This window comes from Mustela lutreola, chromosome 4 (assembly GCF_030435805.1).
Source record: "Mustela lutreola isolate mMusLut2 chromosome 4, mMusLut2.pri, whole genome shotgun sequence".
Taxonomy (NCBI): domain Eukaryota; kingdom Metazoa; phylum Chordata; class Mammalia; order Carnivora; family Mustelidae; genus Mustela; species Mustela lutreola.
Genome location: NC_081293.1, coordinates 195,581,332 through 195,650,319, shown reverse-complemented (window position 1 = coordinate 195,650,319; position 68,988 = coordinate 195,581,332). Strand labels below are relative to the sequence as shown.

The 68,988-nt window shown below is 43.2% G+C and overlaps 1 long non-coding RNA gene across 1 annotated transcript; it reads left to right on the top strand.

Moving 5' to 3' along the window:
• Positions 1–9,679: 9,679 nt before the first annotated feature.
• LOC131830479 (uncharacterized) lies at positions 9,680–26,089 on the top strand. Its single transcript, XR_009353176.1, has 3 exons — positions 9,680–9,753; positions 21,770–21,889; positions 23,949–26,089. It is a non-coding gene; the product is annotated as an uncharacterized LOC131830479 (long non-coding RNA).
• The last annotated feature ends 42,899 nt before the right edge of the window (positions 26,090–68,988 follow it).

The window sequence follows — 68,988 nt, the reverse complement described above, 5'->3', positions numbered from 1 at the left end:
ATTTAAGATCTTGGTAGTAGAGAGATACTAAGTTTCAAGATCTTCCCTCTTCCTAGTACTGACTATTGTCAAGTCCACTTTTAGCACTTCCTAAACTCTCTGTTTTATATTCAGTATAAAAGATATTTAACTTTAATTCACCTAGTCAACATTTTTACCGCATTAGAGGGATGGAAGCCCTCCTACGTTTATGAAGGGCAACTTAGAAAGTTAGACTGGAACAGGAGACCTAAAAGGAAGTTTAGAGATTATTTAGTCCAAATTCCTTAATTATAGAGGGGAAGCGAGGCCCAGAGAAGGAAGGCGATGTGCCCTGGATTGCACAGCTAATTAATAATCAAGTTCAGTAGAAACTCAGGTCTTTCGGTTCACAGAAACACTCCAAGATCCACCCTGACTCTGGGCAAGCTAGACTCTCCATGGGCATGTAGCCCTCACCACAGATGGGGAGGGCAGGGGACGGCTGCCTGCCCCCTGGCAGGCATTAAGATGTCTGGCTTCTCTATTTCTTCCTGTACCAGAGGTATATAAGGAGGGCCGAAGCTTCTGGAAAGACCCTCTGTTCTCTGGAATGAGGACACAATGTGGTGGCTGCATGGAGACCTGTCCGGGACAGGCGGGTGGTATACGATGTAAGAAGCACAATGTGGTCCTCACTAGGGTGTCTGGGCTGCTTCTGGAACATTCTTGGGTGTCTTCTTTATGTGGCCTCACAGAATTATCCCTGAAGCCAGAGTGGATTTAATTTACTTTGGTTTAATACAACTGTTTTTGGAGGAAAGGAAACAGATCAAATTTAGACCAAAAGTTTACTAACATTTCTGAAAAGCTTGGGGATTACGAAGCAAGAAAAATTTGGATTAATAGGTATGGTAGTATAGCTTTGTCAGGGACATAAATACTTAGTACATTTAACATGTTTATTAATTTGGGTCATTTTCATAAATAGGCAAAACTTCCATAGATTCATAGGAACGTATGGATATGTAGTCATATTATATATACATAATACACTTATGTAATATATACATACATCATGCATATAGACATAATATAAACATATTCACATATATACCTATATATAATATATTTATAGTATATATATATATAGAGATATGCATTCTTACATACAGGACATATATACAAATATATATTATATATACAGAAGTAGTGCATGCATATATTATATAATATATATGTTATGCCTATATAATATGCATATATGTGTGTATACATATATATACAACCCTATATTCTTATACATCTATGGAAATTTTACCCATTTATGAAGATGCGCTCAGAAATTAATTAGTAAACATGTTGGGACATAATAAGTATTTCTTTACATACATACACATTCACATATAAATACAAACATACACAAATACATGCATATATATTAATATATTACATATGCATATATGCAAAACTTTCTTTCTCAATATATGAATGTACTGTGAGCTCTTTCTCCCTCCACATACCTATATATGTATATATATTGTATACCTTTCGATTTCTTATTTTTTCTTTTTTCCCAAGAAGAGGAGAGGAAGGGGAAAGAAAGAGAGAATAGAGAAGTGGATGGAGTGACCAAAAAATATTCAAACATTAATAGGAGGGGCGCCTGGGTGGCTCAGTGGTTAAGCCGCTGCCTTCGGCTCAGGTCATGATCTCAGGGTCCTGGGATCAAGTCCCGCATCGGGCTCTCTGCTCAGCAGGGAGCCTGCTTCCCTCTCTCTCTCTCTGCCTGCCTCTCTGTCTACTGTTATCTCTCTCTGTCAAATAAATAAATAAAATCTTAAAAAAAAACATTAATAGGAGAAGAATAAATGCTTGATCATAACCATTAATGACACATGTCCTTTTTGAATCTCATCTGTTTTAGCCTAGAGGAAAGATATTTCAAGAGAACATTCTCAAATGAAAGAAACTCTCCTTTTTCTATTTTTTAAAACCAACAAAGCCTACTTTGTATTGCAAGTCATTATAGCAAAAGTGTTAGGAAGGAAGGACCATTTAAAGTTAAATATGTCATTAATTTCCTAATGACTCAGTTGAATATCATAAATAATTTTAAGTAGAAGGGGTTGTCCAATGCGATTAAGGTCATTATTTCAGGTTAAAGTAGCCCATAGGTTTTTCTAATGTAAAAATCTTCCCATACAAAGAAGAATGAAGGTTTCTTGAAGGTTAAGGGTCTTTGGAGCCAATTCCATGAAGATATATTACTGTAGGGATGTTGGAGTGTGTGGAAGTCATCTGAGAAGATTATACAAGGCTTCTCAGGGTGATTGGTGTCTGAATGAAAGCAGATTAAATTATTTTAAGAAGATTTGTTGGGTTTTCGATTTCCCAAATGAATTGTAATGTTCTCTGCTACCTAAGAACTTGACTTCTGTATTGAGAAAATGATAGCCTTGATGTCATTTAGTTCATTCAACAAATACTGATTGGGCACAACCTATGTGCAGATGGTCTTCTAGGTTCTTGCGATCCAGCAGGGAACCAGATGAAGTATCTGCTTCCAGAAACCTCACAATCTAATATGGAGGCACTAAAAAAATAAAAATAAAAATAAAGCAATATATGCAAAAGCTAGCAGAACTCATACTCCACCAAGAAGCAGGGAAGTATGTAATGACAAGCTCAGTGGCAAGGTTGACAGACAAGCAGAGGATGGAGAGTTCTCAGGCCCGGGAGGAGAAAGCCTTTCTTCCCAGGGCAAGTGATGTCGAGCTGAGACCTGAAGGCTGAGAAGGAATGGGCACAACCAATGTAGGTGAGGGGCTGAATGTAGGGAAGGACACAGCGCCCTGTCTAGATCGTGAAGGACCCTGTAAACCATGTTCAGAAATTGGAAATTTATCTTTTTTTTTTTTTTTTAAGATTTTTTATTTATTTATTTGACAGAGAGGGATGACAAGCAGGCAGAGATGCAGGCAGAAAGGGGAGGAAGAGGGTCCCTGCTGAGCAGAGAGCCCGATGCGGGGCTCGATCCCAGGACCCTGGGATCATGACCTGAGCCGAAGGCAGCGGCTTAACCCACTGAGCCACCCAGGCGCCCCAGAAATTGGAAATTTATCTTAAGGATAATGGGAAGTCACTCTGAAGTCTTTAGTAGCGAAGTGACCTGATCAAATTTTATTTCATAGGATCCATTTGATGGTAGTTGGAGGCAGGACAAGATCCCAGACAGGAGGGGCATCAGGGCAGAGACGAGAGTGCACGGCCGGCTCCGGGGAGTGGCCGCGAGAAAAAGGTGAGAACCAACACCTTCCTTGTGCCAAATATTCTTCTAAGTGCTCACATGCAACATCTCATTTGATCTTCCTAGGTCCCCATGAGGAAAGTCTATTATTATCATCTGTATTTTTATAAATGAGAGGGGCTGGGTTACTTGGATAACCAAGTGGTACATCTGGGATTTGAACCTACTTCATCTGGCTGCAAATTTAACCACTTCCCTACAGCTCTCTCTAAAGAGGTAGGCTGATTAGAGGGATATTGAGAAAGTGGACTTGAGAGAGTTCAGTGATTGAATTTGGGAATCATGAAGAAGGAGGAGTTCAGGATGATGACTTGGCAGGGAGGGGGTGGTATCACCTTTCACTGGGAACAGAATGGAGCAGGAGGGAGAGATGTCCAGTTGAATTACAGACCAAGTGCTCAGGAGCCAGGACTGGACTGGGAAATGTAGATTCGGGAGTCCTCAATCTGATTGTCATTGAAGTCAAGGAAGTTAGTGAAATTGCCTAGTGATAGGATTTAGGGTGACCAGAAAAGATATCCTAGCATTCCCAAAAGAACTCCAACTTGGAAAAGAGATGAACAGGATGTGTCTAGAGAAGATGAGAAAATGAGAGGAATTAGGCATCACAGAAATGGAGATGATGTTTCCAGACATGGAGGACGGCTGATCAGGATCAGACACTGTCTAGAAAGCCGAGGCCTCCAGTGGACTTAACAGCAACGAGGCCCCTGGTGGAAACACTGTAGTGGATCCGAGGTAGAAGGGAGGCTGCCGTGGGAAATGACGATAATGAGTGTATAAGTGGGGTGGTTGAGTAAGAGGACAGAGTAAAGAGGGAGGAAGTTGGTTTGATTTTTAAATAGGAGCCAACAGTGTGGTTCCTCTCAAGTGCTGATGGTAAGGGAGTGGCTCAGAAAAAATGAAAGATGGAGCAGAGGGGGCACAAGGCAATGAATGAGCTCTTTGGGAGGAAGAGGCACTTCAGAGGGAAGTGGAAGGGGGGTGTGTGGTTGCAGATGTAGAACAGGCTTGGTGCTTGGGGTCAAGGGCGTTCCTGGTAGAGGAGTTTACTTCAGTAGGATGGAGTGCAAAGGGGAGATGTAGTGGGGTCAGAAGTGTGTGTGTGGGGGGCGCCTGGGTGGCTCAGTGGGTTAAATCCTCTGCCTTCGGCTCAGGTCATGATCCCAGGGTCCTGGGATCAAGCCCCGCGTCAGGCTCTCTCTCTCTCTCCGCCTGCCTCTCTGCCTACTTGTGATCTCTCTCTCTCTGTCAAATAAATGAAATCTTAAAAAAAAAAAAATAAAAGAAATGTGAGGGGGGAGAAAAGTGATGAATTAGCTAGGGCAGAGAACCTGTGAGAGAATGGATTGCTGGCAACATCGAGGGCCCTGTTTAGTCTGGTAGTCGTGAATTTATGAGGGCAACCCTCTGTGAGGTCATCGGACATTCCCAAGCAGAGCTCAGCTGCCCAAGTGTACAAGGAACTCAAGAAACTGTGGCATGATCCAAGTTAATGTTTTTCCCAGTGGTTGGGAGCGTGGACAATGGAGACAATGGAGCAAGAGCGTTGGGGGCTCTGCAAGGGACTGGCTGAAGGTACAGGTCATGGAATCTCAGTTGGTTGGGGAAAATAGGGAGCTCGAGGACAGATTCTTGCTCTGACTTTCTCATCGAGTCTGTTACTTTGGGCAAATTGCCACGTATCTCTGGGCTTCAGTTTTTTCCCACTTGTAAGTGAGGGTGTTGGCTCATTTGGTTAACATCCCTTCCAGTTCTAAAATTCTGTGGTTCAATTTTGCAAGAATTGCAAGCACTCTTTGACTACAAGTGAGAAGCACTGCCAACTCCTTCTGATCACTGGGGTCAAGCAACCTGCACGATGCTGGAAAAGCAAATTCCATCAATATTTTTAGACCACTGAGGCAACTCTTTAATTTTCTCATGCAAATATGAAAAACGTTCAGGGCCCTTGCCATAAATGAAGAATAATTGTCTCATGATGGACGTTGGTAATTCAACCCTGCTGTAAACTTCCCCATCTGAACTTGATTCAATTAGTTTCAACTTAAAAACATATGGGGTGTCTACTTTGCATAAGTTACTGAGACAACAGTTACAAGGGATACAAAGAGAAGAGAGCTATGGTCCTTGATCTGTTATAGTCTAACAGGGAGGATAAGACTAGCACAGAAATAAATGTGTGGAGGATATAAATCTTAGTATTCAACTCAGGAAACAATTTCTTTCTACATTTTTCTTTAACAACTGAATTTCTGTTTTGAGCCTACTTTTTTACTAGATTGGAATAAACTCAGTGGGGGCCCCACCATTTTTGGGGTCATGACTCATTCTCAGGATTTACATAATTTTAAGGCATCAGTGATGGGGTGCCTTTCTGGTTGTCAATATCATCTGTCAGCACTATCTGTTAAAACATCCACTGTCCCTGTAGATCAGCCTGATCAGACGATGCAGGTGTCCACCGGGACATACTCATTTGCTCTGCATGGTCCCTTTAGGACTTTTTGATTTTCTCTGCTACTTCTAGGCCTTTCTGGGTTGCATAGTAATCACTGTGACTCTTCCCAGCATGCTTAAACACATCACTATGGTCTGAATGCTTGCGTCCTATGTAGAAATCCTAACCCCCAAAATGATGGCACTGGGAAGTGGGGCCTTTTGGAGGTGATGAGGTCCTGAGGGAATGGAATTAGCACCCCTATAAAAGAGACCCCAGAGAACTCTGTCACCCCTTCTGCCATGTGAGGACCATTGAGAAGACAGCCCTCTGTGAATAAGGAAGTTGGGCCCTTACCATACACCTAATCTGCTACTGTTTTGATCTTGGACCTCCAACTTCTAGAACTATGAACAGTACATTTCTGTTATTTATAAGCCACCCAGTTTATGACACTTTTTTATAATATAATATAATATAATATAATAGCCCGAACAGACTAAGACACACACATTTCATTAATTTTTCTCATAGGATATTACTACCTTCCCCCAAGTTCTGTGTAGAACATGAGATAAAATACCTCTTCCATCCACAACCAATGGACATTTTGGCTCTCCTAACTTGCCTACCATCTTTCCTTCTTACTTCTATCCCTGAGGATCCTCTGTCTGGGAAGACTGGGCAGGTGGGGTAGGAATCCTGCTCTTCCAAATAATGTTTGTTTCCAAATTTTTTGTCTTTGTTATTAGCTATTTTTGTCTACTGAGGAATTTTCTTCTCTCTCTCTTCTGTTCCATCACATTCCTCTAAGGCAATGAACACAGAATGGACTAGCTGTTTCAATGTGGAGAAGAGCAAAGGGGAAAAGAAATGTGGGGAAACCATGGATGCTTTTTTATACAAGGCAGAAATAGGGCATGTTACCAGATGCACAAGCATTGTGCTCTGGGGTTCAAAGCATATCATTGGAGATATTTTGTTGCATATGAAAGAAATGAACATTGACTAACTTAAAGAAAACTAATGGGCTTAAACTATGGAAAGAGCCAAGATGTCCACTGACAGATGAGTTGATAAAGAAGACATGGTATATATATACAATGGAATATTACACAGCCATCAAAAAATTGAAATCTTGCCATTTGCAACAACATGGATGGAACTAGAGGGTACTAGGCTAAGCAAAATCAGTCAGTCAGAGAAAGACAATTATCATATGATCTCACTGATATGTGGAATTTAAGAAACAAAAGAGAAGATCATTGGGGAATAGAGGAAAAAATAAAACAAGACAAAACCAGCAAGGGAGACAACCCATAAAACACTCTTAATCAAAGGAAATAAATTGAGGGATGCTGGAGGGGAAGGGGGAGAGGGATGAGGTAACTGTGAGATGGACATTAAGGAGGGCTTATGATGTAATGAGCGCTGGGTACTATACATGACTGACGAATCACAGACCTGGACCTCTGAAACCAATAATACATTATATGTTAATTACTTGAATTAGAATAATTAAAAAAAAGAAAACTAATAGGGTTCTTAGAAGGATTCTGGGTAGCTCACTGAAGGGAAAAAGAAGAGCTTAACAGATGCTTTGGGAATGACAGGAACCAGAGCAGTAGTAGCAGTTGAAACAGGAGGAAATCAAGCACGTCAGCATGCCATGATCAAATGAGTCAGTTTCCAGGGCCAATTGTCTGGTGTGTTACCACTCAGGAGAAAAAAACTCAGGAGACTAGATCTGATTGGCCAAGTTTGTGTCACATGATTACACTCATCACCAAGGCTTCTCTACCTGGAAGCCCCACCAGCCCTAATGGAATGGGGAGAAGTCATGCTCCTGAGACAGGGAGGAGATTAAAGAAGGTAAGGTGAGAGGTGTACAAACCAGTTAATTCCTGCTCAGGAGGAAAGAGACAACATCTTCCTTGAAGAAAATAGGCAAGTTTGAGGAAATGGCATTTGTGAAGGACTTGGAAGGATGGGGAGGATTCTGATGGACAGGGATAAGAGATGAAGTTAGGAGTGAGCAGTGGCCCAGAGACAGGTGATATGAGACTCTCAGAAAGTATCTGAGAACAGATTTGCTAGAGCTTAATTTATGAGTAGAGGTAGGAGATAAGGTTGATAGGGCTAAAAATGTTGATTTTGGAGCCATATAAAGAAAACTTAGGGGTGCCTGGGTGGCTCAGTGGGTTAAAGCCTCTGCCTTCAGCTCAGGTCCTGATCCCACAGTCCTAGGATCAAGCCCCTCATCGGGCTCTCTCTTCAGCAGGGGGCCTGTTTCCTTTTCTCTCTCTGCCTGCCTCTCTGCCTACTTGTGATCTCTCTCTGTGAAATACATATATAAGATCTTAAAAAAAAAAAAAAGGAAAGAAAATTGAATGAGGAATTGTTATGGACTGAATTACATCCTCCACAAAAATTCATATGTCAAAGACCTAACTCCCAATAGCTCAGAATGTGACTGTGTTTGGAAATAGGATTTATAAAGAGTTAATTAAGTTAAAATGAGGTCCTTAAGGTGTGCCCTGATTCAACATGACTGGTGTCCTCAGAAGAGAGGTTGAGGACACAGACACGCACCAAGGGACAATCATGTGAAGATACAGGGTGAGGTTGTCCATCTACAAGCCACGAAGAGGCCTCAGAAGAAACCAATCCTGCCAACACTTTGATTTCAGATTTCTGGGCTCCACAAAGATGAGAAAATACACTTCCGTTGTTTAAGTCCTCCCCAGTTTGTTATGGTAGCCCTTGCAAACCTATACGGGATTTTTTTTTTCTTATTTTGGAAACAATGGGTATCTACAGAAACTTTTTAAAGAGAGTTACATAGTCAGATGTATGGTTCAGGAAAATTGGGGTAGCCCTGCTATATAAGTTGGGGTGGGGGAGGTAGAGCCTGGAGGCCAGGAGCTCAGTTAGATGGCTGTTACAATAGCCTTTGGAAGGGTAAGGAAAGGGGGTGCCTGGGTGGCTCAGTTGGGTGAATGAGCTCAGGTGTGATCCTGGAGCCTCAGGATCGAGTCCCCCATCAGGATCCCTGCTCAGTGGGAGTCTGCTTCTCCCTCTGATCCTCTCCCTTTCATGCTCTCTCTGTCTTTCGTTCTCTCAAATAAATAAATAAAACCTTTAAAAGAAAAAAAGAAAAAAAGGGTAGGGTTGGGCATGAGCTAGGGTAGTAGCATGAGGATGGAGAAGAGATTGGGGACACAACAATGTCATGGAAGTGGGATTCACAAGGTTTGGTCATAAGCCAAATGTTGGAGAAGGAAAAAGAGAGTTAAAGATATTTTAGATTTTTCTAACATGTTGACCAGCAGAATGGGGTAATAGAAAGGGGTATTATTATTATTATTTTTTTTTTTTTGAGAGAGAGAGAGAGAGGGAGAGAGAGAATCTTAAGCAGCCTGCATGCTGAGTGCAAAGTCCCACTTGGGACTCAATCTCGTGACCCATGAGATCATGACCTGAGCTGAAATCAAGAGTCAGATGCTCAACCTAAGGAGCCATCCAGGTGCCTCTGATGAGGGGACTCTTGATAATGAGTGACAAAAATAAACAATTCAAATCAATTTCAGGAAATACAGAATTTATTAGCTGATAAAATAGTGAAATCTGGGGCAGGGGGGAAACAGTTGATTTTCCATACCCCTGGTTTCAAGGGCTCAGATACTGTTTTCAGTATCTACCCCAGCCTCTGCTTGGCTTTGCTTTCCTTTGTGTGTCTTCCTTCTACTTTGTCTATGTGGCCAGGAAAGGGGTTATACCCTCCTTACAGTTGATGACCTAAGAAGAAACCCTTTTGCTCCTTCCACATCCATATGTCAGATCCTGCAAAGGTCAGGTGCCTACTCTGCAGCCCCATCACCGTGAACGGGAAGATGGGGCAGTGCCAGTGGGTGAAGGCTTGGTCACGCTCTCTCCCCCTCGGACTAGGTAGGAAACTGACCCACAGTCTCGCGAGATGAAGAAGTGGTCATTCTCGAGTGACAACAGAGACGCACGCAGACAGAAGCAGGAGATACCCACCCCAGTGAGTCTGGATTTGGATATTTTATTTTTGGACACACCGATATTGCGCCGTGGCTGGGGCGCAGGGAAGGCGAGGTGAGGGCTCCGTGATAATGTGGGTTTGGGGCACAGAAGAGGGAGCGGTCACCCTCACGGAGCTGCGGTGGCGGCCACCATAGCCGGTCTGTTTTCCGGAAGAGAGAGTAGCCGTGGGAAACATGGTCCGAGGGAATGACTGCAACGTTAGGGAATTTCTATATTTGGTTTAAAAAAAAAAAAAAAGGAAGAAAACAGAGGAGCAGTTGGAGAGGACAGACCGCTCAGAGCTTGTAAATTTATGGGAGCCAAGTGAACCGAATGTTTCAAGGGGGGTGTTAGGAGTCTCCAGAGGTAGAGGTGGGTGAGGACTGAGAAGACAGATGAGTAGGTACTTAGGGGCTGACTGTGCCCTCCTGTGCCTTTCGGGATAATGAACAGTGTCATTGAAGAGTGGTTACTTTTTTTTTTTTTTTAAGATTTTATTTATTTGTGAGAAGGAGGGTGATAGAGAGCCAGAGCAGAGGGGGAGGGAGAAGCAGACTCCCTGCTGAGCAGGGAGCTGGACATGGAGCTCGATCCCAGGATCCTGGCATCATGGCCTGAGCTGAAGGCACATGCTTAACCCACTGAGCCACCCACTTACATGTTTAGGGGCAATCATCAGTGATGAAGTTCATGGGCAGGGCAAGGTGCTGGGATGTGGACTCCAAACTCTCCATTTTAGGCGCATTTTAGTAATAATGGTTGTGACTTTTTCTAGGCACCCTCAGCTGGCTTCTGAGGGGACTGAGGCCCAGAGGTGGCCATGACTTGCACGAATTCCCTATGAGGTCTTCTAGAAGAATGAGGATGGTCAACCAAAGCCTCGAACCTGGGTGTGGTATTCCCCCTAGGTTTGCCATGTGGTGGTCTGCTCCTAGGGCAGGAGGCACAGGTTCAGATGCTTCTGGAAGGTAAAGCAAATCAGTGAAGCAGGCAGCCATGGCCCCAGAGAGACAACGCCCCTTTAGTGGTGACCCCATCCCATTAGTGGTGGCTCCTACTGCCCATCTGAGCCAGTTACTGCCACACAAGAGATAGAGGTCTAGTGTTGTCCAGATTGGATTTTCCAAGAGAAGCTGTTCATCTGCGTTTTCATGTGAAACGGCCCACTCTTCACATTTTGGTAGCTAACTTAAAAACATAAAAATACTGTGTGAACAAAACAAGTGTGTGGTTGGGTTGCCAGTGTATGTCCTTGGCTCTGAACTTTGGGGAGTGGGGCAGGGGATGGGGGTTAGGGGCGTGGGGCAGAAGAGGCCAAGATGTGGAGAAAAGGCAGTAGAGGCAGGCTGCAGGTCCTGCTTACTTTTGCTAGAGACTTTGGTGGACACATGGCTCCCATGGTTCCTGAAAACCAGGACACTCCAGTAGGACCAGACAGAGTAAGTCTGGAAAAATCTTCAGTGATTGTGGTTCTTTCCTCTTTGGAGTGGAAGATACTCTATAATCTGGGTTAAAACAGTAGAGGAGAAGTTGGGGGGAGGGGAGGTTTCACTTATTTTGTAGTTATGATTATTGTGAGATCTCATTCATTCAGCTCTTGATTTTTGCCTACTTTGTGCAAAATAGTGAGTTACACCTCGTACGGTATGTGAGATGAGGAAGAAGAGCCCGTGCCCATGCGCTTGAAGTTCATAAGTGAGGATTCAGAGTATCATTGATCCGCACAGCCTCCAGCCATTCATGTCTTCTGTGCACCGAGTACAGGGGATAAAATGATAAATCACACCCATTTGTGGTTTGTGGATTCTCAGTTTGGTATAGAGAAAGACAGGGACACAAATAATTACAGTGCTGTGTATGCGTTACAATAGCAGTATGATCAAGAAGCCGTAGAGGAATGCTGGAGGAAAATGCACTGAATTCTGGGGCACCTGGCTGGCTCTGTTGGTAGAGTACTCGACTCCTGATCTCGGGTTGCGAGTTCAAGTCCCCCGCTGGGCATGGAGCCTACTTAAAAACAAAACAAAGAAAATACTGAATGCTGCTTGCCCAAGCCACTGGAGGCCTCATTGAGGAGGTAACATTTATGGTAAGGCTCTAGGTATGATTAGGGATGAAGGCTTTCCAGGCAGGGGGCATAACTTGCACAAAACTCAGAGGCACAAAGGAACTCACCCGTTTAGGGTGTGATAAGCAAACAAATGTGGAAAGTTGTTCAGGAGAACCACAACTAAAGTGCTAGGATTCTCATTTACATTATGATTCTGTCCTTCTGCGTAAAATCAGTCAGGGCAGGGAAATGTCTTGGACATATCAGACCTTCAGGGAGCTGGGGACTTGTCTTTTATCCTGCACACATCAGGGTTTTATTGGACTCCTACCAGAAAGCAACCAGTCATGTCACCCGTGGGATGGAGAGCAGCCTCTACAAATTACTGCGAAGTGTTTATTTCACTTCTAGTCTTCAGAGTCCAGAGCCCAACTATTTAAAAATGAGAATTCTTTCTTCCTACACTCTACAGAAAAATTGCCTTATATTACTAAGGAATTAGTGATTCTTCTCCTTTAGATGGTAGGGTTACATCTTAAAAGTGAATCTGATGGTGAGAATCCATTATCTGCTTACGCTGAATTCTGACATGCAGGTGACTGTTGAATATTTAGAAAACCCATTGAATTAACTCATGATCATAGTTTAGAAATAAACTAGGACTCTTGGAAATATAATGTGTCCATGGCCAATGCCAGGGTGATGATGTTGTCCTGGGGTTAGCACCGCGAGTCCTGTTTCCCAGGGTTCCAACCCACGCGATAGTTCTGCCCATCAGAGCTCCTCACTGCCCGGGCTGGGGGTCAGAGGAGCACACAGTGTTCTCACACCAGCCCCTGGAGCTCAGTCCCTGGGGGAGCAGAGCTCGATGTGGCACCCAGATCTCTTGAGAAAGCAAATGACCCAGGATTGTGACAAGTGAAAAAAATACTTGGGTGTTAATCAGTTGTACTTCTGACTATGAGTGGTAGAGAATACGAGGCAGGCCAAAGATGTAGGTAGGAAGGAGGAAATGAATGAACTTGGAAAAGTTCATTCAGCTCATTGGATCTCATGCTTCCTCTGGAAACACCAAGGAATGTTCTTTCTGTCTTCATTGTCCTATGTTCAGGGAGAATTCCAGTTAAAAATCCTCTGGCAGAGCAGCTTGGTTTTTGTTGTTGTTGTTTTTAATGTACTGTGTCCTTTGGTGAGTTTTCCTCAAAATACTTTAATGAAACAACTTAAATATGCAGAAAGCTTGAAAGAAATTTCCTGAGGACACTCATATACCAACCACCCTGACCGTCCAATTAATATTTTACTACATTTGCTTTCACATGTATCTCCTGTCACTCCATTCATCAGCTCATCTTATTTCTTCAGATGCGTGTCAAAGTAAATTGCCATATCCTTTTTAGGGTTTAGTATTTCTTCTTTTTTTTCCCTTCTCTCTCTCTCAAGATAAATTTTTCTCCCAATGATATGCATATACCTGTGTCATCCAAATCCTTAATGAAACATAGAACGTCATGATTATACCAGAAAGTTCTCTTGCCTCTTCCAGTTAATCCCTACCACTGTCAACCTCCTCTTCCCAGGCACTGTTCTGACTTTTTCCACTGCTGATCACTTTCATCTGTTCTAGGGCTTCATAAAATGGAATCGAAGAGTATAGACTCTTCTGTCTGGCTTCCTTTGCTCCGCACAATGTCTGTGAGAGCCAGCCATGTTCTTGTGGATATCAGTATTATTTCTGACCAACATTCCATTGTCTGGATAGATCATATTTTGTTTATTCATCCTGCTGTTAATGGGCACCTGGCCTGTTTCTAATTTTTGAATATTATATGTAAAGCTGCTATGGACATTCTTGTATAAATTCTTTTCTGTGGCTATGTTTTCTTTTCTTCTGGATAAACACCTAGGAATGGAGTCCACAGAATGAATTTAAACCGTTTAGTTTAGCACCGATTAGTGACCTCACGGTAGCTCAGAACATCCCATGCCTCTACCCCCTCTCTCCATCTTATTTTTTGTTTTCTTCTTCCTATTCTACCGAGTACCTTCTTCCACATCTGTTTTTTTTTTTTTTTTTTAATAATGCACCCTGTTCTCTCTCCTGATAGGGTATAATGTTTTATTACTATTTTCTCACTGCCTGAACAATTCTTCCAAATAAGGACAGCATGGTTTTGTTGAGAAAGCCCTGATTCTTGGGCTACGTTCACTACACATCGTCTCGTTCCTCTGGTACCTTTTAGCAGGGCAAGTCACTGTTCTCTCTGGGCACCAGTCTTCTCCTCTGTTTATTCAGGGGATTGGAAGCGAGAGCTAGAAGTCCCTTTTCCTGATCTATCATTATGTGAATCTGTGACTACTTTTTCCAAGACACAAATCAGTCAGAGATCGAAGGGGAAACAAGGGGCAGAAAGTAAGGATGTTGGGGTAGAGATGGAGAGGAAGCATATACAAACAAGTAGACATCTTTCCTGCTTCTTGGCCAGGAAACCAGCAACATGTTCTCTGGGACCAGGTCAGTCATCCTACAGCTAGATTTCTTACCATGTTTTTGGGGTTAGGTACCACATCTGGCTTTACTTTTTTCTATGCTGCTGGATGCCCCCTATCTTTTTGGTTCTCCCATTAATACATATTAGTTCTGTGCTCCAGAAATGTTCAGTGTATCTTTTAAGGTACCACTGTATGCCAATGAACCAACAAGGAAAATCAAAAGGGGTTCTTTCTTGCCCAGGTAAATATGTGCAATTTAATAAAGGCTTTGTGGATGTGATACATTAATTTTTATTGTATAATCCAGGGTTGGGACATGAATGGTGGGAGAGTTATGTCTAAGAAGTGAAAACCTGTGGCTCATCGCAGCCTAGAGGGGGAATTTCCCTTGAGCACATGAGGCTGTGTGATTGGGGTCCTCTCTATACAGGGTCCATAACTATGTAATCTGAACTTTATGGAGTAGGCTCAGTTCCAAAAATATTATCTGGCTGCTCTCAAAGGTACCCCCATACTTATCAGAACCCATATCCCACTTTTTAGCTCAAAAAATGTGATCCCTGGGCATGTTGACTGATACTATTTCCAGCACATGTGCTCTTGGGTTTTCCCTCCCTGACAATACTTAGAACATATGTCATTTAGGTCGTTGGTACTGGGCTTAGAGAGAGAGAAGCTGGATGAAAGAGAAGCTACTGAAGAAAGAGAGAGAAATATTTTAAAAAGTAGCGTAGAATTGGGGGGGGTGATGAATAGAAGATTCAAAAAGAACAAAATGGGATGTGTGCAAAGAAAAGAGAATGAAATAAGTGATGATATTTTATGGTAAAAAAACAAAAGCAAACTCCAGACTAATCTCTTGCAAAAACCCGCTTTGTCCAAAACAGGAAGATTTAAGAGTAAAACGCAAGTGTTGGCCCAGAGCGCCCCCTGGCACATGTCCCTGCAACTGCAGGGTGTACATCTTCATGTCTCTAATGTGTTTTGATGTACTCAAAACGTGCTCCTATTTCACAACACACACAAATTAATCATAGTTCAAAAGGAGCAGAGCAAGGCTTTCAATTCAAGCTCTAAGCAATCATATTAGTGATTATTTTTGTTTCTTATCCACCAATTAAGCTCACTGAATTCCAGCTAATTGAGTGACTCAACTCAAAGATAAGGGAATCAGGACATATACTAAGGATGGCATGGGCTCTAGCTTTTAAATAATTATCTCTCTGAGGTCAGGGCTCTTCGGTTTCCTATGATATGCCAGTAGATTGAATATCAAGGGTCATTGGCCCAAAACCAAAAAGGCATTTGGACAGTTCTAAGGTTGTCAGTCCTCTCCTTGGATGTGGAGGTTATGAGCGCTGTGACTTGAAGACCCAGGAGTGGGAACTGGACCTCACGTGGCTTTGAAAAGCCTCCCAGCACAGCAAAAGCTCTGTGGTGTGCCCCTTATATCCGTCATCTAAAACCCTCCTCCAGGAAGAGAGGGAGAACTCTACGTTCCAGATATCTTTAGGAATCACTAGACAGTTAACCCACACAGAGAAGGGCTTCAGAAGATGGACCAAGCAAGTAGAGATTTTCATTTTGCAAACTGAAGAACTCATAAGGTTTGAGGTGAGGAGGATGATCAGATAAATGGGGTCAGGATCAAGACCCTCAGAGCGCCTTGTTCTGAGAACCCCGACTAGTGAGGCTGGTGGATTGGGGTGGGGTGTGTGCAGCCACAGACGTAGATTGAGAGAATCTTAAAAAGCTGGAAACGTCTGCCCAACGTGGACTTCCAGCTCAAACTGGCCTGCAGACACCCCCTTCCCCCATATTTAGTTAACCTCAATTCCTCACTAAAGCCCGAGAATGTCTATCCAGAAACCTGTTTGAACAAGGGCCCTTTTACTTGATTTAAAAAAGAGAGAGAGAAACTTTCCATTTCTAAGACTGACAGCTACAAGTCAGTTGTGTCTTTGGCCTGGGCCACCCCTTGGGAAGACACGGCCATCTGTGCAGGGCCGTGTCCTGTGGCTAAGAGCCATTCCCAAGGAGGGGCACAGCTATAAGCCTTTGGCCATTAGCCTTTCCAGCACTAGAGGACAGATGCGTTGGCTCTGAAGAGGGAGCCAGAGTGAGGGCCACAGGAACTATTACAGTCCACCCCTTGAGTGCTCTACTCCCCTCACATCCTACCGCAAGTTTGTCCTATCTGGGAACAGTCCCTCTAGAATTCTGGTCGGTCTTATTTCCTGGGAGCTTATAAGGGAAGAGTTATTAGGATGAAGTATAGCCCCTGCACTTATAGCTGATCTCAAAGCTATAAATGATGTTACTCACCCCTCTCCCCTGCAACCCATTCTAGATTTCTCTGTGCCTGGGCTAGTACTCCTGCCAATTTAGTGGCTTGTCCAGTTAAGTGACTCTGATCCTCATCCCTGAGGTATAGAAGCCTCTGGTTACCTTGCTCTTCTCAGGCTGTGTCTACTACTACACTTCTCACTTTACCTTTGAAACTCAGCATAGAGCACTAAGAGATGTCCCAGTATGTCACCTGAGTGTCAAATGTATGGTACATACTTGCAGCATCAGACCTCCCTCCCTACATACTTCCTATGGATATTGGGGGCAAGTTTTTTTCGTAAAAAGGGACTTTATTGGGGTGCCTGGGTGGCTCAGTGGGTTAGGCCTCTGCCTTCGGCTCAGGTCATGATCTCAAGGTCCTGGGATCGGCTCTCTGCTCAGTGGGGAGCCTGCTTCCTCCTCTCTCTCTCTCTGCCTGCCTCTCTGCCTACTTGTGATCTCTGTCTGTCAAATAAATTTAAAAAAAAAGATTTTATTTTTTATTCTGAGAGAGGGAGAGAGTGAACATGAATGGGGGAGGAGCAGATGGAGAGGGAGAAGCAGACACCCCGCTGAGCAGAAAACCCAATGTGGGGCTCGATCCCAGGACCCTGAGATCATGACCTGAGCCGAAGGCAGCCGCTTAATAGACTGAGCCACCTAGGGGTCCCCCAGAGACAACTTTTTATGAATACATCAGTTTATCTCTTCATTAGGTGGACATTTAGGCTGTTTCAAAAATTTTTTTTGGTTATTATGAACATTCATGTCCAAATCCTTTTGTGAAGATGAGGCTCAGAAATCTGTATTTTTAACAAGAAATGTCAGGTGATGCTTAGGCACACTCGAGTTGATTACCTGTCTGTTAGAATGAATCCTGACTTTGTGCTAAGGTGGCTGAAGGAGATCTAGCTCCACAGCTGGGTCTGACTCTGTAGCCATATATATATATGTATATATATATATATATATATTTACATAATAAATATATATATAAATATATATAATAATATATAATAAAATCTTAAATATATATATTTAAGATTTTATTTATTTATTTGAGAGAGAGAGAGGGAACACAAGAGACCACAAGCAGGGGAGAGGGAGAAGCAGATGCATACTCCCCACTGAGCAGGGAGCCTGAAGTGGGGCTTGATTCCAGGATGATGGGTTCATGACTTGAGCTGAAGGCAGATACTTAACCAGCTGAACCGCCCAGGCGCCCTCCATAGCCATATTTTGATGTGGACCTGGATTCCAATTTAACTAACTTTGAGTTTGTGTCTGAAATCAAGCATCTACCTTGAGACCAGAATGTGGGAGTTGGGTGCTGGATTTGACTCAGGGTTTCTTGGTAATCAAGATGAAAAGCAGTTATGTCCTGGTACGGAATTTCCTTTGTTCTGGAAGAAAACAAACCACACTAGTGTCTTGGGAGAAGCAAAGCAGTTCCCTTCCCTAAATTCTAAAGGAATTTTCTCGCAGGCGGATGTGGTAGACGAAGTCTCAGGAAGATCCCCGTGTAAAGGCGGTCATGGGTGATCACTGAGGTGAATAATAATTTGTAAAACCTACAGCTTTTAGGTCAGCCAGACCAGAATTTCAGTTGTCACTTTTATTCCCTTTATCAGTTGGGTAATCCTTCCTGAACCGGTACCATTTTTTTAGTTTAAGAAAATTGTGTACGTAATCAATTTCCATTGTAAGTGCTTCCAGAAATGTGTAAGTATAGAAAGAGAGAGAAAATTCTCCTCTGACCTCCCATATCCTCCTTCACTGCCTCAGCCTACTCCCCTTGCCCAAGGCAATCACCATTGACAACTGAGGTGTGCCCTTGACCGCCTTTTTAAAAAAAATTAAATTAAATTAAATTAAATTAAATTATTTGACAGAGAGAGAGAGAGAGAGATCACAGGTAGGTCAAGAGGCAGGCCGGGGGGGGGGGTGGGAAGCAGGCCCTCCACTGAGCAGAGAGCAGAGAACCCAATGCGGGGCTCGATCCCAGGACCCCGAGATCATGACCTGAGCGGAAGGCAGAGGCTTAACCCACTGAGCCACCCAGGTGTCCCCCTTTACCGCCTTTTATAAACAAGTTTATTTCACATAACTGTATTATTCTGCAAACTGCTCCTTTTGCCAAACAATAAGCCTTGAAGATCCGCGTGGATCTACCGCATTCATTTTTAAGATTGCTTAATATTCCACAATATGGGTATAGCCTCATTTATTTAACTACTTCCCTTTCGATAACTCATAGAGTTGCCTTTCTTCCCTCTCTTCCTCTCTGTCCTTCCTTCTTCCTTGTCTGTCTGTCCTTCCTTCCTTCCCTCCCTCCCCCCTCCCTTCTCCTTTGATAATATAAACGTTGCTGTACCAAGCAGCAACCATTTCTTTAGCATGGATTCTAGAGGAGAATTAACTGGGTCGGATGATACGTAGATTTTAAATTTCGACTGATTTTATTCAATTGCCCTCCCAAGCAGCTTCACTAAATTATACTTGAGCAAGTTATTTAATTTCTGGCTCCTTTCTTTCCTCCACTACAGAAATTAAATACAGTCAAACCTACTACATGGGATGGGCAAAGTGATTAAAGGAGAAAACCAGTGTAAAAACAGAGTTTGCAGTGTTGACGGTTATCATCTATAGGTTTTAGGATCAGGTAGAAAGAGGTTTTTTCTGTAACTTTAAGTATGAGCATTTGTGGAGACTGGGGATGGTCACGACTCTTCTTGTGCGAGGTCTTCAGATTTGGTAAATTACAATTATTTAAATAACTAAAATATTTAAGTTACTGTTCAGTTTCATTATTTAAATGAATTTACATTAATTAAATATTTTACAATTATTTTTAAAGTTATTCGAAATATGGTGGTGTGATTTTAATTGTTGTGCTAAAGTATCACTTAGCAACCCTACCTTAGGATCATTGGACTTACTATTTCCTAACAAATAGGGCCCAAACATTTCATGAAAAAAGTTGGAAGTTAATATGTAAGAAATGACTAAGAGAAAAGTCATTTTTGTCCAAGAGCAATGCAAATGATTTCTACTTATTGAAATTAACCAAGAAGATGACAGTTTACTGCCTTGTGGAATATTAATGAATTTTATATCTAATTCAATAGTTTTATCTAGTTTTCTTTTACTTCTTCTCTCTCTCTTTTCTTTTAGAGGGGAAAAGAGGCAAGTGGGGGAGGAGTAGAGGGAGAGAGAGACAGAGACAGAGAATCTTAAGCGGGTTCCACGTCCGCGCAGAGCCGACTCAGGGCTCCCATCTCATGACCTTGAGGTCATGACCTGAGCCCAAATCAAGAATCAGACACTTAACTGAGCCAGCTGGGTACCCCAATTAGTCTTCTTTAATAGACTATATGTACATCCATTTCTTGTGTCTGCCTCGGAATCATTCTGTGGCTTCCGTCATGAATGAGCTAAATGAAACTCTGACATACGCTTCCTGTCTATGTTTTTTGGCATTTTAAGAATCATACTTTTGACAGTACTCAAGATTCCACCATACTACTACTGCCACTCTTGGCAGGGGGGTCACAACTTTTGGACTTCCACCCCTCTGTCCTCTTTTGAGTCATCTCCAAATTCTCGGTGGCTCTGGAGAGCGAAGACACGGAAGGCTCAAGTAAGGACAGAGGTTCCCCTCCCGCGGGTTCTCCTGCATCACTGCTCTGGCCCCCAGCTTTGACGTCACTTCCTTTCCAAACCGCCCATTATCCTTCTCTCTTATCTTCTGCTTCACAACTTCCCCTTGAGCTGTACTTACCAACTGTACTGAAATTGCTTATTTACTTGCCTTTCTCGGGGCCTTCCGTGGGAGCATAGCCTATATTTTGTTTAACTTTTTATCCCCAGCTTTCAGCACGGGGTCCAGCTGTTAGTTACTCAACCAATATTTTAATGAATGAATCACAGAATGACTATTACCCCAGTCTTTGTATTTCAAGGGTGTTACTGCTTCGTTACATATAATTTATTGTTCCAACAACAGTGATGCCAATCTTTAGCTTATGTATATCTGGTAGTTCTTCCTTTGTGGGTTGTGGTGCCTAACAGAGTCTCCACTCTTTTCAGAGCACGGCTCCTTTAAGACCAGTAGAGGTCAGTTTAAAGAGGAAGAAGTACAATCAGACACTAAGTAGAATTCATGACTGTGCCGATCTAGCCATACCTATTTCGTGTATTTCTTAGAGTCTTCTAACTTGCCTATTCATCTGTCCCTGCCTGGTTTGCTCTTAGATTTGCCCCAAGATGCTGATCTTAGCTTGTCCTAGTTTGAACTTGGTGTCTCTGCTTATTGACTCACGCTCTGATCTCCACCCATCCCCAATTCTGCTTTTCTACTCTTTGGCTCCTCCAAGCACCTGACCTCAGCTCAACCTGCCTTTGGCCTTGTTTCTCCTGCCCGACACCAACAACTGGAAGGAGCCCTGCCCTTCTGTGAGGTGAGAGATGGGGCTGAGTGTGGCTTACCTTAAATGAAGTTTGCATTATGAGAGGGAACAAACAGGCACACAGTGTTTTAGAAAGGCTCATGTGAACTGAGAATAGGCATTGTTTTCACAATACCTTTCTTCTGTTTCTGCTTTTGGTATGAAATACGTGTTCTGCCAATATGGAATGGAATATTCCAGAAGCAAGGAAAAAAAAAAAAACACAAGCAAACCCCAAACCCTGGTTGCATGTCAGTCATTAGAGTAAAACTGCTTTCATTTTAGTTTCTTTTCTAACTTCCTGCACAAAGTAAGGAAAATTTTACAGTTTGGAAAAACATTTAGACCTAGCCTGTTGAACTGGTCCTGCAGAACTTAATTCTGTTAACTGTAGAAATGACTCTGTAATATTTTAACAAATGCTTCAGAAGAAAGTGTTAAGAAATTACAGCAACTCTGGCTTTGGACAATTGGAAAATAGCCATTTTTAGACCATTAAAGTGAATTTGTAGCTTCTTGTTCACATGGTGTTTAGCCCAGTTTGGTTCTTAAAAAGGAAGCCTCCAGAAGATGCATTTTGCAGCATGAAGTCTGCTAATGAGACAGGAAAGGCTCCTCAAGCTTGTTTGCAACTTCTCAAAGGGGCTCTTTTCAAATGTCTGGGTTCTGTTTTTGTTTTTGTTTTCTGTCTCCAGGTGAAAAATTAGAGGAACTGTCGCACCAGACCCGCTGGTCACCCTCACGTCATGGGATCCAGACCAGAAGGCGGCTCGCCCACCGGAGTGCATGTGATCTGCGTGTGACAGGCTGGACAGGTTGGTGGCATTTAGGTGATGATGGCACCAGCACTGGCAAGGAGCCCGACCCAAAGGACCACGAAAAAGGAACAGGTTTCAGACAGGCTGTTTTACTGTGTCCCAGTGGTTATTTTTGCCAACTTCAGCCTATTCTTTCTTTACCCCTGAGCGAAAGAGACACATAATCATTATTAAAATGTTCTGAATATATAGGTCACTCTGTTTCTTTTACTTATCTTTGATCTGAAGTGTATCGATTTCTCTCTCTCCACCCATCCAACTCAATTTACGTTTAGATAAAGCTTTCAGATTAATTGCATCCTGGGGAAAAAAAAAAAAAGATTTAGGGAGATGAATGCTGTTTAAAAAAGCTGTTGCCTTTTTCCCTATCACTGGGAAGACTGAAATGACCAGCTTTTGTAAAAAGCTGTTAAAAGGTTTTTCGTTCAAACCACGCCCAGTTGTGATATTTTCTATAAACCCTCATGGGTAGTGCACCTGCTGTAAATATTTCATTTTATGTGGTTTTTATTTAAAATTTCTCAATCTCTTTTACTAGAATTGAAAGAAATCTGGGGAGAGTGTTTCGGTCATTGTTTTCATTGATTTTTTTCCCCCCTTCTCCTGTGTGGCTGGTTTTTCACTGCAACACCATCTGTCAATAAATCAACAGATCCACAGGAATAGTAGGAACCAGAGAGATCGGTGTTACCCCAGGAGTGAGCTTGCTTGTCAAGGGACACAGCTTTTGGAGATACAAAGTCTTCTAATGCATATAACCAACTCTATAGGCTTTGGGAAGGAATGCATTTTGAAAATATGAGGACCTAAAGGCAGGACCAAAATTACAAAATATTGAGGTGTGACTGTTTAAACCCTTTTCTTGCATCTGCATATTTATTTCACTTATTATTTTAAAAATAGCATCTTCCTAGAGTAAACACTAATATACACTCCAAAGTTTGTTAAAAGGGTAGATCTTGTGAAATGCTCCTACCACAATAAAATAAAGTTTAAAAAGTCTTAAAATTTTTTTTTATCAAGTTGTTTTCCCTTTTATTAACTATTGGCACTAGTCTGAATACTATTGACAAACAATATTGAAATAACCTTGTTTCTAATAATTTCACCCCAAGGTGAGAATATTCATAAAATAAGTTCATAGAAGGGGCACCTGACAGGTTCAATTGGAGGAGTGTGTGATTCTTGATCTCAGGGTTGTGAGTTCGAGCCCCACATTGGGCATAGAGATTACTTAAAATCTTAAACAACAACAACAACAAAAGTTCCTCAAAGTAGAACTTCTGGAACAAAATGTACCTGCATTTATAATTTTGACAGAGATCACCAAATTACCCCCCATTGGGGTTTTACCAGTTTATACTTGTTCCTACAATGTACAAGAGTATCTGTTTGCTGGTGGCCTTGGCAACAGAGTGTGTGGAGTTTTGCCAAACTGATTTGTAGGACTGATGTTTCAGTGTAGTTTCAAACAACATTTATACATTAGGACTGAGGTCTAAAAATCTGTTATATGTCTTAAAGCCGTTTGCATTTTGTTTTTTCTAAATGGTGTATTCTTACATTTTGTCAATTCTTTTATTGGGTTGTCGATTTTTAAAAAATTAATTTGTGGCACCTGTTTATATATTCATGAACATAGCCTTGGTCTGTGGTATAGTAGAAAGTGATTTTTCCTCAATTCGTTTGTTTTGATTTTTTTAATGCTAAAAGGTTTATGTTTTATAAAGATGAATTTATGGGTATTTCATTTTATGATGTCTGGATTTTGTGTCACAGTTTGAAATGTCTTCCCCAATCCGAAGTAATAAAAAAAGGCTAAGTTTTCTTCTACTACTTGTATAGTTCTCTCTCCATTTGTCTCTTTCTTCCTACCTTCCCCCCTCCTTCCTTCTTTTCTTCCTTTTCTCCTTGTTTTTCTTTCTACTTTTGAATCTTAGATCTTTTTAGGGTCAGGATTTGTTTTAGTTTTTTTAAAAAAAATGTAATTGGCATTTTTTAATTGTTTAACCAACAGTTTTAGGTTGGATTGTTTTTGTTCTATTCCCCGTTCTAGAGAGCTGGAGTGAGCGTCATAATATACTGCCAAACAGAGTTCCAGAAATGAGTTAAATCCAGACTGGACGTGTAGCCAAGCTGGGAACCGGAATCACAGGGCGAAGCTTGGAGATCATTACTAGAGAAATACAGGAAAACAGTCTAATCACCGGAGGGAGGACAGCACTGGGAGACGTATCAGCCCGGCGAAGCAGCTGCAAACGGTGTCGGGGAGCAGGTGTACGGTGAAGGCCAAGGAGGGGGATTCAGAACCGAATCTGAGAACGCTGTTTGTTCAAAAGCCCGTTACCAGCATCATGATGCTTTCAGTGAGTCACCCGGGGCTGGATGACGGGCTAATGCCGAGTCTGAAACAACTGGAGAAAGGCTGGATGCGCGCAGTTCAGGAGGTGCTTGAAGCGCACCAGACCCTGAGACACAGGTAGCGTCGCGGCCAACGGCGTAAGTCGTGTCGGCCACACGACCGTGGCTCCAGGGAGTGAAATCAGGCGGAGGGAAAACTGCACGTTAACCAAGGAGGGCAGCAGGTCAAAGATGGCTTTGGGAGCCAGGAGCTCTCCAGGAGCCCTGGGGCAGGTGCACGTGAGGCAAGGCGAGGTGTCTAAGTCGGTGAGCGGAGAGCGACGGGACCACGGCCTGCACAACCGCGGTGCGCGTGCGGTCCAGGAGACCGGAAGCTCCAGACGGAAGTTACGTCTCGGCTGAGTGACTCCGCCCCGGAAGTCCCGCCCGATGTGCTCTGCGGGAGGTGGAAGCCAATCTTCCGTCCCTGGTCCCTGGCAGTGGCCGGGATTTCACCGGGCGCAGAGTGGCCGCAGTGTGTGGGTGCGGGGGGCAGCCGGCCAGGCTGCTGCTGACCCAGGACGGATTCCCCGCTCTGTCCTGCAGCGTCTGTTTCCATGCAGGGAGGTTCTGGGGCTCAGGGACTTCGCTTTATCCCTGACGGCCATGACAGAGATCCCGGGAACGTCTCTCCCCTTGAGAGCTGTCAGGGGTCTTCGTCCGGGGCAACAGTACCCCAAGCTGATTCCGTTTAGAAGAGGGTTTGGGCAGATTCTTGGATTTACTCATTTATTGCATTTTTATCCCGGAAAATCTCAAACCTACAGAGAAATTTCAGGAATAGCACAACTCCGTAGGCCCACCCACAGACATTTAGTCGGAACGCGTCCCGGACAAGGAGCCCTCGCAAGGTGGTCACACGGGGGGACCAGACGTGCTGAAATCCGGGAGTCTGGGAAATCAGTAATGGCAGATTTCTGAGAAACGAGAGCTTTCCCTGGGCTCCGGGGACGGACTAGGAGTTGCCTTGTCAGGTTGTGGGATGTAGCTTTAGAGGACACAGGTGACTCGGGAAGGGGTTTGGGGAGCCCAGTGTCCCGCCTCCCGAGGTTCTAGGAAATGGAGTGGACACAGGCTCTCCAGCCTGTCGGACAGAACGAGTAGACTCTGAAGGCCTCTCAGGTCCCAGGGGCCCCAGAGGGCATCGACCTTTTCAGCCAAAGTCGTGGGTGTTCAGAGCTCCCATAGCATCTGTTAAGAGAGAATGCAGTCGCAGGCAGGAGTAGGGGGCCCTCCGCGTTCCCAGCAACGTTCCCTCAGATGGCCACGGGAAGCTGTCAGCCCCACCGACCCTCCCTTTTCAGAAGGTGACTCGGCCTCCTGCTCCTCAGAGAAAACAGACGCGGGTAGAGAACTCTCAACAGCCCGGCATTTCTGCACAGTTAAAATGAAAGAAGTGTTGCCTTTTCCTAAGGCTCTAATCCCATCCTCAGAGGAATCTGACACCTCAATCTCAGACTTCCAGCCTCCAGGACTGTGAAAAAATGAATTCCTGTTGCTTACGCCACCCCGTCTGTGGTACTTCATCATGGTCGCCCAAGCGCCCCGAAACATTTTATTATCACAGAGTAAAGCTGTGGCCAGTTCTTCTCCATTTCCAATGGATAGATGTTACCTCCCTTTATACCCAATATGATGGCTCCCAGATGGTTTTGGAGTGACAATGGAGATACCTCATGAGACATCTAATTTATCTAGGGTCAGAGACCAGGTATAGGATGGACCCAGGCTTCTCATAAGGATATTTATGAGAAAGAGCCCCAAGGCCACATCGGTGGATAGTGAGCACAGGTCAGTTCAAAGTGGAGAACACAAGAGAACACAAGCTACGTGATGAAGTAGACAGCGTGGGGGACGAGGTGTAAGCTGGAGGCCCGGGTGTGACAATGCGAGGCCTAGGAAGGGGCAGTGCAGGCCAGAGTTCATGCCAGCGTCCTTTTCCACAGGTGCGCTCTCACCTGGCTGATAGCTGCACCTCAGACGGCAGGTCCCCTCCTGCTCTTTTTTTTTTTTTTTTTTTTTTTAACAGATTTTATTTATTTATTTGACAGACAGAGAGAGACCATGAAAGAGGGAACACAAACAGGGGGAGGCGGAGAGGGAGAAGCAGGTTTCCCGCTGAGCAGGGAGAAATATGAGGGGCTTGATCACAGAACTCTGGGATCATGACCTGAGCCGAAGCAGAGGCTTAACAAGTGAGCCACCCAGGTGCCCCAAGTCCATTCCAGTTCTAACCACAACTGAGTGATTCTGTTTTCCAGCTGGACATGTGCCCAGTTCAACACCAAGAAACATAATGATGGGGCGCCTGGGTGGCTCAGTGGGTTAAGCCTCTGCTTTCGGCTCAGGTCATGATCTCAGGGTCCTGGGACCCAGCCTGTGGGTCCCTGCATCGGGCTCTCTGCTCAGCTGGGAGCCTGCTTCCTCCTCTCTCTCTACCTGCCTCTCTGCCTACTTGTGATCTCTCTGCCTCTGTCAAATAAATAAATAAAATCTTTAAAAAAAATGTAATGAGGAGTTTGTTTCTACAAGTCAGTGTGCTCCCAAGAGCAGAAGGAGAGTTGGGGAGAGGGCATATTAATTCAGTGTTTTTGAAGAAATGCGCCGTCAAGACTGTGCTGAAGCAAACATGAAAATAGTTCTTAGTGGGATGGGGTTGTGGGTAAGCGTCACGATCATTCTTTTGCATTTTGGTTTAATCTCGTTATGCTCTATTTTCGACGAACTACTTTTAGACGGTACACTGGGCTGCCGCTCTGGGAGCTAGGTTTTGGGCTCCGACTCTGTACCCAAGGACGTTCAGATTGCCGTTGCCAGGGCGACTTGCGACCTTCCTGCTACCTCCTCCTTCCTCCCACTTTTATTTAATTAAAAGAAGGTAATTTATGTTTTGCTTTGGTGGTAGTCCTGTGACATAAAATCAACTATTTTTTTAAAGATTTATTTATTTATTTGACAGAGGGAGACACAGCAAGAGAGGGAACACAAGCTGGGGAGAGGGTGATGGACAAGCAGGCTTCACACTGAGCAGGGAGCCCAATGCAGGGCTCGGTCCCAGGACCCTGGGATCATGACCCCAACTGAAGGCAGACACTTAATGACTGAGCCACCAGGTGCCTCTGTGACTGGCTTCTCTGATGTAGCATGTTTTCGAAATTCATCTGTGTTGCAGTGTGTATTTGCGGCTCATTCCTTTTTTTGGCGGTGTAATATTCCACAGTGCGGCTAGACGTCATTTAGTTAATCATTTGTCTGCTGATGGACATTTGGGTTTTTTTTTTTTTTTAACCTTTTGGCTCCTGTGAAGAGTGCTGCCACGACCATGTGCGCAGAAGTATTTGGGCCCTTGATTTCAGTCTTTCAGGTATGCACCTTGTAGTTGAATTGTTGGATCTTACAGCAACTCTGTGTATTTACTTAATTTTTAAATTTTCGAATGCTTATTCACTTTTCCTTTTTCACTGAAGAGGTAATACACATGCATTAGGAATTCAAACAGAACAAAAATAGGTTACGGGAAAAGGCAGGCTCTCTCCCACTCTGACCCCCAGCCTTTCTCCTTAGAACAATTTCTGGCTCCCAAGGGTTAACAGCTTCCTATGTATCCTTCCAGGCAATTTCTATATGCATACGAATTATATCTCCTTCCCTGTCTTACATAAATGGGAGCAATGAGTTTCTCCACTGCCCAAACCCCTCTTCTTTTTGAGTACAGTTTCACCTGTGGGTGGTCTGTAGCCAGAACGGTTGGACCCACAAACATGGGGATGCTCGCTGCTGGGGCCCAGTCTTTCTCTTCTCCCAACCCTCCCTTCATCTGTTGCTGGGTCCAGGCTGGATGATGCCTTCTTAGCTGGTCTGCATAGCCCTGTCTGGATCAGATCATCGGCTCTCATGGTCCTCCACGCAGCCCTCTGGGCGTGCAGTGGCAGGCCTGGGAGTATGTAATTATGCCGTGGAACGCCGGGGCCCAAGCAGCACTATATTCATCTATAAGTCACTGAACACACTGTTCTGGTTTGACCTACTTTGTAGTTGAAGAGCTACCAAGTAAATGAGAGACGTGGTTTACAGTGCGGAAAGCTGCTTTTCTCAAAGAGTCTCAAAGACTCTTTTTGTCAAAACATCTTTGTCAAAATGGCTATAAGCTTGTTAACTCTTTGAGAGCAGGACTGCGTTTTACGCATGTGTGTGAAATCCACATCTCCTGGATAATCCCTCGAGGTCTAGCAGGTGATCAGCATATGTCTGTTGTAGGCCTGAAGTGAGTTTTATTTTGAATATGAAGAAACATCTTGAGGACATATTTAGATTTAAGATATTAAGGAAAAGGTTTGTATAGACTAACACCGATGAACAATAGCGGGATAGATCAGGTGTAGAATACAGAGCAGCACGGTTAAAGCTCCCAGGTTAATGTTGGGACATCTTTATTCTCAAAAATGGTGAAAGTCACATGTTACAGTGGGACATGAGTTGGGTGGGAGAAACAAGCAGGCTAGAACCTCATGTTCATCTACAGGTTCAAAACTGAATGAATTTCCTCCCTGCTGAAAACCGGTCACGTACCTTTATTTTCCTCCTTGGTTAAGGGTATCAATGTCTTCACACTCTGAAAAACCAGGAATCTTGGAGATCTAGAGTCTTCTGCTCTCACCTGTATCTGGTTGGTCACCAAATCTCTCCTGCCGAGTATCTTCAAGGTCCTTAAACTTACCTAGCAATGGCCCCAGCCTTGGTTTATGATAATACAATTTTTTCCTTTTCTTTAGGCTATGGACACATTTCTGGAGAAGTCTCTTCCTGTCTCTTGTCTTGCTGTCTTCTCACTTAGTCTGTCTTAAAACCCTGATAAAACTAACCCCCCCGACCTTATACTATTTCCTGGCTTTCACCATGACAGGATGGGTGCACAGCGTGTTTCGTTGGACAGGTAACGTAGACATACCAGATGTGACAAATCATACGAGGTAAAGGACAATATGGTTCAGGTGTAAACTCTAGGGTTCCATCCCTGGGGACCCAGTTGGCAGAGAGCCGTCAGGGAAAAGTGTCTGTGCTGGTCCTGTGGGGCCTTTCTGTTCCTTACAGCCTGGTTCCTCACCAGTCGGTGGCACTCTCCTGGGCCGTGCACTCAGCACTCTGATTTCCGTGGGTCCACATGGATCTAGGACTCGAAACGGAAGAGAATTCTCAGTGTCTCTGCTATTGTTCAGAGTCAAACCTCAGCTGACCAACTTTTAAGTCACTGTTCTTTCTGTCACTCCAGCTAGAACCCTTTCTTCTCGCACATGCCAGACACATCTGGAGGCTTGACTTTTTGGTTCTGCAGAATTCTTACTCTTGCTGCCAGCTCTGGGAACACCTGAAGCCTCACCCGGGGTTCTGGACGTTACATGCTTCTTGTCCACTTTCCTACACGTGGGTTACAAGGACTTAGGTCACCTCAGACTGATTTACCTTTTCTTCCAGAACATCATGAGCACAGTTTGAAACAACATGGCTACTGGCTACCATTAGAATCAGCAAAATCAACTGCACCCAATCATCTAAATGTTTGTTAATATGTAGCCCATTTGATCTGCTTAGAGCTTTAGAATCTTCCATAAAAAGATTTCATGGAACTTTCTCTTCTGGAAGATGTAGAGTGATGGAGGCAACAATAATTTTAGGGCAATCTTGCTGTTTTATTACCACTAACAGCGCTTATGATTTTTAGGTTAAGGTTGATGATATAAATGCTCAAGTTGATAGATTATTTATTTATTTATTTATTTTTGAGTTGGGAGTTCCCCAGAGATGCTCCAGGTGGAGGCTCTCATTTGATGGAGCCAGAATCAGTGCTGAGTGATTTCCCCAAGGCCATGTAACTGCTGAGGTGCCTGGCCTCCCGTAGTGTCCTCCTCCTACCGCACAAAGCTAGCTCAGGAATGCTGTTTGCATAAACCATTTTTGATACACAATCTCGGTTACTGAACTCCTCTTTTGTTAAAGCTGCCACAAGTTCTCTTAATAACAGTAGTGATCATGAATGCCAAGAAGGGGGTGGGGTGTTAATGAGATGCCCTGGGAGACTGGTAAAAGTATTCATTTATCCTAGCAAGACACTCTGGCAAAAAAGCTTGTGATCTGTTCTGTTTCATGCTGGTCTTTGGAGAATTCAGAAACATCAGGCAGGCTAGAATGAAGCAAGCCCTCCATGTCTTTTAATTTTTTGGAAAGTTTCAGAGGATTGCTGAGATTTTCTTATGCCTGTAAATTCCAACGCCCTTCAAAGTTTTTGTTTAGGGATGCCTGGGTGGCTCAGTTGGTTAAGCATCTGCCTTTGGCTCAGATCATGATCCTGGGGGCCTGGGATCCAGCCCCACCTTGGGCTCCCTGCTCAGTGGGGAGCCTGCTTCTCCCTCTCCCTGCTGCTCCCCCTGCTGTGTTTTCTCTCTCTCTGACAAATAAATAAATAAAATCTTAAAAAAAAAATTTTTTTTTCTTTTTTTCTGCGAATCATCTGTTCTCCTCCCAGGTCGCCAGGATACACTTAGAAGAGGCAGGTAATTGAAGGACGGAGTTGAGTATATTCACAGAAATGTGCAAGCATCATCCCAGTCAATTTTTGAACTTTTCATCACCCACTAAAAAGAAAGCCTGTAGCCATTAGCAGTCACTAACTATTGACCCCCAAACTTCCCTAGGCAACCATTAGTCTACTTTCTAGCTCTACGGATTAGCCTCTTCTGGACATTCCATATAAATGGAATCCTAAGTTATGCAGTCTTTGGTGACTGAATCCTTTCACTCAACCTGTCTTCAAGGTTCATCTATGTTGTTCTGTGTACCAGTCCTACATTCCTTTCTATGCCCGATAATAGTCCATCAGACTGACGGACCATGTTTTGCGTATCCATTCATCAGCCAGTGGACATTTGGGTCATTTCTACTTTTGGGCTAGTGTGAATAATGCTTCTATGAGCATCTGTGAACAACCTTTTGTGTGGACACATATTTTCATCCCCCTTGGATATATACCAAGAAGTGGAATTGCTGTGTCATATGTTAACTATGTTTACATTTTTGCAGAAGTGTCCAACAGCTGACACCACTTTGTATTCTTACCAGCAGGGCACAAGGGCTCTGGTTTCTCCACATCCTCCCTAACACTTGTTATCCTTTTATTATCACTATCTTAGTGGGTATGAAGTGGTATCTTATTGTGATTGATGTTGAGTATATTTTCATGTACTTTTTAGCCATTTGTGTATCTCTGTTAGAGAAATGTCTGTTCATATCCTTTTCCTGTTTATTTTTTTTTTTTAAAGATTTTATGTATTTGAGAGAGAAATGGGGGAGGGCAGAAGAGCACAGAAGGAGAGTGAGAGGGAGAAGCAGACCCCCCGCTGAGCGGAAAGCCGGTCCCTGGACTCGATCCCAGGACCCTGGGATCATGACCCCAGCTGAAGGCAGACACTGAACTGACTGAGCCACCCAGGAGCCCTCCTTTCCCCATTTTAAAACTGGGTTATTTATCCTTTCTTATTGAGTTGCAAGAATTCTTCATATATTCTGGATACAAGTCCCTTATCAGTATAATTTGCAAATATTTTCTCCAATTCTTTGGGTTCTTGCTCAAACCTTTTGTAGGGCAAGAGATTTTAATTTTGATGACATCGAATTTTAATCTATTTTTTCTTTTATCTCTTGTGCATGTCCAACATTTTGGAAGATATATCTAGTTTCTCAGGGTAGAGGTAAAAGATAACTTATAGGTCTTCTGGGAAGTTTATTAATATTATTTTTTAAGGTTTTATTTTTAAGTAATCTCTATACCCTACATAGGGCTTGAACTTACAACCCCAATATCAAGAGTCACGTGTTCCACTGACTGAACCAGCCAGGCTCCCCAAGTCATGTGCTCCACTGACTGAGTCAGCCAGGCACCTCAAGAAGTTCATTGTTGATGGGACACTTTGGAGATGAGGAAACAAGACACTTAAAACTAAGACATAAGCAAAGAGAAGACAAAGAAGATTAAAAAAAAAATCATTGGCTAACTTCAGTTGACTATCAAGTTCTGTTAATCATGGTCCTGGCAGGAAGCAGATGCAATATTAAAAAGAGGGGTCTTGGGGGAGTTTAATGAAGGGACTTTTAGATAAAGGTGTTGACAGTGTTAAGGGAAACCAACAAAAGATGACAAAACATCCATAGCTGGTAGTGCTGGGAAGTTTCTATCTCAACTTGGTGAATAGGGAGGGAGCATTTACTGGAAGTTAGTTATAGGGAAGGGCTGCTCATGGGAAGCCATGACTTTTAGTAAAGGAATGTGGCCACAGCCAACCTACAGGATGCCAAGGAGGTTGCTGAAGGGATAATGCCTCCAAGTCTCTTTATTCCGGCTCCAGTCTCCAGGCCAGGCCCTCTTTCAGCTGAACCCTGACTAAGAGCCTGAGGCAAGGGGGCCTGGTTGATTAGTTCATCAAAGCCAGCCATTGGGGCCACAGAACAAGATGGAGAGCAATGGCGGATGGAGAGGGGTGTGAAGGGGACTAACCAGTGTTGTCACGAGAATGGTGAGGTGGAGGCTTTGCTCCTTTTCATGGGGGGTGGGAGAGCAATCTATAGGAAGAAAGGATGAATGAGAGAAAAGACAAGTGATGCCTTCAACAGGTCTTTTAACTCCCACCCCCCAATGGCTTCCGTCCCTGAGAATACCAGGCCCTTGGACTTGACCTTTGCAGGTAAAATTTCTCTCTCACAAGCCTCAACTCAGACACAACCTTCTCTTTTACGTTTTTTAAAAAATTGAATGGCTGTACAAGATTACATTCATTTCAGGTTTACCACATGGTGCCATGTTCACCATAAGTGCAATCCCCACCTGTTACCATATAACATTATTACAGTATTATTGAAGATATTACCTCTGCTGAAATTTTCATCTCCGTGATATATTTTATAACTGGAAGTTTGTACCTCTTAGTCCCCTTTATCTATTTCATCCTAGCTCCCCTCTGACAACCGTCTGTTTGTTTGCTGTATTTAAGAGTCTGTTTTTGTTTGTTCATTTATTTTTTAGATTCTACATGTAAGTGAAGTCATGTGGTATTTGTCTTTGACTTATTTCATTTGACTTATTTCATTTACTGGAATACCTTAATACCTTCTAGTTCCATCCATGTTGCCACAAATGTCAAGATTGAATTCTTTTTCATGACTGAGTAATATTCCAGGGGTTGCGGAATGTGTGTGCATACACATCACATCTTCTTTATCCATTCATCGATTGATGAACGGGTAGCTTTCATATCTTAGCTCTGTAAATAATTCAGATACAACCTTCTTTTTGCTGCTGTTCCTTACAATTTTCTTAGCAGTGATCTGTTGGAGATCGAATTGTCCACAAAGTGATTCTAAATTTATTCTTATTTACAAATACATCATATGGTTCTCATTGTTTAACTGAGGCAGAACCAGTTTTATTCCCCTCCTGTCTCTGCACCATCTTCACAGAGCTCTGATACTACACAACCCCTCAGCTAACACTGAGTGGATTTAGGATGAGGAATTATCCAGGCTGCTTGGAATCTGCTCATTGGAAGGGTCCTCAATGTCTTTCCATTTTTAAAGTAGCCATTTTTATGCTCCTACTCGCTGAAGACTCTGTCTCTGGGTAGGGGAGATGGGGGGTGGCCTAACTGGCATTACTCCCTTCTTCATCTAACAGAGCCCTGATTTTGTTCAGAGCCTCCTCTATCCCCCACATGGCCAAATAGCAGAAGGGAAACCTGCCCTGGGCTCGAATAATTTAAGGGAAATGCATTTCCTCTTGCCAGGATCTGGTTTAGGAACGGACAGGTGACCAAGTTCTGGCTTCAGAACCTTGAAGAAGCATTGCTTGTGACATCCAAGAGAGACCTTCCTCCGTCTTTAGAGAGAAGCTTCAGCCGGTAGTGGCAGTCACTTTACAACCAGGAGGAGCAGAACTGGTTTCAAGATAAAGAGGCAGTGTGGACTGCAAAGCGGCGATTTGCAAAGATCTGGGTCCTTGCTAACATCACTGAGGGCAACCTGAAGCCTGTTTTGTCTCTGAACTTCTGTGAATGAATTTATTCCTTGTTTGAGAAGATCTTTGAGCTGGGTTTTTTGTTCTTCTGTATCTGAAAGTGGGCAAGTGCATTGACTACTTCTGCCGTGGGAGTCAAAATATGACCGGATAGCCCCCTGAATGTTTAGACTCGCTCTGTGCCCAGAAACGTAAGGATGGTTTATACCGGAGAGAGTATACCCGTCACTCACTTGACGGGTCAAGTCTGAACATTTATCAGCTATGGCAGCTGGTCTCTGGGTACTGGGAGCTATTGTCTGTCCATGCTAGGGTCCCGTTTATGTGCAGCTCTTACTCATGACATTGGACCTGCCTTTTTTTGTTTTTTAAATAGGGTCTCCAAAATTTTAAAGATGTTTTCTTTTCCATACATATAAAAAACTCTTTGCTCGTTCGAGGTAAGGAGTGTTAAGCCCTTAAGCCCTGAACCTGGGGTAGATCAACAACAGCATTTGCCAAAGCAAAGGCATGTTTACCTAAGGGGCCTTCTACCCAGGACGCTTAGCAGGACCCGATGCTCGCTCGTAATAGGCAGGAAATAGAGTAAATTGTGTCGTGAATTGACAGGCCAACTTCACAGTGAGATTCCTTTTGCTTTTCTTTGCAATCTAAATGGGAAGTCAGACCAGATCTTGGTCAGTTTAAATCCACGTGGAGTGATTATTGGAGGCATTCAGTAAGCAAGGGGAGAGGGCTGGTTACGGACACATGTTCTGGTTACTTTATTTACAATTTCCGAGTACCTGTCGGTCTGGGTGAAAGAACTCCTTTTCCTCCACCTCAGTAGGAATGGATAAAGACTTTTGACTGAAGTTTGAGGGGATGGGAGATAACACACCAGAAGTAGAGGCAAGAACTAATGTGCATTTTATGGGGGGAAATCTTGGGCTGAAGAATTGAAAAAAATCATTGATAATTTATTAGCAGAGGGGGAGAAGGAAGGGGCTTGGAGCCAGGAAAATGGGAGAGAAACAATGGGTTAAGAAAAGGAAAGAATATAGGAATAGGGCCAGAAGACTGAAGTTCACCAGCGCATGATTAAGAACTATATTCACGCCCGATTCACTTTTACATGGTCACGGATGGAAGGGTAGTTATGGGTGGTCCCTAAATGGAAATATCGTGCAGGATTTTTTTTTTTTTTTAAAGGCGGTTCAAAAAATGAAAAAAGATTTCTCTACATGATATTTATCTGAAGGCTGTGGTGTCCTGGTCAGTTGGACAATGAGTGTTTACTGCTGAAATTGAGCAGGAAGGGGCTGATATGTTTTAGAAGTCCTACAGTTTCATAGAACTGTTTTCTAATGCATTTCTTCCTTTTTTTTTTTTTTTTTTAAAGGCGGTTCAAAAAATGAAAAAAGATTTCTCTACATGATATTTATCTGAAGGCTGTGGTGTCCTGGTCAGTTGGACAATGAATGTTTACTGCTGAAATTGAGCAGGAAGGGGCTGATATGTTTTAGAAGTCCTACAGTTTCATAGAACTGTTTTCTAATGCATTTCTTCCTTTTTTTTTTTTTTTTTTTTTTGAGAGGGGTGGGGGTGGAGTGGAGAAAGAGGGACAGAGAGAACCTTAAGCAGGCTCCATGCCCAATGTGGAGCCCAGCTTAAGGCTCAACCCCAAGATCCTGAGATCATGACCTGAGCCAAAATCCAGAGTTAGTGCTTAGCCGACTAAGCCACCAGACACCCCTCTCTGCTGCTTTTTATCAATAAATACACCTTTCTGAGACTTTGAGCATTTTTTCCAGATACAGTTTTCCTGTTTGCTCCATAGTTCCTTTATTTTCGTAGTATCTAGAATAGTGTTTCTTTTTTTTTTTTTTTTAAAGATTTTATTTATTTATTTGACAGACAGAGATCATAAGCAGGCAGACAGGCAGAGAGAGGGAGAGGAGGAAGCAGGCTCCCTGCAGAGCAGAGAGCTCGATGCGGGACTCGATCCCAGGACCCTGAGATCATGACCTGAGCCGAAGGCAGCGGCTTAACCCACTGAGCCACCCAGGCGCCCCTAGAATAGTGTTTCTTAATGTGGCCTGTGGGACATAGAGTGACATTAGAGTCACCTGAGAGGCTTCTTACAAGCACATGTCACGGGACTCCACACAGCCTGAATGACCCAGAATGTCAGGGGGTGGGCTACTTTTTAACCAGCACCCCCAGAAAATGTTCACAAATTCTTATCTTGAGAAACACTGGTCTAGATTTTAAGTTTCTTAAACAGGACCCCTATCATTTATTTTTGTTTCTTTCTAATGCATAGCACACAGAAGATGCTGGAGAAATGGTTTTCGGAGGTACGAATCTAAGAAAAGAGGCCAACAACTTGGCTTCAAAGCCCCTTCCTGCACTGTCCCTGCCTATCTCCAGAGTAAACCTTAGCTGCCGGTTCATAACCTCCTGTCTCTTGGGGTCTGCAGTGGTGCGGTGGGTACAGTAATAAGAAAATCCCACGGCAGGGGCTCGTCTTCATGATTGGTGCAGAGCGAATGGGGCCGGCTTCCTGCCCTGACAAGCCTGCTTCTCCAGTCATCTCCCTCCTCCGATGAGTCGCCCAAGACCATCCCTACTAGTCCCTTCTCTGCTTAAGTTTTCCAGTGTCATTGAGGTCCAGCCTGGAGACAGGATACACATGGGTTATTGGAACATGAAGAATTTCATATAAAAATGTGTTAATCATAACAGGGTAAAGAGAGAACTCTATGGCACCATGGAGTTAGCAGTAATGGCAGCTCCTAGAGTTGATGGAACAAGAACAAAGGGGAAACATAGAATTTCAGGGGCGGGGCCCAACGTGGGGCTCAATGCCACCATGCTGAGATCACGACCTGAGCCGAAATCAGGAGCTGGTCACTTAACCGACTGAGACACCCAGGTGCCCCTCTTTTGGGTACTTTCATCTCACTTTTCTGCTTTGGACATCTTGAAATTTAGTCCTTTTTTAGGAGTGGATTTTTCACTTTTTTTCCTGAGTTTAATTTTTTCACTCACCTTCTTTGTCGCTCTTTCCAGAGTTTCTCACTCACTGTGTTCTGTCACAGTTGCCACTACTTATTTAGTTATATTTAATTTATGAATCGCATTACCATTTTTTGTTTCCTTTTTTTTTTTTTTTTTGAAATTTTGTATTGGTTGATAAATGTGTTGATAAATATGTTCTTCTCATGGTAGCTTTGTGTGGAGTTTGCCTATGTCTGTTCATGTTAACTGTCTTGGATTTTTTCTTCTTCTTCTCTTTTTTTAGAGAATTATTTTTAAGTAATCTCTATGCCCCACGTGAGGCTTGAACCCACAACCCTAAGATCAAGAGTCGCATGTTCCACTGACTGAGCCAGCCAGGTGCCTCTTGGGCTTGATGTGATCTGCAGTAGCACACGTGTCTGAGGCGTGAGTGAGGGGTTGAGTAGCTTAGTAGGTCCTTAGCCCAGGCAGACTCTGTCAGAGCAGCAAAGCTCAGGTTCTTCAAGAAAGGACTCCTGGATTTTGGTGCTGGGAAAGTTCAGTGTGTCTATCTTCAATGGGAGAACTCCCTTGTTTCTGCTGGACCTTTAATTTCCACTGATTTTTTTTTTTTCACCATTCAAAAACACCTTTTCCAAGTCCTCCTTGAAGAAGCTAAGTACTTCTAGAAATTTTCTAGGTCCTGTGATAAGCTCTAAAGAAAGCTGAGCTACATTTTGAAGGATCAATAGCCAACAGAACGTTTTCTAATCGCATTACAGTGAAATGGAAAAGGAGTAACGAATGGATTGATGAAACAGGCTCCCCTTCTTGGAAAACAAGTGACATGCTCCTGGAGGGCTTCCTAAGCATAAAAAGTAAGAAATATGTAGAACTGGGCTATGATGGAAACATGACATGTCAGAGTTTACGGGAAACCGCCGAACTAGGATTTAGAGGGAGATTTTTAGCTCAAAATTAGCTTATCAGGCAACATGGAAGTTTAAATAAAATGAATCTACAGGGGCACCTGGGTGGCTCAGTGGGTTAAGCCTCTGCCTTCAGCTCAGGTCATGATCTCAGGGTCCTGGGATCAAGCCCCGCATCGGGCTCTCTGCTCAGCAGGGAGCCTGCTTTTCCCCTCTCTCTGCCTGCCTCTCTGCCTACTTGTGATCTCTGTCTGTCAAATAAATAAATAAAATCTTAAAAAAAAAGTTTATTAAAAAATAAAATAAACCTACAAAGTGATATTTTTGGGCGTTTAGAAGTCAGTGCAGTGGAGGAAACAGCAACATGGAGGCGATTAAGAAAACCAAAAGCTGGTCCTTTGAAATGATTAAAATAGAACTCTGACAAGACAGATCAAGAACAAAAGATGAAAATGGATAAGAGAAAAAATTAGAAAGGGGAGATGAAGGCAGGCATATCAGAGATGTTTTTTCTAGTGAGTTCTATAAACCACAGAACACTGAATAAAGACCTTACTGAAAGTAACAGATTCCCACGACTGCCCTCATATCCTGGCAAGAGGGGCCCTTGCCCTGGGCCTGCTTCAGGGGGCCCAACTCTGACCCTTCTCTGGCTCTGACCCTCCCCAGGTAGCCAGGGTGCCCAGAGCCAAGAGGATGTGCCCACGGGAGCCTGTCCCTTCGCATTAGACTGAGGAGGAGGGCTGTGGGGTTCTCTGTTGAAGCAGCCATGAGTTCACTTCCAGGTCTAGAGCAGGCCCTGGATGGCACATAGGTCTGTTCTCCCAAGGTGGTCAAGGGACGGCTGTTGGTGGGAGTGGAGAGGGAGTGTCCATACACATGTATAGGCAGCCTTCGTGGTTCAAGATGGAGGATGGGATGGGGAGAGAGGAGGGTGTGCCGCATGTGGGTCAGGAGCCAGGGACAGCTCCCCCCAGCCATGTACACTACGGAGTGAAACTTAAGGACTTCAGGAATTCTAAATTTGAGGGATGCCTGGGTGGACTAACTTTTGATTTCAGCTCAGGTCATGATATCAGGGTCTGGGACTGAGCCCTGCATCAGGCTCTGTGCTCAGCGGGGAGCCTGCTTGAAGCTTCTCTCCTTCTTCCTCTCCTGCCTCTCCCCCTGGTCATACATGCATACCTCCACTTGCACACTCTCTTAAACAAAGAAATCCTAAAAAAATAGAGAAATGAATTTTAAATTTGAATTGGACCTTCTAGGTTGCTAGAAAGGGATAATGGCCAAGGTTGGGTGACAGGATTTATTTAACCCTTTGTTAGCATAACTTACAACTTCAAATATTTAGAAACAGGGTATGTGGAATTCCATTTGCGTTTCTGCTGCAGGCCCTGCAATGCTGGAGGCAGACAGATTTTAGTATTTCCGATTTATGGGAAGTCATACTTTGCGGTTAGGTGTTAAGCTCTGGGGAGCCGTTTGCCATTATTGGAAAGCAGACAACTCACCACCAACAATTCCATTCCTAGATATGCGCCCGGGAGTAAGGCCATTCTGAGGGCCAGTTCTGCAGTAGGAAAGAAGAGCCCGCAGCAGAACATCGCAAATCTCTTTATCACGAAACATAGGATTTAATGAAGCTTCAATCTCTTTCACTGATTACTTCCTTGATGGAGGAAGCGAAGCCTTGATGTACTACAAACAGCTCTTGGATCACGTGCTGAGCAGTGCTGTCCCGTAGAAGGTCTTGCCAATGTGCCCAAGAAGTCGTGTACCAGAATGTTTATAAGAGTTGTTGGTAATAGCAAAAATCTGGGGGCGACCTCAATGTTCAACAGCAAGAGGGTGGAAAACTAGATGGTGGTACGTTTACAGGACGGAACATAACATAGCAATGAAAAACAATGGCTCAGAATCGCATATTTCATTATGGCCGCATTTTATAAGCCTGGGATGGTGGGGAGTGGGGAGGGGAAGGAAGATGGTTTGGGAAGGAGTACACATATACGGAACACCTCTCATATAAAGTGATAAACATGCGGAAAATACTGCGTTTTATTTAGAAATACATATTTAAAGTAGTAAATACCAGGGAAGGGTTAATGGGCAATTTAAGATAAGTTACTTCTTGGAGAGGGAGATTATGAAGCACAAGTCAAATACACTGCATTGCGGGTATAAGGATTCTTGTTATTTTAGGTCTTTTTGTCTAAAAGATTTAAAACTACGTTCAGAAAATATTTCAATTTTAATTTTGGTTTGACACTTTTTGTAGAACAGATATTTTATTTTCATTCAAGCAATCAGCTCCTTGGTGTTTACCCAAGAGAACTGAAAACTTATGTCCACAGAAAAACCTGCATATGGAACTTTTTTTTTTTTTTAAAGATTTTATTTGTCAGAGAGGGGCGAGAAAGAGAGCACAAGCAGGGGGAATGGTAGAGGCAGAGGGAGAAGTAGGCTCTCTGCTAAGCAGGGACCCTGATGTGGGGCTCGATTCCAGGACCCTGGGATCTTGAGCTGAGCTGAAGGCAGCCGCTTAACCAACTGAGCCACCCAGACGTCCCTGCACATGGATCTTTATAGCAGCTTTTTTCATAATTGCCAAAACTGGGAAGCAACCAAAGTAACTTTCAGTAAGTGAATGGCTAAATTCCTCTGGCATCTCAGCCAATGGAATATTACTCAGTATGGAAAAGAAAAGAAATGAACTACCAAAAAGAAGAAAAAAGAAAAGAGCTACCAAGCCATGAGAAGACATGGAGGAAAAAAGTAAATGCGGATTACTAAGTGAAATAAGCCAATCTGAAAAGGCTACATGTCTAGCCAGCTTTAAGGCTAAGGAAGGTAATGAAGTCAGAAATATTGATAAAAATAGCAACCAAGCAACCGAGCAACCAACCAAACAAACAGAAGTGACCTGTTGAATGTTTAGAAACGAAAGCCTGAAAACCTGGCTGGTCATTGTTCAGCGGCTGGAGTCCCAGCTCCCAGGGCCAGGTGGCGTTTGGACCCGGAAGTGCCCTTTCTCCTGCGGGTCATGGCACACGGGCGGGAGTGGCCTTGTGTGGAGGTTGTGCTTGCATTTAGGCTCCCTGAACCACAGCCCTCATTGATGTCATCCTTCGCTTGACCAAAAGACAGACGATCTACCGCGATCACGCCCGATCGCCAAATCTTAATCTCTAAGGACATACCAAATCTCATTACATTTTCCCTAAACCACGTGGATGGATTATACGTGTGTCTCCCTACGAAGTCTTCCCCACCTTCTGCCAAGTGAATCGAGCGGTAACTATACTGCTTTGCGCTCAATTCACCCTCACCAGTCAGCGGGCACAGTTTGTCCTCTTATTTCCCAACCGACATCTCTGTTTGGTCCCAGTCTGGACTGTCCTTTTTTATTTTCCTTTCCAAATGGGTTTTTCCTCCTGATACTAGCTTCACACGCAGCCTTCACCAAAGGTGTTAGACACCAAGTCAGAGCAGAAGCACTTTGAGTTATTTGAACTTGAGCAGTTTTTTTTTTTTTAAAGATTTTATTTATTTATTTGACAGAGAGAGAGAGATCACAAGTAGGCAGAGAGCGAGAGGGAAGCAGGCTTCCCACTGAGCAAAGAGCCCGATGCGGGACTCGATCCCAGGACCTGGGATGATGCCTGAGCCGAAGGCAGAGGCTTTCACCCCTGAGCCACCCAGGCGCCCCTGGACTTTAACAGTTTAAACAAAAGATCATTGTAAAAATCTTATTTTGCATGGCACACACACACACACACACACACACACAGACACAGCTGACCCTGAGCAACCTGGGGGTTAGGGGCACTGATGTCCCTGTGCCATCAAAAATCTGCAATTAACTTTTGACACTCCAAAACTTGACTGTTACTAGCCCACTGTTGACCAGAAGCTTTACCCATAGTGTAAACAGTCAATTAACATATTTTGTAAATGTATTATATAAGTATCCTTATAATAAAATAAGATAAAGAAAATTGTTATTAAGAAAATCATAAGGAACAAAAAATACATTCACGATACTGTACTGCATTTATTGAAGAAAAAATATGGCATATAAGTGGACCCAAGGAGTTCAAATCCATGTTGCGCAAAGGTCAACTATATTTTTTTACCTTAAAAATTCAGAATGATCTGGAGGTGCCTGGGTGGCTCAGTGGGTTAAGCCTCTGCCTTCGGCTCAGGTCCTGATCTCAGGGTCCTGGAATGGAGTCCAGCATCGGGCTCTCTGCTCAGCAGGGAGCCTGCTTCCCTTCCTCTCTCTCTGCCTACTCGTGATCTCTGTCTGTCTAATAAATAAATAAAATATTTAAAAGAAATTGAGAATGACCTGAATTTTGGAAAAGTCATACGGAATCCATAGTGCATTCTAGAGACAACTACCCTTAAGTCTGTGGTGATATTCCAGTGATTTAATTAGATTCTAATCAGATCGACCCCATCCACTCCACCCATCCACTTGCTGGCCTCTTTCAAAAGATGGGATTGTGCAATGATAACCTTTTCTTACCTTTTTTAAACACACATATGCCATTTAACTATCATTCATAGTCATAGTTCAAAGAGTAATTTCATTGGTTTGCATCAAAATGCCCCTGGCCTTTCTCTTTCCTTTCCTTGGTTTGATGCTAAATAGGCCTTTCCCGACATGGGGGGCGGACCAATCACGGCCACCTGCAGCCGAGCCCTCAAAGCACTCTCTTGTTGACCCTTTAGTTCGTGCAGCTGTTTTCAAGAAAGATCTTTGAGCTCTCTCTGCCCTCTAACAACTGGCCCAGAAAAGACTCAGCCTGGGGTGTGTGTGTCAGTTTGGGGCATTATGCCACAGAGTGTGGGCACACTGGAAAGAGCCAGAACCTGGAAAATGGGAAGAAAGCAAGTTAGAGGCATGAAGCTAGATGAGAAGGCCTCTGATCCCAGTGGAACTGGAAACCTGAGACCAAGACAAATCCAAAGAGGGGGCTCATACTTGCTCCAAAATGCATGCTTCGCTGCAGGGAGAGGTCTGGGAAGTCAGGCAGGGCAATGCCTGAGAGATGAAGAGGAACCAAAGGCCCGGGTCTTCACGGGGAGGACCTGAGGCACCCAGGCAAGGAAATCGGGAACAGGTGCGGGGCCTGATCCCAAAGCGTGACCAAGATGGAAGCTTCCTATGAACTTCTCCCCAAGGCAGGACCTCATCTGGGCACCAAGGCCTGATTCCTGGGCAGAGAAGAACACACCGCAGGACTATTCCTATTCCTTCTACCTTAGGGGGTAGAAATATAGTTTTTGTGCTGAAAAACGTCAAGTCACCATGACTTAGGGGTTAAGCAAAAGACAACTCAGTGGGTGGCTTTGTCAGGACTATTTTATGAAAAGAAATTCCCAGTCTCTTTCAGGCAGCAAATGGGTCTCTGTCTGTCTTCAATGTCCTATAGCCCAAGCCAGAAACAGAAATCCCGACACAACGAACACAACTGACAGCCACAAACCTCTGCTGGACGAATACACGAACGGGTTCACAAGAGGACACTAAAACAGCAGCAGGTCCATCTTAAAATCATAAAGTCATAAGCCTACCTTCTGTCTCCCCGCAGCAGTGTCAGATGCACCTCGCTCACCCCTGGACTGGACCCACACCGAGACTGCCCTCTCGCGCAGATGGAGATCCCTCCGGTGCCTTTTCCCACCGGGCAAGAGCTCTTCCCGCTCACACGAAGGCCCTGGAAATTCCCAGGGACGTTCTTCAAGGCTGAGGCTTGTGAACTCCCACTTGCATTTTGGGAAAGTCGTGACCTTTCCCAGATGCCGTCAAGGAGGGCCACAATTCACCACCAATAACTGAAATCAAGTCATGCTGATGCCCAGAGGCAGCTGGAGCGTTCGGAAATAGGATGGGCGCCTCGCTCCTGCCCACCAGATTGGCACGACTGCGAGTGAGGTCACGGCCAAGTGTAAAGCGCCGGCAGCAAACTGGAGGTGAAAGAGAGGCCAGTTGGGCAGCCTCCTCCTCCCGCTCGACATCCCCACCTGCTCCGTCTTCTCAGATTAGAATCCTAATGTGAGTTTACAGAAAGTCAGCTGGAGCTCCCCGGCCGCGTAATTCAGATCACGTTGCCTGCAGCGCTTCGAAACTCAAATAAACAGAAGGACTAATATTACTATTGAAAATGTAATTAAGAGCATTCATTGTGAAGTAGTAATGAATTATCTCACCCTCACCATATGGCTGGAACTGATTAACACCTAGAGGAAATGATCCCAAACCTCTAAAATCAGAATTAATGCCTCAGATCATAATGAGAAACTTTTTTTTTGAAAGAAAAAAAAAAAGTGGTTGAGCGTTTACTACACCAAGAAGCAAAAATAAAATATTGGGGCTACCATCCTGAAAAACCCCATTTAGATTAGGGGAGTTAGGTTTGCCGTGTAGGACCATATCACAGATGCAATGTAAAGGTCGATTTAGATGTTAATCTAAGATTTACGGGTTGGAATTGTTACTTAGGCAAATGGTTTTCCCTCTATTGTTGCTCTTGTAATTATGAGGAATTAATGGGAAAGTCTGCACGCAGACTGACAGGTTCATAAATCACCAGGGATGGGCTTAGCCCATTGACTGAAATTTTTTTTTTTTACATAAGTTACCGGTTGAAACGCTGTTTGTTGGCAGGAAGATGATATAGTGTGATTTAATCCTTTAGGGTTAGTCAAAATGGTAGAAGTGTTTGGATTTCTGGGCAATGCCAAAAGGGTCAGCATTACAAAGGGTTCCCAGAAAGTGCAGACCCATTTAGAAGGTGGCGTTCGCTCCTGAAATGAGCACCTTCTGGAAGCACCCTGGGGAATTGTGGGATACTTGAGGCTGTGCCTGGGGGCCTCTGCTTAGCATTTGTGCCCTAGGGCCATCTGGGGAAACATAAAGAAAAAAAATTGGGGATTTTTTTTTCCTTATCAGAATCCTTTAGTTTCCTTGGTGTACTACAGGGGAAAGTTTAAAGGGCTCAACACTGCCCTGAGGGAAAGTGAGGGGAGAATATTTCTTTCTGCAAATGCTTCTGTGGGTGCCGGGGATCAGGCTCACCTGCAGCTTGTTGAGCTGGTAGGGCTGGCCTTCCAAGAACTTGAACGTGCAGCTAGCAACACTGACTCCAGCGTTGGCTGCTCTGTCTCCGGCCCCAGAGAAATGGGGCGACCTCACAGCATTATTTCCTAAGCTGTTTCTAGAAAGATTAACCTCTTGTCTTAGGAACACCTAACAGCTTCAAGACCAGTGGACCCAGGTGAGAGTGAGTCAGAGCATTCCCAGGGTGAAAGAAGTTATTCCCAAAGCTTCCTGGATTTGGGCCGGGGAGTGAGACATCTGGTCACCTCGTGGGGCGGAGATCCAAAGTACAAGCCTAACTTGTTCTCGTGGCCCACGCTGGGTTCGCGGGGTATCTGTGCGTTTCTGTGATTGGTACAACACTGAGGTGTCCTCAGGTCATAAATGACAGGTGAACGCCTAAGATGATGACCCGTTAGGGAAAAATAAAGATCTCTGCTCCTAGAACCGAGAACTGGATTTCTCTTCCACCGCTGAACACCCTGCTCCTCGCTCTTGAGAGTTTTTATACTCGATGATCTTCTCATTGCTGTGACACGCGGTCCCATCAGCCAGGGCCCCATCTGGGCACATTATGACGAACTCAAACCTGGTCCGGTCACGGAGTCCTATCAAAGGACTTTATCCTGCAATCCACAAAGAGATCCAGCCAGCCTGTCATCTAACATGTCTGGAAACGTCAGTGTTGCGACAGATGGCCCCAGCTCTCTGTGCAGGCAACAATGCCCTCACCGGGCCATTGATTCTGATTGTGAAATTTAAATATCTGAACCATGCCTGATGGGCTGGGGGGAAGTGCACCTCCATTCCCCCGCGATGAGCAGATCTGTCGTCCTGGTGGAAACTGGAAGCCAACGGCCTACTTTATGGTGTAAGCTTGAGCTCCTGGTGTAGTGGGGCTCTGAACATGCATGGACCTGGAGGTGAGGGCCGGGCCAGGGTGGGAATTAAGTCTTCTGGCAGAAAACCAGATACTCTGCACTTACCGAAAGCAGAAGGCACTGAGGGAACAGAGAGACTGAGAGCTTGCTGGAGGAGTTGAGCAGGACAATCGATGCTTGTTCTTCCTGAGAAAGTTTCGAAAGCTTTTCACTCTAAGAAAAGTGAAAGCTGCAGTTTAATTTTAAGGAACACAATCGTTGGAAAATTCTGGACTCTTTCCAATTCCAGAGTTTTGTTGATGAAAGGGAGAGTTTGAGGTTTCCCTTTAAAGTAGAATGGGGGAGGGGACGCTTGGGTGGCTCAGACAGTGAAGCGTCTGCCTTCGGCTCAGGTTGGGATCCCAGGGTCCTGGGATCGAGTCCTGCATCGGGCTCCTTGCTCAGTGGGGAGCCTGCTTCTCCCTCTGCCCGCCACTCCCCCTGCTTGTGCTCTTTCTCTCTTGTGCTCAAATACATAAATAGAATCTTAAAAAAAAAAAAAAAAAAAAAACTAGAATGGGGAAAACCGGGGTTTTATTAAGTGTTGTCACCAACAGTAAAGGACTCTGTGATAGTGTGAGCCATACTTTTACTCCAAAATGTGTTTTTCTTTGCCTAAATTAGTAACTAGTTGGTATTAATGCTGTATTAGCTTATTGATACATTTATTAAGAGCTTATTTTCACAGAAAAGCCCTGTCTGATATTGTATCCTACAAGGAGAAATGCCATTATTTCCATTGGTGGCTATTTCTAACGCATCCCTAAGCAGGTGTCAGAGTTCACCTGGTGTTCAAAACCCAAATTATGAGCACAGGGCTGAGGACCCTAAGGACTCCTGCAAGCCTCAACAATTCTGAAAAGGATGGAGAGAATGAGTGCCAGCCAGGACACAAATGGTGGTGGTGGGGCGTTGGGGGTTGGGCAGGAAGATCCTCTACCGCCTAGCATCTCTGGCACTTCCGAGGACTTGGATCTGTTGGCAGTATTCACACAGATGAACTCACAGTGTCACAGCTGAGCTATCAAAAATAAAATCAAAACCAAAATATACTTAGGAACAACCCTTAGTATTTATCCCTTGGAACACTTCCTTTTCTCATTGATTACATATGTCTTTGAACTTTGCCTGGTGTTAAAGACTAAACATGTTTATAGTTACTTGCTTATATTGATGAATTTTTTAAAAAAAGGTTTATTTATTAGAGAGAGAGAGAGAGCATGAGCAGGAGGGTCAGAGGGAGAGGGAGAGAGACTCTTAAGCAGATTCCATGCCGACCGCAGAGCCTGGTTCAGACTTGATCTCATGACCCTGAGATCAGGACTCCAGCTGAAATCAAGAGGCAGATCCCTAACCGACTATGCTGCTCAGTTACCCTGAAAGATTTCAGTTTTAAGTAATCTCTACCCCTAATGTGGGGCTCGAACTCATGACCTTGAGATCAAGCATCATGCACTCTACCAACTGAGCCAACCAGTTATCAGGTGCCACTCTGATAAATTCAAAGAGTATAAGACACCATTTCAGAAACAAGTTACAGCCATCTCTAGGATAGGAACACCTGGCTTGGAACCCTCCCAATATAGGTACAAGGGTACAACCCCCAACTAGGAGTCCAGGGTGCAAGGTACAGCCAATCCCTTTCCTCCTATCCAAGTACTAACCAGGGCCCACCCTGCTTAGCTTCCAAGATCAGACGAGATCTGGCGCGTTCAGGGTGGTATGGCTGTAGACCAGCCAATCCCTTTCCTTAAGGGACTGATGGTTGTATGGGAAGGCAGTGGTGCTGTGGACAGGTCCATGTGTTCTTCTGCCATAGGGTTACAGCCCTCTGTGGGTTAGATTGCCCCAAACAGCCCTGCTTCTATTCTGGGCTTTGGCCGTGGGGGCCTGGGCTGGGGGTGGGGGATGCCCCGCGGCCTGGGGTTCTGGTGGGAGGGGTCTCCCAGGAGCGGCTGAGCAGCTGCTCTCTCTCTCTTGCCATCCTCGAGGGCCTCTTCCTCCTCCTTCTCTTTCTTCTCTTCTCCCCACTGGAGGCCTTTTCCAGCCTCAAAATTGGCACAAGTTGGCCTCGGCCAGGGCAGAAACCCTGCCCAGAACATTTTCATTGTCATTTAAAAAACCGGTATCTAAGATTTTTTTAAAAGATTTTATTTATTTATTTATTTGGCAGAGAGAGAGAGAGAGAGAGATCACAAATAGGCAGAGAGGCAGGCAGAGAGAGAGGGGGTTGGGGGAAGCAGGCTCCCCACTGAGCGGAGAGCCCAATGCAGGGCTGGATCCCAGGACCCTGGGATCATGACCTGAGCCCACTGAGCCACCCAGGCATCTGATATCTAATATTTCTTGAGCTCTTTAAGGCTAAGTGATTCTAGTGAATCATCCCCTAACCACCTAATCTGGACAATTCCAGGCCAGTAACTTACTGCTTGTTCTCCGGTGACAGGGCTCACTAGCGGAGTAGCTGTTCACATCGCTCTGGAGGAAAGGAAAGACATCTCAGCCTCATCTTCATCGGGACAGAAGGAGTTAGACTTGCCTTGGCTAAGCCTGATGTGGCCTGAAATGCCGTGTCGCATTCAGGGTGTTACTTCAGGCCGAATAAGTCAGATACTGGGGCAGCTAGTGTTTGTGCATGACTGTCCTGTGGGAATCCGCAGGCCCGATCGCACTGCGGGCCGGAGCGGAGTTTCCCCGGAATGCGGTGGGCAGTCCCACCAGCAGCGGTTCTGGGAGGAGGGAACCCTGGGACAGGGAGCCGCTGGGCCCTGGCCTGGGACAGGGCGGGAGGAGCCGTCGCTCTCTGGGCCTCACGGGGCTCAGCCCAACGCCTGGGGAGGGTTCTGGGCCGTGACTTCGGAAAGTCAGATTTGTAGATTTGTAGTCACGTTTGTAGATCCAAGTTTTAAAGGATTTCCCTCCTGCAGTCCCTTCTAGGACCCCCAGGGGGAGCGGACATCTGCTGTGTGGCCTTCTGGAAATTCGTTTGTACCCTTCTCCGGAAATGACACCTTCCATTCTCTTCAGGGGTTCGGATCCCCACACATTCCGCGGGTTTCAGCCAGGCCGCCCCCTCCCGCGGCTTCAGGGTGCGCTGGTGCCCAGACCTGACCCGGGACCGCGCGGCGCACCCCTGACCACACTGATTGGCTCATGGCTGAGCACGTGACGCCAGCTGGGCCAATCAGAGCCAGCCTCAGAATGGGCCGGGACTGCTGTGAAGACGTCATCGTCTACACCCTGGGCTGGGCGAGTCTGGAGCTGCCGGGGGCCTCCAGCGGGTGAACAGAGCACAGTCCAGCAGGGCAGCCGAGTCCTGAGGACATCCGTGAGCCTCCGAATCCCGCCACGACCAAACTGAGATGGTGCCTGCGGTTTTTCCGTTACGGGAGGCAATGAGCCCCCAGACCCCAGCCCCTTTCCGGACTGTCCGTTTAGTTGGAGCTTCTGTCCTTGTTCCTGAAGCTCTCTTGTTGAAGGTTCAAGCCGTGCGTCCTGTCACTGGGGGATCCTCAGGAAGGGTCTCGGCCCATCCTCGGAGTCAAGTGCCCCGTGGGAGAACACAAGGGCTTGAGGAAGCAGATCCAGATCGGACAGGAGAGAATCTGCAGGGCAGGAAGGGGACAGCAGGAACTGGTGGCCCGAGAGCGGGTCCAGGCAGCAAGCGTCAACCCGGCTAGATCTGTGGGGCATGTTACCATTCTTTACCCATTTTCAAAATACCCGGGGAAGGAAACCTAGTAAAAAGCCCTAGATATTATAATAGTTTGGGCGTCGGAAGCTAATGTTATCTCATTGCCATTGTCAAAGCCCAAGCAGGGAGGCCAGGCAACATTTGGATTACACAGCCACGGTGACATTTTGTCAGGGAGGGACAAACTGGAGAGAGGCAGGTGAATGAAAGTCCCAAGCTTCCTCAAGGGGTTTCCTTCAACCAACAATCAGGGCCCAGGGTGAAGAGGCTTTCCATGCACCATGAAAGCCCCAGGGGCTTCAGCCAGATGGACCTGGTACTCTAGGGAGAAACAGAGGGATAGAGAAAGAAAGAGGAAGTGAGATGAGGAGGTGAGAACCTCCAGGTGCCTCCATCCAAGGGAGGCCGCCATTTTATATTCTCAAAGTAGTCCTCACCAGGACTGTTAACATCGTATTTTGACTGGCTATGTTCCACAAATGATAGCCTGCCTGATGTACATACTCCTGCATGGAGTTTGAGGCATAATAGTGGAATTATGTTTATACTCTTTATTTCTTTGTGTCAGCAAAATCAGTGAAGAATGGTGGTCAGTAAAAGTCACAAAAATAATAAATGGGAAAGAGGGTCGAACAAAGACTGATTAAGTTCAAATCTTATTAGCACTCACCAGGCCTTCATTCAGGAGGTTACACAATAAGGTTTTGTCAGCAAGATGAAGTGAAACCTGGGGACCATAGAAAGTCCCCACTCTAAAAACAACGGGTCATTTGGGGAAAGGAATTGAGTTCCAAGAAATTGAAACTTACATGATTGCTTAAAACCCAGCTGAAGGACAGGAGTCTCCAAAAGTCTGTTGACCTGGCAAATACATGGTGGCTTCAGTGGGTTCCATGTCAGGAGTGAATTTTGTTAGGTTCCTTCCGACCTGTGCCCCCAATGGTTTAGAGCTCCTTTGGTCCTGAGTTTCCAATGAGACCTAGCTGCTCAAAGTCATCATTTCCCTAGGAAGGTATTTTAAGAGAGAGAGAGGATAAAGAAATAATTCACATTTTGAAGATACGTTGATACAAGTGTGGTAACAATCTTTGAATTTTTTGAGGATTTTCTGATTTTAACATGATTGAAGTGTTTAAGAACATTTGGTCTACTAAATTGATTATTATGATTTATTAGAATTACAAAAGTGATTTGAGAACTTAGGGAGCACTTGTCTGCTCTGGGAGGTGCTGTTGGTGTGCCTTCTGAATTTCCTCTCAGATCCCTCTACCATTGTCACGCACACAGCACCCAGTGATTTTTCTCTCCAACAGCCAGAACCTGCATCCTGGCGGGCCACCATCCAACTCTCAGTTTTGCAAGGGTTCCAGAGCAAGAGAGGGCTTTGCATCAGATAAAGACATTGGCTCTGGTGAGCCCCATAAGACCGTCCAGCATGTCTACAAGTTACACAAAAAGGGGTCCAGGTCCTGTCACTTACCTGCCACTCTTGCATTTGTTCTTCTCCCAAGCTAATCCCTACAGCCTCATTAGGGGTCTCTAGGACCGTCTGATGGAGGAAAAAAATCTGGGCCTTGTTCATGGAAGGTTGTCTTCATATCTTTGGGGTAAGCCAAAAATGGACTCCAACTGCAGTATGACCTCACTCAGAAATGACCCCGGAATTAGTGGCCACCTGGTCAGGTCCTTTTGGTCTCCTCCTGACAGTGGGCCAGCAGACAAAGAGGAAGTTAAATCCTGACAGGTTATGGTGAGGAAGTATGCTTATGCCACATACTGGGGGCAGAGAGAACCACTAGGATAACTCTTACTGTTCTAGATTTTTAATTAAGAGTAAGCAACTATGGTGTGACAAGGGTGTGATAACCAGGGGTGCGGGCTCCTCAGAGATGATGGTCTGGGGCACCTCACCAGACAAATGGTGGCCTAGGATGAGGGGAACCTCAAATAGAGAGTAGAAGAGGGAGATGAAAATAATTTACAGCTGGAGGACCAACCAGCCACAGAGTGTTCCACTAACCCTTCTCTTGAAATGGTGACCAGTGACCACCCCGAAAGAGTAGTGGGGTGAGCTCAGGAGAGGCATGGAGGAATCCAAGTGGTGTTCCACCCATGTCCCCTCAGATCCCTTTTCCATCGTGGTGGCTTTCACTCTCAATGAGACCGAATCTCTGTCAGAGGGCTGCCCTCAGGCTCTCAAAGTTGGAAGTGTCTGAGAATTTCCATTTCATTTGGTGCAGCCCTGGATATGGTATTCCAGCTTTTTCTTTTCTTTTCTTTTCTTTTTCCTGTTAATTGGACAATTTAAAAGTGTGACCTGTAGAACTTCTGTGTGGAACTGAGTCAAGGTCGTCCTACCTGGTGGTCTGCTTGATATCACACTGTTGTGTGGCCTCCTCTTTGTTTTTAATTCCTCAGTCCCCTACCAATTTTTTCCCTAATAAATCACTTTTGTGTAAATTTTTGTGAGTGTGCTACTGGTGAACCCAACCTAAGACATTTTCTTAGGTGCTTGAAGTAGTTGAGATAACCAGATACATTAAATTTATTGGACTTTGAAATGTCTGAGGGAATTTGATTAATTTACTAAGGAATATTAAATAAATGTGTCAGGATGATTTGGTCAGTGGAGTTCACTGAAAGTGCTAATAAAGGAACAATTCAAATTGGTTCTTATTTTCCACATAAAATTTGTTAGATTTATAAATAAAATAACAAGATGTAGAAACTGAGCTTGAAGCTTTAAATGATACTAGGCTTCTATGTTATAAATTTAATAAATTTAACTTGAGAAAACCAGAATATTTTTAGGAATTCCCTTCCAGGCTGGAAAGTCTTTTGGGCAATAGAGACTCACTACCCTTTAAAGAAACTAAGCATTGAATGAATAAACTCAAGGTTTACCTTTATGTTTATAAATATCTACGGCGATTTCCTCCACTGTAAATGTGAGTTATCAAATGTATCCAGTGAGATATGTAAAATACTCAAGTCAATATCAAAATGTCAACTCCGAACTAAAAACAAGAAACACTCATAAATTATCTCAGATACTCATTTACCAAGCTAGACAACTAATTACAATTATGCTCATCAATGCATATAAAGTAAGTAGTTCCACATAAAAGTGAATCTATAAAAAGGTACATCAATAATCATAAATGCAGGGTACCATTACACCCCCATTTTGGGTAATCATTTGAGGTAACTACAATTTTAAAATCTGAAATTTCACCTTGAAACTACAAGGTGGGATAGATAGAGTCTGGTTGCGTGTATTTTTAGGTGTGTCTATTTTCCCAAGCGCAGTGTTCAGTCTCGTTGAGGACAAAGAAGGCAGAATTCAGCAAAGAAAATGGGGCAATATTGATTTTATCACAATAACAGCTAGTGGAAATTCTATCTGCATTTTCCTAACTATAGGAAACATGAAATAAAACATGGCTTTCGGAGACACAAGGCTGTTGACATGAATTCAGAGCTTAACTGCTTATCGTTGGTAAATTTGTTTTGCCCTCTGATGGTGACGAGAGTTCTCTCGGCTTGAAGCAGAACTCCGCTCTATTTACTCTGGTTTTTGATGTTACCACAAAGTGGGGCCTGGATATGAATGTTCTCACTGGCTCTTCTTTCTCTGGGGAGGCAAAAGAGAATGAATTACAGGGAGAAGCATTGAAAACTCTGAAAGTATAAATTTATTTAAATTATTTGATAGTTATACTATTCAAGATTTAAAGATGTCTAAAAAAAAAAAGTCAAGCTTGTTCCTCAGTACCTCAGTTGTTAAGCCAAGTGTGCCAAGTTTTTTTTACACAAAACCATGCGTGTTGTATCTGTTAAATTTTTTTTTTTTTATAGAATTTTTATTAAAGATTTTTATTTTTTTATTTACTTTGAGAGAGAGAGAGTGAGAAGGTGAGAGAGGAGAAGGTCAGAGGGAGAAGCAGACTCCCCGTGGAGCTGGGAGTCCGATGCGGGACTCGATCCCGGGACTCCAGGATCATGACCTGAGCCGAAGGCAGTCGTCCAACCAACTGAGCCACCCAGGCGTCCCTGTTAAATTTTTTTTTTATGTAGTCATCGAGAAACATTGGAAAAATAGGCCAAGTAAGACAATGAATATAATCATAATTACAGTGTAATCCTACATATTAAGCCTATGTATTTGAAAGATTTCAGGGACGCCTGGGTGGCTCAGTTGGTTAAGCATCTGCCTTCAGCTCAGGTCATGATCCTGGAGTCCTGGAATGGAGCCCCATATCTGGCTCCCTGCCTGTGCGTGCTCGCACTCTCTCTCTGACAAATAAATAAATAAAATCTTTAAAAAAAAAAGATTTCAGAAACAAATAATCCCTTTTAGTTCAAAAAAAAATTTCTGTGAGCCTAAAGTATGCTTTACAAATCGAATAAACCTCAGTGTTACTTTAAGGAAGTTTATTTTATATACTCCTTATAGCAAGTAGTAAAAAAGGAAATATTAGAGTGAGTTAGAATGAAAAAGAACCAGAAGCCAAGTATGGAAAAGTGATCTTCTACCAAGAGACACAGAAAGCAGTCTGCATGAGAGGAGTCCCAGGCAAGTTTCCAAATGTATTTAGCAGACCTTGCTAAAATAAAAAAGTAATAATATGAACATACTCTGAATTCATTTTCAGAAATGTTCCTATGCCCTTTTGCAGTTCCTGGGATGCTAGTTAAATTGGTCACTGTTCTTCAAACTATGACTTGTTTTCCTGGTTCAGACATGGATGCAGCAAAGACCTATCCCCAGGTCATTTGGTTTTGTGCTTGCTTTTCTTTTAGCTTAACCTCAGCCAGTAGTCACGGAGACATTCTTCTCCATATTTTTTTAAAGATTTATTTATTTATTTAGGGGGGGCATAGGCAGGGGAGGGGCAGGGAGAAAGACTCTCCAGCAGACCCCATGCTGAGCACAGAACCCAACATGGGCTTCGACCCCATGACCCTGAGATCATGACCTAAGCCAAAACCAATACCCGGACATTCGACTGACTGAGCCCCCAAAGTACCCCTGTGAATCGGTTTTGATAAGTTGTATTTTTTCTAGAAATATTCATTTCTGGAAAAGTTTATTGGCATAAAATTTTTTAGAGCAGTGTCTTCTCTCTGTTTTGTCTCAATCTCCCATTTTGTGTATCTTCAGCCTTATCGGTAACTTTTCTCTCCCCTCACCCCCCGGTTGGTCATTTTTATTAGTCTTTACAAAGAACAAGCTTCTGGCTTTACTGATACCCTCTATTGTTAAAAAAAGATTTTTGGGGGGCATGAATTTCTGCTCCCCTCCTCCTTCTATTTCTTTGAGTTTATTTTGCTGCTGTTTTTCTAGTGTACTGAGGTGAATGTGTTTTTTGCTGTTCTTATTTTGAATATTTGCACTTCAGCCTATATAAATTTCTAAGTATTGCTTCAGCTTTCTCATGCAAGTTTTCAAATGTGATATTTTCGTTTTTGCATAATTTGTATGACTTTCAACTTCTTAATATGATTCCTTCATTCTTGATCATTTAGACGTGGGTTTTCCAATTTGGAGACACATGAGTATTTTCCTGGTTGTCTTTTGGATTTTGATCTTTAGTAAGATTAAGTTATGGTCATTGAACCTGCTAAATTTTATTTATATTCTTTAAAATTTGCCAAGACTTGTTTAGCAACCAAATATATGGCCAGTTTAGGCATGGGACACCCTGTGGGGCTTTAACTCACCACCCTGGGATTGACACCTGAGCTAAGATCAAGAGTCTGTTGCTTAATCCACTGAACCACTGAGGCACTCCTTAAAGACTTTTATTTTTTAAAATAATCTCTGACCGAGTCAGTCAGGTGCCCTGAGAAGAGCGCGTATTCTGCATAATTGGTTACAATGTTCTGTATGTACCATTAGGTTGTTTTTGAATCATGTTGTTCAAATCTTTTAAATTCTTATTAATTTTTTTCTGCTTGCTCTATTAAAAAGTAAGAAGGTATAATGCGAGCTTTCATAATCACTGGAGCTCATTCTGTTACTCCTCATAGTTCTGCCATGTTTGCTTCAGGTTTTGAGGCTGTCTCTTAAATACACATAAGGTAAATTTTAAAAAGTCCTTTGGTAAGTTGAATCTTCTGCCTTGAAGATGTGGCTCTTTTTTCTATCCTGTTGCTTTTTGTCTTACTTGGTTTTTATAGTAACACCACCTAACTTTTCTATAATATTTGCTTGGTATATCTTTTTTCATCTTTCCACTTTGAATTTCTCTCTATTATTATGTATTGGATGTGTCTTTGATAAACAGCATGGGGTTGGATTTGATTCTTAAAATCCAGTCTGACAATATTTTTCTTTTATCTGTAGAATTTAATCCATTTCCATTTAATATAATTACTGATGTATTTAAGTTGTAATATATCATTTTATTTTGGGCTTTCCATTTGTCCTGTTTTTTCTCTTCTTTCTTCCTTCCTTACTTTTCTCTCACTTTATTTGTGTTCTTTCCATATTGGTTTATTCCTTAATCCCAGCTTTGAAATTATTCTGCTCCTATTCTTTTACTGTTTACCTGAGAAATTTTCACTTGCATACTTATTTTACCAGATTCTAAATTAATGGGTAGTTTTGCTCCAATTTTGGACACTATGAGAATTTAGAACAGTTTAAACTCATTAATCTTCTTGACTTACATATTGTCATGTACTACAGTTCTTTTGTTCTTTTTAAAACTTCACTAGACATTGTCATTACTAATTTACATAGAGTTATTTAGTCCAAATTCACATACATTAGTCTACAGACTGCTCTCTTTCTTCGTTCTTCCCATCTTCTTGTATTTCAGACCATCCGTCTTGAATCCCTTTACCCCTGCCTGAAGTACATCTTTTAGCAATCTACTTCGTGAGTCTTCAGAAAGGTAAATCCTGATAACTGATTTAGTGAGAATACACTCCCAGATATGGAACTGAAGAAGGGCCCTGAGTTCTAGATGTGCTACTTCTTAGTCCATCTAAGGTTGGAATAATGGTCTTTTTTTTTTTTTTTTTAAAGATTTTTATTTATTTATTTGACAGAGAGAAATCACAAGTAGGCAGAGAGGCAGGCAGAGAGAGAGAAGAGGAAGCAGGCTCCCTGCCGAGCAGAGAGCCCGATGCGGGACTCGATCCCAGGACTCTGAGATCATGACCTGAGCCGAAGGCAGCGGCTTAACCACTGAGCCACCCAGGCGCCCGGAATAATGGTCTTTACAGTTTTCATTTTTTCAGAATCTCCAACAGCACTGCCCTGGGATAGCTGAGGAATAGGATGGTAGCTCAGACTGGCTTCTTGTTGTAGCTACAGTCATTCATTCAGGAGAACGACACATAATGCATTTCTGTTCCTCTGAGATGGAGCCATCACTGACTATAGAGCTTGTTTTCTTGCTGGCTCGACTCGAGAAGTTTCTAGAGATGAGATGAAAGCATGCAGATTCACTGGTCTGCATGATGTTAGTTTCTGAGATATTTCATTTTGCAGATTGGTACATGTGTTCGGTTTCTATTTCTGGCATAGAAAAAACTGTGTATTGTATTTTTTGTCCCTCTCACTAAAGACAGACATAGTAAGATGCACCAGGTTCCCAGCTAAGCCTGAAAAAAAAAAAGAATCGAAGTAAAAATGACTTCATTAGGAAGAACTGGGAAAACTTCCCAGGACGGTGTAGAATCAGGAGAGGAAGCAGCAAAAGCCAAGCTGGTGACCAGTTGTCAGTAAGGACCGGGAGGTAAGCCTCAAAGAACTTTGAATTAGGTCAGTATAAACAATAGGGGGTTATTCAAGTCCTTGCCTCCAGAAGGTCAGGAACAAAGTAAGTATTTGTGATCACGTTTGTCTCAGGAGGAGCCAAACCCCAGGTGTTATCAGGCTACAAAGCTGTCTCACTGTCTCCCAGTACGATCTAGCCCTGGGATTCTCTGACATTTTGAATTGCTCATTTTAGAGTGAACCAAATGGAATACAGTATCCAAACGCATGCGCATTTGTAGAATATGATTAGCTGGAAATATGAATTATGAAGGGATTGCAAATGCAGCTAGGAAAAAAAAACGTGTGTCTCATATTCATGATTTGTTGTTAAGGGGATATTTTCATAGAATATTAGGATTCGTAGGGCCCAAAGAAATAATGTGCACTTGCCATATTTGGGATCTACTTACACACCAAAAATTATTGTAAGAAGTATCTGTTGCTTATCTGTTCATCAAAAATTCACATGTAACTGAGCGTTTGGTATTTTTACTTGCTAAACCTGACACCCCCTCCCCAAAGACTTTTCCCACGGGTCAGCACATCTCATTGTGCAGAAACACTCACTGTGTAGGTTACTGTCAAAAAGGCTATTTGTCTGCTATTTTAGAATATTTAAATATATTCAGAAGAGAAATTTTGAGAGTTTTTTTTTTTAAAGTGAATTTTGTATTCAAAACTTGGAAATAAGGCAAAAGGAGGAGAGCAGGTCCTTTCAATGTCATCTTAAAGCATTATTTAACAAGTCTACCCCAGGATTATTGAAATATTTAGGGCAATGTACCTGTTTGTCTTGCTATCTATTAATGATTAAAGGGCCAGCGTCTATGAAATTACATGTTATCTTGAGATATTTGTCTGGAAAAGATGCAAATAATTTCCAAGTGGTAGAAAAGATAATGGAAAGGTTATTGCTGTATTGCTTTCTGTGACATTAACTGGTGTCGCATAACCTAGAACTTGAACTTATTTATTTATTTATTTTTGGTCAAGTGCCCGTAAATCCTCAGGTCTCGAAAAGCTCCTTGAACCAACTTTTACCATCCTGCTGGTTCTTTCATTAAGAGCAGAATAAATCTTTGGCAAGCATTCATCCCGTTTGTGCCTGGATCAAGTTTTTAGCTTTTTGAAAATTAGCTTTGACGCTTTTGTGTAAGAAAGGGCAGTCCGGAGGCCTACGGATGTACACTGTGACTTTTCCTGCAGACGTCAAGCTGCGCAGAGAAGAAAACCATAATTGTGGAGCTCGAATCCAGTTTCTTTCTCTTGCAGAAAAATGCAGCAGACTAGGAAGTAGTTAAGGACTAAGGATACATACCGTGTGGGGCTGTCTGATTGTCAAAGTCAATAGCAAAGCAGGACTTAAACCTTCCTTCTATTTTCCCCTCTTTTCCAGATTTATACAATGATTATATATTTACGATTAAAAAAATCTTCTAAAAATTTGTAATTGAAGAAATCCTTCTGGGAAGTATTTTCAAGGCTCAGGTTTTTAAGCCATGACGCATTAGTAATTAAGAAGTAGAGAGGGAGAAAGGCTTATCTTTAAAATTGTAGGGGAAACCAGAGTGATAATAATCTGTGATCCAGAATTCAAGCCCAGGCAGTTAATCAGGAAGTGCCCAGTTGCTTAACTATAACTCAAATACCTGATCTTTAGGTAGAGCTCAGACTATCCAGGTGATATTGGCTTGTCTTTTAATTGGTGATCATTTTGATCGCTTGGTTTGAGGTGGTTCCACTAGGTTTCTCTACTCATTACTGCTTGGAATGTTTTCTTCTGTTTTACAATTTTTTCTCCTTCTGATCCTATTAGTAAAAACAAACAGAATCACTGACTCGTGCAATAACAGGCAAGAATTGCAAATAAATGCATTTAGCTTAAGAAAAGCAGCCAGACCCAAAGGGCCACGCGCTTCTATTTATATGACATTCTGGAAAAGGCAGAACTATCAGGAGGGCAAACAGATCAGCGACTCGATGAGGAGGCTAAAGAGGGGGAAGGTGAGATCTGACTTTTGGGATGACTCCGGGTGGGTAGCAATGACATTGTGGCATTATTTTATACCCAATGCTCTAGGGCCTGAGTATGCTGGTTGCATGTGTAGGAAAATCACACGTACACATTCGTTTTTGATAGAAGGAATCTGTTTACCTTTGGCCACGCAGCCCCTGCATTCTTCTAATGGGGTCAAAGGGTACTGTGTTTTGGCAAAGCCCAGGGCTGCTTGGTGTTGTTCCTCTTCCCCTGTGTCTTGTGTGGATGGCCGGGTCTGATGTTCTGACCTCGGGGATAGATTGTTGCCCTGTTAGCTTACCCCCCAATATACCACAGTTGACAAGTTAGACAAGTTGACAAGTTCTCATCCTTGAGAACAGGATGTTACTTTTTCACTGAGAGTCCTTAATCATTGGGATGTAACTTACTTTCACTCCCTCCAAAGAAAGCCCACTGAAAATTAGTTTTAAATTTTCTTAGTTCATCTCATGGGTAAAATATCTCCTCTTCTGCTTCTCCCAACTTAGTAGGGGTCATGTGACGAGTTTTTAAGCAAATCTTTTCTTTTTCCCCCAAAGATCTGGCACTTTAGTGGGAGATGCATAATGGACTCAAGGTACAGCTGCCCAGGAGCAACCTTTAGCCCCGAGAGGAAATGATGACTTTATGTCTTGTTTTGTAGTCAACACCATCCTCTCTAGTTTTGTCTGGGGCCTACACCGTGAGAAACAATAATTGGAAATGTTACAATGAAAATAATAGAGTGATTCCTCTTGTTGCTATGGTGACAAGAATAAATGGAATCCATGGCTCTGAAAAATTGCCCGAAAATATACGTTAGCATTCCACAGTGGGTGTATTTGTTAAGAATTTTAATCTGTCAGCTTCCATCAAAATGGCAAGGCACTCAGAGAAATATTTTACATCTGTACTTTTGGCTGGTTTTGATTATTTTAAAAGAAAGAACTGGAGAAAAAATAGTCATCATTATATTGGAAATTTAAGTAATTTTCTAAAAGCATCTTGCTGGGTACACACCTGAAAGCCCATTAGTTTTGTTTCCACCATCATGGAACATGTCGTTGTCTGTACGGGCTGAGCTTTGGGTGATTTTCCAGGTCATCAATGAGCTTGGGTCTGAGATAGGACTCACAGGGTCGGTCTAGAAACCAGAGGACGTGGAAGATGGTCATATGGGCTTAAGAGAATCCGTGGATCCCAGGGCTTCGTGAAATCATTAGTTGTGAGCAAAAGGTCACCATCTCCTAATTATTTTACTTCCTATTCTCCGTCCTTGAGGTCATTTATGTCTATTGCAACTACATGATGGAAATGCTGATAAGGGGGGGCTCGTACACGTCTCTCCCCAAGCCGCGTTCTGTGACCATCTTCCGGCAGCTTCAGATGAGCCATGGTGGCTCTCTGCACCACTGATGGACAAACGGACAAATGGACAAATGCTGCAAATCAAGGTTCATTGTTTTGTTGATTGTCGGGCTTAAGGCCACAATGGAGAAAATGCTAATACCTTAATGAAACCTCAAAGTGTATCCAGTCTGTAGCTGTTATGCGGAGAGGAGCACAGGACCTGAGAACATACTCTTCCCGTGCCTGAAAACTCTCATTAGAATTAACAAACTTCTGATATTCTGATACTCATTTTTCTTGTCTCACGTTCGCCTCATTCATCGACCTAAATGAAGCTTCCACCGACACTCACGTTGGAGCTGTACACTTGATCATCCCTTATGACCCCAGGCTGATGACAGATGCAGGATTTAGCAAGAATCAAAGAGAGCAATTGGTGGGAATGGCTATGGTGAACTTACAATGGACAGTATTGCATATTTTATTATTTGGAGATTGTGTGTTGACCATCATGCAGACCAGCACAATTTATAATAAAGTCATGTGGTTGGGGAACGTTTACATCAAACGTCCTTGGAGCTGGGGAAGTTGGGTAGAAGCATCTAGATTGTTAGGAAAGTCTTCTGTCTTAGAGCCCCTAACACTCGGTCATTGACAGCAACAGCCCATGGCAGGATGGCCTCGGTGCGAACACGGGATGGATTTCAAAGCGTCGCACCTGGGCCCTTGGCCAGTCCCAGTCCCAGTGGCTGGAGTTCTGAGAGGCACATTGTCTTGGCTGCCATGCTGATCCCCATGTAGCTAGCACGGAGGCCTCATCCTACTCTGCTGATGGATGAGGATCCCTGCTGATCAAGGAGCCCGATGTGGGACTCGATCCCAAGACCCTGGGACCATGACCTGAGTTGAAGGCAGACGCTCAACCTGCTGAGCCACCCAGGCACCCCGATATCAGGAATTTTTACAAACAGAGCAAAACCAAACACAACAGCAAGACACAGAGGAATGCATCTGGTATGGTCTCATTTCTCTAAAGCTGAACGACAGGCAACAGTCGATGATATCCATTGTTCAGAGATTTGCACACATGCGGTGGAACTGAAAGAAAGGTTCGAAACGGAGAGACACGAAAATCAGGGGAGTGGCCATCCGTAGTGGAGGTTGTGGGGTGCGGGGGCAGGATAGGGATGGGCATGTGGAGTGTGTCAAGCTCATATGCTTTATTATTTAAATGATGTGTTAAACCAGATGTTATTTAAATTATTTATTTGCATATATGTATATGTAATTACTCTATGATGTTATTATTTCACAATTTAAAAAAAGAAGAGAAGGGGAGGAGAGGAAGGAGGAGAGACACCAAGTGGTGTTTTGGGCCTCAAGACGAGGTGCATTTAGCACAGTGTGAATGGTGACCTTTAGGAGGTAATAAAGAAATGTCTGCATCATTTCTGCAATGTCTGTTCTAGACTCCAAGTGTATACCCTGATCACTGGGTCTTTGCGGTGCTGGACTGAGACTACTCCCCCCTCCAATGGTGGGCATGGCTTCCTGCAGAAGATGAGGCTTGAGCTGGACCCTGGAGGGTAGAGGACAGCATCTCCAAGAGCACAGAAACTTCTGTTATGATGTAGTGTGGTTGTCACTTATTCAACGAGTATTTATAGAGGTCCTATGAAAAAATAAAGGAGCAGGGACATATGAAGTTGCATCTGAAAGGTCTTGTAAGTCTACATGAACGAAGTATTTTACCAACACTTGCAAAGAAATTACTGGTTTCAGCCGTAATAGATTCTTAATAGAGCCTTAGAATGGTAATACTCCAGAGCCGGGAAGAGAGGGAAGAAGTATTTCCTGAGCCTTACCTGAGTCAGGCGTTGTGTTAGGTGTTTTACATGTCCGGGTGGGTGGAAAGGGCATTCCCGGTGAAGAGAGTGTCTGAGCAAAGGCCAGAGGAAGAAATCACAGCATTCATCCAAGGAACGGTGAGTGGTACAGCCTGAGTAGAAGAAAGTAGTAAGTTAGTATTTGTTGCAGAGGTTGGAAGATTTCTCTGTAAAGGGCCAGATAGTAAATGTGTTAGGCTTTGTGGACAACACGGTCTCAACTTTGCCGCTGTGTAGGAGAGCGGTCCGAGGCCATGAGGGTGTGGCTGCGTTCCAATAACATCTTATTTACCGAAATAGGCAGCGGGCTGGGTTTGGCCCACAGGCCAGAGTTTGCCAACCCTGATTTATTGACCAGTTACTATGTGATAAATGAACTCTGTGCTCAGCACTCTATATGAATGACCGCAATTCTCAAAATGATCGCAGGAGTAGGGCACTACCACTACCATTCTTTCCCACTTACAGACTCGGAAACCATGGAAATCTTCAGAGATTAAGGTTGCCTAGTAACAAGTGATGGAGGTAGGGTTGGAATCAGAGTCAGCCTCCAGTGTTCACTCTTAATCACTGCACTGCCCAATAACTAGAGGCATAGGTCGGGGTGGGGGAATGTGGCCCCCTCATGGAGACCCTTGTTGCCAGGCTGAGTCATCTTGGTTAGACAATGGGGAGCCATGGTAGGTTCTCAGTGGAGTCTGACAGAATCAGCGCAGTTGCATACCCTGTTCTCCCCCCAGCCTTGTTCTCTTCCACTGAGGCGTAAGCTGTTGAGCTGTCTTTCACTCAGTTTTTCACAAACAGGGCATCAAAGACAACTTTCAGATCGTTTGGCATCAGTCCTGCATATCTGGGGGTGGTCCAGTGCGGCGGGGAGAGGGCGACCGTCCAGCTCGGGGAAGGGGGGGGGGGCTCTTCCTTGACACACTAGGAGCAGATACCCCACAGGAACAGCTGAAAGAGTTTCAGATAAATGACACTAGTGGCAGGTTTTCTGGACTTGGGACAATAGAAAAACCCTCATTGGTTCCTGGTGGCCTGTTTGAGTCAGGGCATCCAGTGTCTGTGCAGTCACCATGGACCACCATGAGCAGCCAGCCCGATGGCAGGCTTCTCATTTCAGAGATGTTTGGTACGCTCACCTTTTCCATTTTCTAAGTATTCCCAGACACAAGTACCGAGCTGCTTCCTTGTCCAAGGCTGACACCATTTTCATTTCACTGGGGACCGTTGCTTGATAATCACGTTTCGTCCAGAAGGCGAGAACTTATGAGAAAGGGGCTGGACCAAGGATAGGAACCAACCACCGGTCATTTATAGCCTCATTCGGGTCATCATGGTTGGAAAGGGAGGTGGGTCATGTCTTGATGATTGCTACATCACAGCAAGGAGTGAGGATTTCCCCTCTAGGTCAGTGTCTCCTGCTGCATGCTCCCTATGATGATACTTCTGTGAGACGTTCTCCAAAAAGAGTTCTAGAACTGATTTGCTTGTGAAGCCCCATAGCTGTAGGCCTACATCTTAGAGCCTCGTGATACACAATGGCTCTGGGTAGTTTTATGATAAAGAATAGCAAACGCAACTTTTAACTTGGCATTCCCAAAGTTAGTTGGCCATATACTGTCCTTACTCCAGATACTACCTTTTAAAATTCTCACAGTGCTCGTGCTCCCCAGGCTTCACTGAGAGGAATATTGTTGCAGGTGATTAGGGTCAGTGGAGGCATTTTAGGAAAAGCAGGATCACCACATAGGTATTTCAGAAAAATAACTCAGGCAGCAGACTAAAAGTTGAGTTAAAGAGAGTTCAGTTAAAGTTAAGCTAGGCAAAACAGTCTAACCAAAATCATAAAAATATTCCAATAGCCCAGTAAAAAAGGGAGCCCAAAGTATTGACAGGGACTGTGGGGATAGAGGCAGATTTTTGAGATGGGATTCAGAGCACATGGGATGGATTGAATACAGATGGGGAAGGAGAGGCAGAGACAAAGGTTGCCCTGAGTTATCTGGCTGGGTTGACCAGATGGATGGTTATACTGTGACCCAAGACTGGAAACGCAGTAAAACTTCCAAGATGGCTGCCTTCTAAAACAATATTAATTCATTGGTTTCTGGGTCCATATAGTTGATGTCACAGAGCAAGTAGAGGCAAGGTGAAAATGAAAGCATCGGTCTCTGGGATCTGGCAAAGATGTATAGTTTACAGGTCCCACAGATTTCCCTTCTTTTATGCTTCTCTGTTCCATTTCAGTCTTCAGGGTATGAAACCTAGCAGGGCACGTTGGTTAGGAACATAAACACGTCTCCTTCCTGTCAAGATGCTTAATTATAGCAATACATTATGACACAATTAGCCAGTCTGGTCTGTCAGAAACAAGAACGATTGTTTAGAATGGGAGTTTCCAAGCTAATGTGTCAGAGAATTTTGGGAAGTCACAATGGGTAAAAGTTTATCAGAGGCAGCAATTAAAAGTTGCCTCTGGATGTTGCTCTGATGGGAGAATATTTAAAAGCAGCATAAATACTGGACAGTTATCCTTCTATTTCTGGAAAACATTGTAACAAAATCCAACATAATATTGTCTCTATGTTCCCTATTGCAAAAAAGTAATAACTGAAAGTTATGCAGATGGGTACAAGCTTGACATAAAATACCAAAATATGTAAACTCTGGTTTTCTGGAAATATCATGAGAAAGGTCAGTTTATTAGCACTATGTCCGTATGCTTTTATTGCCAGGAATTTTAGTTCGTTTTTATAACCACCATTCTGTGATGCATGAATTTGCTTCTGTGAAGTTCTCTAGTATACATTCAAATTCTACCACTGCAGCCTGACCCCTTTACTAAGTTATATGGTCGTATTTTGGCTTTAACATTTATTGAGAGTCAGTATTAGAAAGAATTACATGAAGAACATTTCTGGGCCTTTTGTAAAACTCTTGGAGATACTGTTGGTTTTTTTTGTTGTTGTTTCTGTTTTTGTTTTTGTTTTTCCCCAATGGAAGGATCAGCAATCACTTGTTTTAAGTACGTAAAACAGGAAAAAGAAAAAGGCTTGTTTCCTTTTCTGACTCTGACCGGTTGTATTTTCTTTTTTGTTTTAGCCGTCAAGAAAAAAATGACAGTGAATTTAACAATCAATCATGGTAGATATCCTATTTCTGATGCCATCATTGCCTTGAGTGGGCTGCATGAAAGAGAGCCCCATAAGACACTCTATGCTTAAATATAACTGGGAATTACAGGGTACCTTATTTCATAATACATAGTAATATACCAAAGGTGCAGAGAAGCCTGTGGAAAAGGAAATTATGTTACTTTCATCCAATTTCCTCCCAGTTTATTTGAGGAGAGGACCCCCTTTTTTTCCATATAACATGTATTAACACTTCTTGGTATTAGTGTTTCATAAAATACATATATTTTTATTGTGATAAAATATATACATAAGATTTACCATTGTAGCCATTTTAAGTGTACCTTTCAATGGCATTAATTTACATTAACATTGTTCAACTACCTCCACCATCCAACCCTAGAACATTTTGTTCATTTTCCCAAACTTTCCAGAAATACTGACTACTGATTTCCCTCACCCTCAGCTACTGGCAACCACCATTTTACTTCCGTAGAATATACTTTGGGAACATACACATCCAAATGATCTTTATATTTTTTGGCTTTTTTTTTTTTTTAATGTGGTTTTGATTTACAATTTTAACTTTAATTTTTTTTTTATATTTTTATTGCTTTGTTAGCTACCTCAAACCCTGCAACTCCTCTCAAAGATAAGTAGCTTATAAATTATAAGTAAATATGCCATAATTAGAGAGTTACAATGTATGTTAGCAGAGGAAGACTCAGAAAAGCAGCTTAGTAAGAAATTGGGAACACAATACCCTATGAATTTGTATAACAGTGAATAATATATATTAACATTAATAATATTTATATTAGCAGCAGATAATATAATCATTTCAAGGGAACTCCAAGGTTGTGCGCTCTAGTCACACTGAAACATTGTAGTTAACCATGAACTTGTTCTATTATGATCCTGACTTTGCATATGCGGTGTCTTATGCCTAGGAATACCATCCTTATTCCTTTATATGAGCAGAGTGAACTACTCAAGTCTCTTTTCACATCTGTATATAACACTATTTAAAACACTCTCACACCACAATTCATACTACTATAATTTGTCCATATGACTGTCTCCCACTAGATTCTGAAACCATGAAGGGCAGAGAAGGTTCTATTTACCTCTCTTGTAACTAGCCGATGATAGATGCTTAATAAATGCTTGTTAAATTAAACAATCTGTCCCAACCATCCATTCAGTGCTGGAATGGTTTCTAGGACGTTGTTGCCTATGTGTCTTTTCTATGGGTGAGTACTTCTAGAAAGCCCCAGCACATGAGACAGTCCATTAACCTATGGGTAATTCTGGATGTTCAAAAATTCTTTTTAATTTTTTAAAAAAGATTTTATTTATTTATTTATTTATCTGAGAGAGAGAGAGAGAGCACAGACAGAGAGTGAGTAGAGACCTCCCACTGAGCAGAGTCTGACATTTCGATCCCAAGACCCTGACATCATGACTTGAGCCAAAGGCAAATGGTTAACTGACTGAGCCACCCAGGAATCCTCAAAAATTCTATAAAGAATGATCTATCTTAAAATAAGTATAAGTACTATTAGATTTGTAAACATGTGAAAGCTCATTTTTTTTTTCTTATTGTTGTCTACTACTGTATTCCCAGTACCTAGAGCAGTTCTTGGCAGATAACAGGCAGTCAATAAATATTTGTTAAGTGAAAAAGCAGTCTCATATTTTTTATTAAAATCAGAAATGAGATGGCCCGTTGTAACTATTACTTAATCCTTTAATAATGTTTTAATGAATGTATATAATAATTAAAAAGGAACTTCACAATTATTAGACAAGAAGAAACAAAAGTTGTCATTATTTATAACTGACATTATTTTATATCTAGAAAATCCAAGACAAAGAACATCTACACGGTTCAAAATTAGAAAAGTTTAGTAGGGTTTCTTGTTGCAAAATTAGTGTCTGAAAAAAAAATAGCTTTTTATATTCTAAAAAATAAAGTCAATTAGTAAATAGAAATAAAAAATCTTACTTGCCAAAGCAGCAAAATATGAAGTATCTGGAAATAAGCTTCTAAACACGAAGGACTTATATGAAGCAAATGAGCAAGGTGGTGGATGGTGGGTTAGATATTTGCAAATTAACTGAGTTGGCTCTCTACTTTATATCCTCTACCCAAACCAATTCCATGGTCACTAAAGAGGTAAATGTAAATGATAAAACTAGAAGACCCAGAAGGAAATATGTGCAAATATTCAGCAGGCCTTGCCAAATCTGGATGAAAGGAAGACTGTTGTAAGTATTTGTGCTTTCCCCATACAAAGAAAGACCAGTGGATTTGACTACAGTAAAATGAAACACTTCTGTATACTGAGAAGCACCATAAGCCAGATTAAAGGTAAACGAAGAACTAGGGGAAACATTTTCAATATAAATGACACGGGAATTAAGTCCTGATTACGTAATACACTCATGCAAACGGATAACAAGTGAATACCCCGGTTTAGAGGACGAATAAAAACCTTGAATAAATTACAAATGGTTGCAAAACATACTGCAATCAACAATCTAATGAAAACATCTCCAACCTCATTAGTAATCTAAAGAAATGCAAAGTAAAACAATGAGGTGCCATTCTTTCCTAAAAACGTATATATATATAATATATTATTATATAATTACATAATATTTATATATATTTATATGTAATATGTTATATATATATGTTTTTTATATACGTATATATTTTAAAGTAACATCCAGGACGCCTGAGTGGTTAGTCTGTTAAGCGTCTGTCTGCGGCTCTCGTCATGATCCTAGGGTCCTGGGATCGAGTCCCACGTCGGACTCCCTGCTCCTTGCAGAG